Below are 72,089 nucleotides of genomic sequence, written 5' to 3'. Positions count from 1 at the left end.
ATAAATAATAACTGACACCTTCATGATTTCCAGGCTCAACAATCATTGCAAAGACATCTCCTGCATAACAAACTTATACATGAATGTATGTGTACAATATATATAACACCATTGCAATCAATTGTTAATTAAAATTAACAAGTTGAGATTAATTTTGATGATACTCACCCACTTTTATCAATCCAGAGATATGATTATAATCATTAGAAATCAATGGAATATCATCAAAATTTTCATCATCTTTATCAAATGTATCGGTAACATCAAGTGGTACCGAAATCCATGTACCTGTATATCCACATGTTTGATTGATGCATTCTTCATAGTCTTCATTAATGCAACTATCACAAAAACATGAGTATTCTCTTGTCTTCAATGTCCAATTGCAATTATCTATACTCATGACTAAATGTAAGGAACGTGTATTTTCTATCCTCTTGCAACCATGCATGTTTTTTCTATTAACACCTGAAAGTTTGAACTAAATAAAAAATATAGAAAAATTGAATTTAAACTTCAACGAATTGAAAAATAAAACTTAACAATAAAATTTGGGAACTTAATTGCATAAAAGTTAAACAGACGTACACATCCATACCTGTTATCTCCCAGAAGACTCTATATGGTACCTGTTGACTCATGGTTGATGATGTCGTGACCTCATCTAATGCAAAATGAGTCTTACACCATTCAACAACATCATGTGCATCATTTATACGAACTCCCTGATAATTCATTTGGTACTTTTGCAAAGCACGTTTGATGCAAGCTCCAACACCATCATGTTCACCTTTTCCATGGCCACTCTCGAAGAAATTCCATATGTGTTTTATATTCTCATTGCGATGATATCTACACAATGCATATAGATGATTTAAACTGTGTAGCACATCCATCAGACCAAACATAATGTTTATCAACATTTATGTTTCTTTCTTTCAAATTAGAAAAGAACATATTGAAGCAATGTTCTACATAGTGAATATCATGTTCTTTATCATCACTTATATAAAAATGATATTCCTTTATAATTACTCATGCTTTAACTATACTCTTAACACCATCCAAATCTAACTGTGCATGTCTATAACAAACATGTACCATAATAGTGACCTACTTATTAAAGTAATAATCTGATTGAATTGCTTTCTGATGAACAAAGGAATAGTTCTCTGCAAAATCAACAATTGATACAATTGTTCCAAGTGGAAAATTATCTCTCAAAGTTTGAAACTGTTGTGCTTGCCACTTTGCAAAAAATGCATGACAAATATAAGGTTGAATCAATTTCTTAAATCTGTCCATAAATGTTAGAATAGGCAACTCCTCTTCAACATATTCCAACCTTTTTGTTTCTTTCTCCAACTTTGTTTCATTCTTGACATACTTGTAACTTTTGCAATTCAATATTTTTGTTCCATCAATATTTTCAGTTTTCAAAGGAAATAGAGCCAATTCACCACATGTTTCACATAATCCTTTGATGCAATTTATTTGACCAGCTGGATCATCTATGTTGTCACACAAAATGGATGATATAAAGGAGCAGCATGAAAACCATATGTGTCTTCTTCAAACTTTTGAAATACCTGATAGTGGAGATCAAACTCAATATGATGAAAAAAACAACATGTTTCAAACACTTTGTTTGACCTCACAAAGTATGGATTCAATTTTTCAAACAATGTTTGCCCAACTTTTACATTAGGATGTTGACTACAAAATGACACATATAACTCATGTTGTGTTGTGTCCAACCAATGTTTTGTATGATGTTCATATTGACCAGGTGCAATCCTATGCCTGATAACATCTCTACTATTTGATGAAGGATGAGTGTTATCAATCCAAAATTATATGATTAATTTTTTTTAATAACTCTTCAATCCTATCAGAACGAGGTGCTCTACACATGATTGCCCAATTGCCCTCCATAGTACTGTCATCCACAATTAATCTTCTCTTAACATATTCTCTCATTTTTTTCCTACTAAAATCGATTTCAAACGAAATTGAAGATATTTGTCTATTTTGGGTCATATTCTTACTTACAATAGACATCAACATCACTTTTCTTGCCACAGACTTATCATTAGTTCGAGAGTGTTTTCCTATGTTTCTCAAACCTTGTTTAACATTTTCAATTAGATTAGTTTGCATGTTAAAAAATCTTCTCTTTTTTTATGTTGTGTCTACATCTAACAATTTCAATGCCTCTTGCAACTTCTTTTGTTTAAGAAAAAGTGAAGGCAACTGAGCTTGTTCAAGTGTTTCAGTGTTATCAAATTGAGTCATAATTTCTCTTATCTTCTTATTCATTGACCTTTTCTTAGACAAACTTAATGATTGAACACTAGTTGCAAGTTTTCTCAATTTATCCACATCCATTTTAAGTAAATGATCTAAATTCTTATGAGAAATATTATTCTTTATAGATTGGGCAATATTTAAGATTTCATCCATACCAATTCCTGTACCTGATCTCGACCCTTCTCTGACTTATGTTACTAGAATTTCTACAAGGACTGATCTTGAGCCTTCTCCAACATCCATTGTTTGAGATTCTGCAGGGAAAGATTTTGACTCTTCTCCGACTTTTTTTATTTGAACCTCTGTAGGGAGCGATCTTGAGCCTTCTTCAACATTCATTGTTTGAGATTCCATAGGGAGTGTTCCTGAACCCTCTCCCATATGCACTACTTCTACTTTTGTTGAGCCTTCTTCAACATTTCCTTCACCTTGTTTAATTCGATGATAACGTGTTGCAGTCTTCTGAATATTTCTTTGTTCTACTTCATCAGATCTTTTCCTTGCATATTTTTTTTTCCTTCCTCTCTTGTTTCCCATTATAAAATCAAAAAAAAAAAAAAATTATCCCTTGCCTCAAGATAAATTTTGCGCAATAACCAGATAAAAAAATCACTGTATGAATTTGTCTGTCGCTGTCAGTACTTTTAAATTGTTTCAGAGAAATCAATAGAATGTAGTTGTTTGCAACAAGGCATAGATATTCATCATTATATGACTAAAATCTGTAAGTCACATTCTTTACAAGTGGCAAAGCACCAAATCCTTCTTAAGCCATCATTGAATCACAAACAAATAACCTGGTATGAATACTAGAATGTTTGTCAGGTAAAAAATAAATTTTTCTTTCTTATAAAATATATAATTGTTTTGTCTCTTTAATTTTTTTGTTCTTATTGTAGGACTAGAAAAATGGGTTAAATGCATAACATACTATGATAAATCACAAAACCCAATCAACATACATTAGCACCCACTAGTCTACCATGAAAGCTAAACTAATCAAAAGAAGCAAACACAAGGTTAGAAACCCCCTCTTTCATTTGTAGCTCCCATGTCCTTCTTTCTTCTACAAATGATGTAGCTCCAAAGTTTCCTAAAATGCAAATTTTGAGTGTTTTGAGTGATTTAGAGTGTTTCCTAAGGTCTTGGGATGCAATGCAAGGTGTGGAAGTTCAAATTAGGGTTTTGGAACCTAGAATGAAACACCTAATTACCAAGTGCACCCTAAAACTACCAAGTGCACCCTAAAACTACCAACTGCGCCCATGAAGTGTGCAGTTGGTAAAACAGGGTTGCAGTTGATAAAAGATGTCAAAACTTGATAATTAAGATGTGGGTATGCAAGATATGAGTGTTTTTTATATTTTTAAGTGTTTAGGGATGTTATGCAATGTGAGGAAATGTTAAATGACCTAGGGTTTTGATATGCAAAGTGCAAATGTCCTAGGGATGTTATGCAAGTGCAAATGCAAGGTGTCATTTTGAAGGTATGCAAGATGAAGATTATGATGTGCAAAATGAAGGTTAGGGTTATGTTTTGGACTTGGTAAGGATGGTAAAGGTAGGTGTACACAAAGTGGACTATGCAAGGGATGGTTTCCTATGGTTGATAATGACGTTTAGGCTATGCAAAATGAGGATAGGTGATCAAGAAGACAAGTTGGTTGATGGACAATTTGATAGGGTTTGATAGTGAAAATGATGCTAGGGTTTGAAAAATGCAATATGAGGGTGATATACCACTAGGGTAAGTCAAAAATGACATTTAGGAATATGATTATGCTAATGATAGCTCGGTATACATAAGGTTTTTTGAACTTGGGTGAAATCTTTACAAGGTATTAACCTAAGAGTTTAACTTTATGACAATAGACTTTGGATCTTGACCAAAAAAATGACAAAAAAAGAAAAGATCAAAATGAAAAAACCAAATCTACCTTGACATAGGTAGCAGTTGGGAAGCTGGGCTAAAACTAAGGCAATTCTAAGAGCTATGTTTTCCAGATTTTTTGTTGAAAAATGGGTCAAACTTTACTAGTGCCTCTACAAAGATATCTGTAAAGGTGCAAATGTCGAAACCTTAGCATTAACCTTTTGAGTCACCTATGGAGGTACACCAAAAAAATAAACATAATTCAACTTACAATTTAGGAGATCTAGGTACCCGAAGTTAGCCTAAGCGACTACTAGGTCTCTTTCCCAAATTGGTGTCGTTGTTGGTGAATGTATTGATAGGCTCCACGAAAGGACTAAGATTTTTTTGGCCTAGTCATTTGCATTGTTTTTAATGTCAATAAAAATAGCTTTTCACCTTTCTAACAAAATAAAAGTTTATCGTTTAAATGCATTATTCATCTTCTTCTATTTTAAAATATATTATTTAATATATATTTAACCAAAAAAAAGGTATCTATGTAAATATGTATATGTATCATTATTACTATTTAATATAATTATACCTAATATATTTAATGTATTATTAATTTTTACTTGAAAATAATAAATAAAATATATTACTCTTATAATACATCTAAAATAAAATGTTTCTTTTATAATATATTTTTTCTTATTCAAACATTAATATTTTCTTATTATGTTGATATTCACTCAAAAGGAGATTTAAATTTGAAATATTAGTAATATAAAAATGTTGTAAAAGCTTCAAAAATAATTGAAATTCTTAAATATAAATTTATTCAATTAAATAGGTTGCATTAATTCTTATGTTTATAATAATTTAATGAAAAAATAATTTACAATTAAAATGTATACTTATTAATTATATTATAATGAATGTAAATATTTACAATAGTTATATATAGATCACTACTCCAAATGATAATTAAAAGATAATATAGATAAAAAAATGTCATCTAACAAACTTAAACTCGTAATATTAAATGATTCATAATAACATATTTTTTAATTTAAATATATAATTATTTAATATGTTATAATTGACATAAAGAAAAAATAATAATGAGAGAGAGAGAGAGAGAGAGAGAGAGAGAGAGAGAGAGAGAGATGTGGTTTGGTAGGGTGGGGGGTGGAAAGGAGATAGAAATAGAGAATATGCAAAGGGAAGAGAAAGAGAGAGTAAGGGATTGAGAAGAAGAGGGATATGGAGATGAAAGGAAGAGATAAATTTAAAGATAGTGAGAATGAAATATATGACTAAGAGAAGGTAGAGAGGGAGATATAGGGATAGAGACAGATAAAGGGAGAGATGGAGAAGAAATATGGATATAGAGGAGAGCTATATGTAGAGAAGAAAAGGGATAGGTGATGAGAGAAGTGAAAGGGGTAGACAAAGATGGAGGGATGAATATAAAAATGAGACACAAGTAAATAGTGTTTGTGTGTGTGTGGGAGAGGGAGAGAGCAATGAGGGAGAGACACATTCAAGGAGATAATTCGAAATGAATGCTCAAAATGATGTGTAGGACATCCGAAATTATGGTTAAAGTGGTCAAGATGAGGGTTGGGTATGCAAAGATGCAAGATGGAAGATGCAAAGTGATGATTTTTGAGGTGAAATGCAAAGGATGCAAGCTTAAATGCTAATGATTGCAATTTGAATATGAGGGATACTAAAAAGGTGCAATATGAAGTGTATATGATGCAAGTATGAGACTCAAACTATGAATAATGCAAGTGGATTCTATGCAAGAGTGAAATCTATGTTTTGCCAAGCACATTTAGGAGCACAAGTTGCCATGTTTTCTAAGCTTTGAATGTATTGAACCAAAGTTTGTGATGTTTTGACAATTTTTGATATTTTGACATGGTTTTGCAAGTTTCCAAGGTGTAAATTTGAATGTTGGCTTTTATCTTGATTATGTTTTACACACACACAAGACACATTAAGATAGGAATAGCTATTGCTAAAAGTGAACAGTCACACCACAACCTAGGCTTTAGGGCTGTATCCACTAAATTCCTACTTGAACCAAAGTTTAGCCGCACTTATCCATAGTGGACAACTTAGGACCTTGGCACCATAGGCTCCCCCTTACAATGCACTCACTTCTTGGGGCTACCAAGATTCACTTCCCAAGGGGCATGACTTCTCAAGGGACTGTTGTCTTTACTAAGGATCGCGAGAATGTATGATGTTTTCACAGGCATGGGTGACCCCTTGAGCCAGTGGATAGAAAGGATTTTGGCCACTAAAACATGGTTTTTAGTAAGGGCATCTCGTTCAGCAAGTGAGTGATAAACTTCCTCAGAAGGTCTCCCAGCCCCAAGAACTGGGGTTTGATGCACCACAAGGGTACTGGAGGAGAGCTATCACTCAGCAATACTGTCGACACAGCTTCCACCGTAATCGAGTTTTATATAGCAGCTGGAATGTTGACCTGGCTTTTGGCCTGTTATCGCTCTGAGGTCATCCCCTGGCATACCCAATATCGAGTATCTTGGTCCAAGGCAGGCCTCCTATAGAAGTTACATGGATTTCTCTTACAACCAAGATCCACGAATGGCGAGGGGAGAGGATACATCCAATGCAACTCCTAGGGATTTAAACACTGTAAACACACTAGACAGAAAATAAAAAGTTCATTTTAAGCACCAAATGAACTGTTATTTAATCTAATAAATCCACACACATGGTTTTGACAAACACACAATGTCTTCGACAACGTCCTGCAAAGAAAACATTAGTAGTTTGTTATGATCATATCTTCATCCCACAATTGCCACATGCTGCAAGGAGACCATTAGTAACACAAAATCATCTAATCTATGTTCTAGAAGGAAATGAAAACCTTAGATTATTTCTTTATAGAAATTGAGAATTCATAGAGTTATGGCACATTTATTTTTATTGAATGAATTTGATTTGAAAATAAAATTAAATACTTTTCATTAATTCAAGTTGTGAATGAAGATAGGAAATATTGATGAAAGCGTTAATGAATATAGGAAGAACATTAATTTGCAAATATTGAGAAATCTCTCACCTGCCTTCGATGTATCTGTGAACAAAATTCGTGGCAAAGACAGGCCTACAATGCACTATCAGGTTGATACCAAATACGAAGATTGGTGAAATAAAATGACGTCTATGATTAAAATTTGCACTCAATGATTGAAATGCGAGATGTGGCACTGGTTTTTGTTTTGCGGATAGAATGATGTTTTGCAGATAGAATGATAGACGCAGGTCCCATGTCTGGTAATTTTTTTGTTTTTTTGACTATTCGCACGAATACAAAAAATTAGACATGTTTGCGTGAACATGGCCAATTAATTTCTCGGCCGTCGTAAAATTTCAATGTGCATGTTTTCCTGAACATATGTTCATGCAAACATGCTTTATATGTTTGCGCGAACATGCTTTATATGTTCGCACGAACACCATGTTCGGGTGAACGCACAAAAATAAGAAAATTTCAACCCATTTTTCATTAAAAAATTTTTTTGCTCTTTTGACTCCCATAATTGTAGGAGAATGATCTTCTGTTGTAAAATAAAAAATGTCAAAATGTGTTGCTCGGAGCAAGCTTTCCAACGACTATAATTTCAATACATATTTTAGTCATTAAGACTTTCAAATATGAGTTTAACTCATTATAGGTTCATTATCAATTCATTACTGATTGAACATCAACTAACTTCGACACCTCAGGAAAATTAGTAAATTAGGTCAATTTTTTTTTGAAAAATATGTAGGCACTAGCTTATTGAGATACCTTACTATTCAAAAAAAAAATTAGGTTTATGATAAATTGACTTCAAATTATCTATGTCAAATGGAACGTATGTTTGAATTACAATTCATGTCACTTCAAAACTTCATAAACTATACAATATTCAACAAAAATAAATCAAACCAAATGAAGACACTAGATATTGATGTTAAAAATCCAACGCCAAAAGAATTACTTCATTATCATTTCTAGAAAAAAAGTTATGTGTGCCAAACAGACTGTCACTCTTTAAAATATTGAATTTTATTATGTATCACTTTTCGAAGGAGATAAAAAAAATTGAGATAAATAATTTTTTTTTTAGATTAAAAAATATAGTTACAAAGTAGGAACAAAGTACTCAAAATCACTAGTTTATGTCATCTTGAAATTATTTATAGTTTTGGAGATATAGTCACTTAAACGTGATGTTTGTTGCAAAAATATTGATTTTAGTGTCAAAATTTGTCAAAAAGTGGAACCCATTATTGTGGGATCACCCTATAGCCATAACCCAAAAGGCCTTATAGCTGGGCATATATGTTGTTTACTTGAAGAATCAATAAAGATAACTTGTTCTCTCTCCTTTGTGTTGTATTTGTGTTGTGTTTTCCGCTATGTTAACTCTCACAAGGTGGATTTGGATAGTTGGTGTGCCCTAGGCCCTAGTTATTCTTATCTCCTTGCATCAAGTGGTATCAAAGCTTGAGTTTTGTCCTTGTGAAGATTGGATCATGTAGAACCCTAATTTTATTTGGTTGTAGGGTGGCAGATCTATGGATTTGACCTATAACTTGCAGAGGGTTACGATCTTGCAGGAACCTGATTTGCAAAGATGGTTTTTGGTAGAAGAAATGACAATGATGCTATATTGGATCAATTGAGAAAAATTGTAGCTAGATTAGATGCTATATAGATAGCCTATAGGATAGGAGCACATCTTGATCATGTAAGTGATGATGAAGCAACAACACCAAACAATAATCTAGAACTTGAGGAAGATCAAGATGAGGAAAGATTATTGCGAGTGTTGTCTACGAAAAATTCAAAGCCTGTTGTAGAATTTGTTCCTTATGATGGAAAATTTGATACCAATGCTTTCTTGGATTGGATCTCAGATATGGAGAAGTTCTTTGAGTATGAAAACACTCTTGATAATAGAAAGGTGAAAATTTCAGTCACTAGGTTGAAAGGTCATGCATCACTATGATGGGAACATTTACAAACTAATAAACAAAGGAGATGAAAGGAGAAGATTAGAACTTGGCCAAAGATCATGAACAAGGTAAAGAACAAATTCCTTGTTATTGATTACCAAGTTAGCTTGTTGAGAAAGATGCAAAATTTGAGCTAAAAGGACATAACTGTGAAAGAGTATACTGAGGAATTTTATAGATTGGACATTAGATCTGGACATGTGGATGATGATGTTGAGAAAATTGCAAGGTGCATTAATGGATTGAGATCTAGAATTCAAGATAAAATAAGTTTTGTGAAGTTGAAAAGTGTGGAAGAAGCATACCAATATTCCTTGAAAGCTGAGGAGATCTTAGCAAAGAAGCATGAACAAAGACAAAGAGGTAGAGGTGGTAAATTCCAAAGAGGCATAGGTAGATCTTATGGTGAAGGTGGTGGATCTGAAAGTTTTGTACAAGATAAAGAAAAATTTTAATGGAAGAATGATGACAAAGACAAGACCAAGTGGAAAGGTGGTAGCTCATATTGAAGAGGTAGTAAATCTTACCGAGGAAGAGGAAATTCTTATCCTAGAGGTGGTATTTGTGGTAATTGTTTCAAATGTGGTAAAGAAGGGCATAGATATTTTGAATGTAGATCTTCTAAAAGTGGGCAGAATAATAGAAATATTTTGATTAAGGAGGACATTGAGAGTTCACCAAGTGGACAGGACGCTAGAGAAAATTTGATGGTGAGAAGAACCTTGTGTAATATGGGAAGTGATGAGGAACCTATTTTAATGAGAAGTCTTTTCTAGACAAGATCTAAGATGGCTAGAAAATGCTACAAAGTGATTATTGATAGTGGAATTTCTACAAATTTGGCATCAGAAGAGTTGGTTACAAATTTTCAATTGCAGATGCTAAAGCATCCTAAACCCAATCATGTTTCATGGATCAAAGATGAGCATAAGATATTGGTAAGTGAGCAATGCCTTGTGAAGTTCAAAATTGGACATTACTTTGATGAAGTTTTGTGTGATATTATGCCCATGGATTTTTGTCATATTTTGTTGGGTAGACCTTGGCAATATGATAGATATGTTTTGCATGATAGAAGATTGAATCAATATATACTTTGGGTAAATGGAAAGAAACAAATATTGTTGCCTTTGATTGAAAGTCCAGATGAGGTATGTCGTACTGCAATAAAAGCTTGCATGGTTAATAGAAAACAATTTGAAAAGGAAGTAAAGGAGAATCAAGTTTGTTTTGCTATAATTCCTAGAGGACCAAGTTGTGTGCCAACAAGTAGTGTTAGCCGAGCACCAGTCAGTGGTGGCCAAGTGATAGCAGAAACTAATGGAAGTTGAGTACAAGAAGAAATTGAAAATTTGCTAAAGGAATATAAGGATATTGTTGCTTAGGATATTCTTGATGATTTATCTCCAATAAGAAGAATAATTCTTTGTATGGATCTAATTCTTGGAGCTAGTTTTTTGAACAAAGCACCATATAGATTGACAACTACAAAGAATAAAGAACTTAACAGAAAAGTGCATGAATTGTAGCAAAAAGGTTTGATCAGAGAAATTTTGAGTCCATGTTTTGTACCCACTATATTAGCACCTAAAAAGAATGGATAATGGATAATGTGTATTGATTCTAGAGCTATTAACAAGATAACAGTGAAATATAGGTTTCTTATGCCGAGGATGGATGACATAATGGATTGTTTGAGTGGAGAAAATTATTTTACCAAGATTGATCTAAAGAGTGGCTATCATCAGATAAGAATAAAAGAAGGTGATGAATGGAAGACTACTTTCAAGACAGAAGATGGTTTGTATGAATGATTGGTTATGCCTTTTGGTTTTACCAATGCACCGAGTACTTTCATGAGGTTAATGAATGAAATTCTTAAAAGATTTTTGGGTAAGTTTGTGATTGGTTATTTAGATGATATTATGATACTCAGTAAGACTAAGGAAGAACATCTTGAGCATGTTAGACAAGTATTGCAGAGGTTGAAAGAAGAAAAGTTGTTAATTAATTTGAAGAAGTGTTCTTTTATGCAAGAGGAGATTGTGTTTTTGGGATTTGTGATTTTGGCTGATGGTTTAAGGATGGATCCATAAAAGGTTAAAGAAATTTGGAGTGGCCTACACCTAAGAATGTGGGTGAGGTAAGATCATTTCATGTTTGGCTAGTTTTTACAGAAAGTTTATAAAGAATTTCAGTGTTGTTTGTAATGCTATGATTGAGATAAAGGTGGGAGTTAAAAAGGAATTCAAGTGGACACATGGAGCTTATAAGAGTTTTTAGACTTTGAAACAAAAGGTTTTTGAATTACCTATATTGGCTTTCCTAATTTCAACAAGGTATTTCAAGTTGAAAGTGATGCAAGTGGTAATGCAATAGGAACTATATTAAGTCAAGAAGGTAAGCCTATCGCTTTCTTTATTGAAAATTTGAATGATGCTAAAAAGAAGTATTCTGTGTATGATTAATAATTTTATGCTATTTTTCAAGCATTGAAGAAGTGGAGACATTATTTGATTCCTAAGGAGTTTGTGTTGTATACTAATCATAAAGCACTACAATACTTGGGAAGTCAATTTAAATTGAATTAGAGACATATGAAGTGGGTTAAGTACTTGCAGAGTTTCACATTTGTTATTAAGCATAAGAGTGGAGTTACTAGTAGAGTTACTAATGCATTGAGTAGAATAAATTCTTTGTTGACTAAAATGAAGGTTAAAGTTCTTGGTTTTGATGAAATGCAAGAGTTGTATGATGTTTATCCTGATTTTTCTGAGGCATGGAGAGAGTGTAGAGCACCAAATTTGATAGATCACATAAGTAAGTGTGATGATTATTTCATTCAAGAAGGTATGTTGTTCAAAGGTATTCAGTTGTGTATTCCTAGAAGTTCTATGAGGTTGAATCTGATTAAGGAAAAGCATAGTGGTGGATTAGCTGGACATTTTGGAATTGATAAGACATTGAGTTTGCTGAAAGAGAAGTATTATTGGCCACAAATGTATAATGATGTTCACAAATTTGTAAAGAGTTGTGGAGTTTGTCAAGTTGCAAAAGGAGTAAGTCAAAATACTAGTTTTTATACACCTATTACTATTCCTAAGAAACCTTGGAGTGATATCAGTATCGATTTTATTCTTGAATTGCCTAAGAAAGTGAAGGGGTATGATTCCATATTTGTTGTAGTGGATAGATTTTCTAAGATGGCTCATTTCATATTGTTGGTCTAATTTTTTACAGTATAGAAAAATTCTAAAAATTTGGATGAAAAATCATTTGTCTTTGAATTAAGAAAATTAGGGTTTTCATTCCTCATATTTTTCAAATTTTTAGGTTACCCTAGTCATGCCCTGTTTCATGTGTTGTCTTTTCCTTTTAAATTCTCAAGGTTTGTCTCTCAGCTCAACCATTAAAATACCCTAAGTGTGAAAAACCCTAGGTCTCTTTTTAAATTTTCAAAAGGATTTTTAGAGTGCTTAAAATTTTCCCCTTACAATCTTATGTTGTAGGGTTGAGCGGGGGAGCACAAAGGGTTTGAAATGAAGATGTTATATTGTTTTACGGGGATATAAGTAAATAGTTGAACCAAAGGGTAGAGAGGCATTGAGTTATGATTTACGCATATACGTTTCAATGGATAGTGTAAGGGTGTAATACCCCAGCATGGCATAAAGCTGGATCTAAAAGAGTGCATGAAAGGTTTTATAGTTCTACGGGTAAAAGGATTCCATAAGAATGAAACTAAAGTTCAAATATGATTATGTGCATACATTTTTTAGCTCGCAAACAACTGTAAAGCCCTATTTTAGTTGTAAAAGTGTTGAGTGGGACTTGTTGAATTGTCAGATGGGCCCTGGTGCAAGTGAATCAGATGAAGACATGACATCCACATCAGATGGGCCCAGCCCGCATGGCATACAACTTAAGGTATGAATTTTGCATGTGCACAAAATTAATGGAAATGTTATTTTTAATTTTCTAAGATCAAATATAGGTCATTGATTCTTGAAAAAAGCAATTTTGTCATTACGCCATTACGCTTGCAAGCTAAGCTTGTGAACGAAGAGCCTTTTTATTCTTTCTTTGTGGTTATGATTTGAGTTTCAGCGTATAAGCGTAAAATGGTAGATAAAGGAGATTAAGAGAAGGCTTTACGCTTCTACAAGAAAGGGTAAACATAAGAGTAGGATATCATCTGAGAAGGCTCTTCGAGCTTATGAGGTCAAGGCAATTCATAAGGGCATAAAGGATAAATAAAAAGGGTAAAAGGAAAGCCTTAGCAAGGGTTTTATGCTCATACGAGGAATAGTTGAATAGTGAGATCAAAGGTGTCAGTAAAAAGGCTTTCGATGTTGTGGTGTAAAGGGTTGTGTATAGGTGTAAAAGGTGAAGAAGGCTAAGATAAGGGTTTTACACTTATATGAAAAAAATCTAAATTGTAAAAATGGAAGTATCAAGTGAAAAGGTTTGAGATCATATGGGGTAAAGGGCATCATAAGAATGTAAAAGGGATTTTCAATACAGTGCCAAGACATCATTACACTCTTACGATTAGGGTATGTTGAAGCATCTCTAAGTGAATGTAGAGATCCATCAAGGACATTTTTGGTGTTATGAAGATTGAAGGCTTGACTCAGCATAAGAATAGGAGACCATAATTTGAAAGAAAGCAGCTGATGTGTCATGCTAGGTAAGCAGGAAAGAAAAAATCACCATATCCAAGTAAAATAGTGCTTTGAAAAGTACATCAAAATCAAATTTCGCAGCTGATATACCTTGATGACAACTTGCATGAATGGTTTTAAAGCTCGTGCATGCTAAATTTATTGAAAAAGATGGTAAATGCATGATTAAAACATCAAAGGTTTAATAAAATAATAGAATATTTGCCACTTTGAAGAATTCATTTTCTTTTCCATTCTGAAACCTACTAGTTGCAAAGTTTTGTGTATCTTGTGTAAAGAGTCACAAGCATATTTATAGAGAAAATGGTAGACAAAGAAGTTGAAGAGATGCATGAAGAAGAAGTCAAAGTCAAAGACGAGGGTGACAATGTTGTAGAGGTCACACCTGAAGGAAAAATGAAAAAATCTGCTGTTAAGACTAAGAAGAAGACAAGGATTAGGAAACCAAATAAGCATGCTAAGGATTGGCTGAAAATTCTCCCAGGATCATCGAATACAATTTTTGCAAATGACCATGTTTTCTGAGACCCATATGTTTTTGTTTGAGATGCTAAATGCCCTAGAGTGACTGGTTATGATCTTTTTATGTACTTTTATCAAAATAGAATAGAAAAATGTGCCAATGTGTAACCCATGGAACAGAAACATGGCAAAATTGATATTTCTAGAAGTATTCATTGATGTTGATTTGTTGAAGGCCCTAATGAATTCCTACAATTCAATAACTTGGACATTCCATAGGCATAATGGGAATGTATTATGCACATTGGATAGAACTTCTTTTGTTGAGGCCTTTGGATTAATGGGACAAATGGATGTACCTATTGACATTGCAGATTTGTAGGGAAAGTTTGACAAGAATAAAATCTACTTTGTGAACAATGTTATGCTACCACATATTCATTACAGAGTAAAAAAGGTAGGGTTACTTCCAAAAAAGGTGGAGATTTTCTACCTTTGATTAGGTTTAAGAATTATTTCAAAAACATGGTGTGTGGGTTGCACAAAGTGATGGGAAGTGATGGTGCAGAGGATTGTGTGTATGGTTCTCTTTTTCTGATGGCATGTGATATATAAGAGCCTTTCTACCATAAGGAGTATGATTATGTGACCTTCATCATTGACAGTATGCACATGTAGATTTGTGATGCAAAGAAGGGAGGGATGAAAGACTTTAAGTTCCACCATTATTCACTGCTAATGCACCTTATCCTATATAACAACATTGGATACATCAGCGAGGACTTCATTGATCAAAATTTTGGTAAATTTGGTGAGTTACCTGTGCAACTCTAGACTCGTATTTGGCATAAGGATTTCTATTATTCAAATGCCCTTGAGTTCTTTAATTTGTTTAGTTCTGCTATTATGAGGATGGTAGTCCATACCTTTTTTAGAGCACCAAATGTTTTAAGACCTTTGCTTAGCCCTACTCTCCTAGATGAGAAAAATAGGATAGATCATAATTGGGGGGACATCTTTTTGTTTAAGGAGTGCACATTGATTAGGGTATATGCATGTCCATAGCCTCCTCATATTTTACCCAAATATTTACCCCCCAGATTGGCCATTATTGAATTCTTTTGGCAATTTCTTTTAATGAATAAGGAAATGATCCCTCCTACCCTACACAAGCCTGCATTTTTTTGTAGAACTTTTAAAAGAGGGGATTTTGAAATTGGGAAAAATGCATATGAGGAATTGAGTGAGTATTTGAGCCAATATAAATTTTCTACTAGGCCATATAGGATGTATGATCTTGAAATTTATATTACCAATGAGGTCAAGGCCATTAGGGGATATGTCCTACCTCCAAGAAAACCTATTCTTGTCGAGGATTTAATTGCAAATACAATAGCAATAGGGGAGTTTGATGAGCTACTTGAAAAGTATGGTGAAATTAGGAAGGTGGAAGAGGCTTTGAAGATAACAAATCTTGATTTTAAGGCTTTTTACACAGAAGTGCCCTATCCTAGAATTTAAAGAAAATGGTGGAGAATTTTGACTACATTATGTCCCAAATGCCACATGAACCAAAAGGAGAAGAGGCCACTATAAATAAGGAGTCACCTAAACCAGATGTGCAGCTAGAGGTTGAGTTAGAAGAACAACCATCAACCTCAGCATGGGTCCCTAAGGGAAATAAAAGACAAAAAACAATGCATATCCTAGAGAAGGTAGTGAGTAGAGCTTTGCAAGTAATCTCAGGAAATGATGAGTATTTTTCTAAAATTAAGAAAAATTATCTATATCAAAGAGCTACTAAAGTAGGAAAGGCTTCTACTAATTTACAAATTGCAACTTCAAGATTGGATGACAGGCTCATCCAATCTAAAAAATTCATGGAGGATGATGATTTTATTAAATCATCAGAGTTTAAAATTTTCTTGTATAAAATAAAGCAAAATGAGCTCACTTTGAGCCTTATGCAAGGAGAAGACCTTGAGAAGAATAAAGAACTGGTGGACAAACTGCTTGCATATGACCCTGAGACTGAAATAATGACCCCTGTTGAGGCTAGGGAGTTAGTATGCAGGAGTGGTATGATTTTGATACCTAATTGGAATATCGAGAGAGCTTTTTTCCTTGATCAAATGAGAAGATAGAACAAAGCTATTATGTATAAGGCTAGTGGTATTGAGGGATTGAAGAGGGGGTCAGGTTTTAATGTAGATACAAAAACCCTAGCAGTTTGGAGTATTGCCCCTAATACAAAGAAGCCAAAAATATGGATATACAAGAAATTTCCCAAGGTAATATGATTTCTTGGACATTGGACAATATTTCTAGAAGAGAAATTTCTAGCCTAGTCAAACATTTTGCACTCATGAATGAGGCCAAAGTTGAGAAAATTGAAGATAGGTTAGCTGCTATATACAATGAAAGTATAGATGTCTGGAAGTTGTATGAGGAGGAGCTTAAAGTAAAGCATGTACAAAAGCAAAAGATAGAAGAGTTGGAGGGGAAGATACTGAATTTAGAAGCAGAAATAGTATCCCTCAATGAACAACTCAAGGCAGCTTTAGAAGTAGAACATGCACCAAGGCAGGAAATAGAAGGAAGGCACACTGTAGAAGTAGAGGCCCAAATAGAGGAGATATCTATAGGGATAATAGTGCCAGTGCATGTGGTTAGTATAGAGATAGGAGCTTCCTTGTCTAACAATGCCACCAAGAAAAATGCTTTAATAAATGTATTAAATCATAGAATAAGCACTCTGAAAAGAATATCTCAAGATGCATATAATGCATTTATCAATCGACAATCTGCAAAATAGGTATGCAAGGATTCAATTGAATGGCTTGAGCCTATTTTTCAACAATGGGGTCCATATATGCAATTCTTTGACAGGTTGATACCCTTGTTAGCCAAGAAGCCAAATCTCCCAGATAAAGTTATTACCGTAAAGGAAGGTATGGATAAAGTGAAAGACTTATTGCAAATTTTCACAGGGAAGCTGGCAATAATTCAAAGCAAAATGAAAGTGCTGACAAATGGTTTTTATTCTTTAATTCTTTCTATTACGAATTTTGATGAAAAAATGAAGGATTTCAATGAATGGTCTAATTCTTTTGACCATATAGTAGACTTTCCATAGGTGGCATCCATTTTTCAGAATGATATTGATGAGTATGTTTTTAATGAACTAATTGATACCCTATTCAAAGTTGAAACTAAAATGAATAGGTTTGCCATAAAAGGAAAGGTAATTACTGATGCTAGGTGGTAGAAAACTATTGATGAACTAACAATAGTTAAGGAATGTGAATGACCAACCAAAAGAGAAGTATTTGTCTAGGAAGTGATCACAAAAATCAAAGCTATACCAATAGGGAGTAGTTAAAGAAAAAGACAAAATTAAAGATCTTATGCTCCAACTGTCATCTGCAACTATTTTTTGTTTCTTTTTGAATGAAGGTGTCCAAATATTTTTGTAAAAGGTTGATGTACTCATTTTTGTAAAAGGACACCTGTCGATCACATTTTCTCTTCGCTTGTTGCAACTCATGCCTATAGAAATGAGTTTTCAAGGCAATGTGAAGGTCTGAATTTTGTATAATTTTTAGTCTTTTGAGAGAGTACAGTCGGTCCAATAAGGTGTAGTTGTTTTGAGTTTATTTCCAATTGTACTTTCTAATGATATATTGAAATGATAGAATCAACAATGTATTATGGGCTTTCCATTCTATTGGTCATTGTATTAGTCATCTAAAGGGATAATACAAAAGGGTATTTGCACTATATCTATGTCATCAATTTCTATCTCCATTTTATGGGTTTATCTACTTTGAAGTCATTTAAATAAGGTTTAAATTGGCTGAATGCAATCTGGATGGATTGTATACTGATTTCATTGTAGCTTTTAATTCAAGGAATTATAGAAATGCTTCAGTGAATCGGTAGGTTTTATGAATTTATGAGAGGGATATTTCATAAGAATGGGAATGGGTTATTACAATTGATTAATTCATTTACAAGTTATTTGAATTAGATCTCCCGCCAATAGTCAATTTTCTGCCCAATGGATAAAGCACTGGCCACATAAGTCAGAAGTAAACAAGGATGAATTGTGCTACTGCATATCAAACCAATTATAAAATTAAAATCATTTTTCATTCCATTTTGTTCAAAGTTATAAATGCTGGTCACTACTCATTTATATCTATTCTCTGAATCTTAGGTAGCTACTATTTCCAGGAATATTTGTAAATCCTAGGAGAATTATGACCAAATCTACTAATAAGGGATGCATACAAGTTTGAGAACATTAAAGGAAGTGAAGTAAATTGCTCACGTGTTAGTGGGTAATAGATGAGAATCAGAATGAAACTAAAAGAATCTCTACACAACTATTTGCATTAGAATCATCCCTAGGTATACCCGCCTTGGTTTAGCAGAGCCAAAAGAGTAGTAAATCATCCTTTGGTTTTGTTGAAGTTGGGTCATAGTAGTTTATTCATGTAATTTCTATTAGGAATTGGCTAATCCTTAGATTGTATGAGTATTTTCACTATGATATTGAGCATTTCATTGTTTAGTAGTTTGAAACACCAACACATACCATGTAAGAAAACATCAAAGGTAGAGCATATTGATGAACTTTTCTTTAAAGATATTGTAAGATTGCATGGATTACCAAGAAGTATTATTTTTGACAGAGACAATAAGTTTTTTGTTTATTTTTGGAAGACTTTGTGGAAGAAGATGGGTACTAAATTAAATTTTAGTTCTACATTTCGTCCGCAAACTAATGGATAGAAAAATATTATGAATAGAAGCTTAGGTAATTTGCTAAAATGTTTAGTTGGAGACAAGCCAAGTAATTGGGAGATGCTATTAGCACAAGCTGAGTTTGCATATAATAATTTTGTGAATAGGAGTATAGGAAAGACACCTTTTGAGATTATTACTAGAATGTAGCCTAGAGGAGTATCAAATTTGAGGAATGTTGTTGGTGAAGACAAGAGAAGTGTTGTAGGGTAAGAATTTGTTGATTTCATGGAGGCTTTGTATAATGAAGTGAAGTTGAGGTTGGAACAAAGTAATCAGAAATATAAAGAGAATGTTAATAAGTCTAGAAGACATCATGATTTTGAAGTTGGTGATGAGGTGATGGTTCATTTGAAGAAAGGAATATTTCCAGTTGGAACATAGAGTAAGCTAAAGATGAAGAAGTTTGGACCTTGTAAGATCTTGAAGAAGTTTAATAGTGGTAATGCTTATGAAGTTGAGTTACTTGATGACATGGATATATCTCCTATGCTAGTGACTATAGTCTTCTTAGTTGCTACCTAGTTCCTTTGGTTGTTGAGTGAACACTTTGGATGCTAAGTCATTCTTAGTTGCTACCAAGTTCCTTTGGTTACCGAATGAATTCTTTAAATGTCGAGTGAATCCTTTGGTTGCTGAGTGCATTTGGTTGTCGAGTGATTTCCTTTGGTTTTTGAGCATTGGAGGATGTCAAGTTCATAGTTATTGCCGAGTGATTCCTTTGGATGTCGAGCTCATGTAGATGTTGAGTGCCAATTTTTATTTGTTGAGTTGTTTGTATCTAGTTCCAATTTGGGCCAACTCTGCTTGTACTTAATTTTTGTTAGGTAGCTAATATTTGTAAAGAGCTAACTTGTGGCCTTTCTATGTTTTAGAATCTTTTGTAAGCCATTTTGGCAAGTATTTAAGGAAATCTAAGGTTAGGTTTTAGGCAATGAGAGAGGAATAAGTAGACAAAGGCTAGAGGTGAGATCGTGAATAGAATATATGCACTTGGAAGTGAGAATTTGAAGATTTTAATTTTTTTGGGTCATAACCTAGAAGGCCTTATAGCTGGGCATGTATGTTGTTTACTTGAAGAATCAATAAAGATATCCTATTCTCTCTCCTTGGTGTTGTATTTGTGTTGTATTTTTTGTTGTAATAACTCTCACAGGGTGGATTTGGATAGCTGGGTGTGCCCTAGGCCCTGGTTATTCTTATCTCCTTGCATCATTTTCCTTCACCTTGGAGGGTTTTTGGGTAACCAAAATATTTGTGTTATGTGTTTACATTTTTGTGTTGATGGATGTGATGCATAGATGGTTAGATTTATTTTAGTTCATGATTATATGGTATATGATCTAAGATATGAGATGGATTAGGAGTGAATTTAGTTTTTTTTTTTTTTTTTTTTTTAAGGAGTGAGAAATTTTATAGATCTTGATTCACACCCCCCCTCCTAGTATCTTTCTTCCCAATAAAGACTTCCAATATTTCCAAGAATAGGAAAATACCTAAGTTTGATGTTCCTACATTAGCTAGAAATCTTTACCTAAATAAATCAATAGATTGGATAAATGAATTAAAATAATATTTTGATTATGAAGATATTGAGGATCTTGATAGGATTAAATTTTTGAAAGCCAAACTAAAGGGTATAGTGGCAGAAGATCTAATTGGAGAAAAATAGAGGAGGAAATGCTAAAATCACAAGATGCAATCGAATGGTGGATAAATTGAAGTGATAATTCATTCCCATTGATTATGATCTTGATCTGCTAAAGAAAATACAAGGTTTGAAGAAAGTGAGAAGATCCATTGAGGTTTATACATAATAGTTCTACTGAATTCCCATCAGAATAGGTCATGTTGAAGCTAAAAAGCATAAAATTTTTTATTATCTTAATGGGTTAAGGCTAACCATTCAAGAGGAGTTAAGTCTAGTTCAAATTAATAGTATTGAGGAGGCATACTAGTTTTCCCTAAGAGTAGAGGAGAAGTTGAAAAAAAAATTGAGAGCTAGAAAATTGGAAGAGGCCATGGTGGAAGATCTACTGGGTAGTCTTATGGAGACTAAAATGAAGAACAGAGGAAGAAAGATTAGGCTAGTAATAGGATTCAAAACCATATGGGAAACAAGTTCAATCATTATCATGATCAGCATAATAGAGATCAAAGAAGAAGAGAATGAGGTAAAGGATTTGGAAGAGGAGGTTTATTTAGATCCCATTTTCACTATAGAGAAGAAGGGCATAGGGCATTTGAATGTCCCCAGTTCAAAGGAAGGATAGATAGAAGAACCAAAGGCCAAGCTAGAGTTTCACGTGGATAAAGATGTCAAATCATCACATTATAAAGATAATAAAAGAGGATAAATTTTAGTGTTGGCATAAATGATTTACAAGTTGTTGATGGAATAAGAAAATCTATGTATTAAATGTTAGAAAGGTCAAGGTTACCATTGCACCAAGAGATTGACCTGTCAATGACCAATACAACCAATAGTCTTATAGAACCATAGGAGGTGGTTATGCCATGTTTAAAATCTCATGAGGTATGCTTTCCCACTTCCAAAAATCCCCCTCCTAGCATCACTTGTCATGGCCTACAAGATTTGAACCTGTGACCAAGCTCTAATACCAATTGTTAGAAAGGCACGAGTTGTCATTGCAACAAAAGATTGACCTATCAATTCCTAATATGACCAATAGTCTTATATAACCATAGGAGGTTTTTAATCTATGTTGTGAATCCTACAAGAGATGTTTTCCCACTACCAACATTGTATTATTCATTAGTTATACTATTTTTTATTGATTTCAAAAGGTTGACATATTACTTCATGTTCTTACTATATCTTTAGCAAGTCTATTGAGTGTAACATTAAGGAACCAAGGAGAAAATAAGGAAGGTAAATTATTAGGTAATAGCTAGAATGATCAATCAAAGTAGTCTTGAGTGTTGGATTATCTTATTACATTATCAAAGAATAAGGCTTATTAGTGAAGTTATGATTTTTTGGTGAAGTAGGAAAATCAAGTTAAGCTTTGAGGTTAAGTGATACAAGATTTTTTGAGAATATTTTACATGAGGAGATATATGTCTTTGTGATCATCATATCTAGGTTTAGGGTTTGTAAATCATAAAAAGGCTAATGAAAAGAGAAGAAGAGGGAGAAGAGAATGGAAATTGGAATTTGAATAGAGCTATCAAAGCATAGTAAGGAAGAAGTATGCTAAAGGAGAAAGGAGAATAATTAATGGTATGTTGTTATATTTACAAAATTCATTGGATCTAATATAGCAAGACAATGCAAATAAAATATCACTTTTATTTTTGTTTCTTTCTTACCTTTCTAGTAGCCTAAACCACTTAGAAGGGTTACCTTAATTGGTCTATTGTAAAACCTCTAACCAGGTGATATTCTTAGATTAGAGTTTTAAAATAATTTAACAAGGTTACTCCTAGAAGACTAATAATCCTAATAGATATAGAGTAAAATCTTGTAACAAGGTACAATAAATAGTGTTTTGTAACATTTAATCAAGTAAGCTCATAATAGAGCTTATTCCAAAAGAATACAATATTTGTGAGCATCATTATTAGATCATGGTTCTTAGAAAAATTAGGTATCCACGAGATAAATAATAGTGTTACTATTATGTTGATGATTATACTATTTATGTTCATTTAACCGATAACAACTCTACAGGTACAACTAAATCTTTTTGATTAAATTTTTGGAAGTAAAGAATAGGAACTTTAAATTTGGTGATTATAAATTCCCCCACCACTCGCCCTCCCCCCACCCATCTTAGTAACCAATCATATACTTACAATTGGTACTAGACCTTTGGTCCCTAAACTGGAAGATTAACTACATTGGGAAAAGATTTCAAGATGTATAGGAAGGAATCACCAAAGTTGAACAAGTATGAAGATGACTTTGGAATGTGGGAAACTATATGAAATCACATTTATCAAGACTTGGACATAATTTTGAGAACTTTCTTACCATAGAATATATAAAACCTTCTAGTCCACTTTATGATGCATAGAAGAAGAAGATTTGACTAGTGCTTTAAAGAACTCCAAGTACATTGATGTTTACGATCCATAGCTAACTAAATAGATGTGGGATAAACTATTACAAGTACATGGTTGAGATACAAATGTTATAGAAGCTTAAGTTGAAGGACTAAAAGGAAATTTGGATGCAATGAGAATGAAACAATTTCTTAGTGTGGGACAAAGAATCAAAGAAATTATTGTTGCAATCAAAGGAGCTAGAGGAAATATTGAAGAAAGTGAAGTTGTATGTAAGATATGCAATTAGAGTTTCTTCTATACAAGAACTAAAAACTATCAAAAAAGGTAATATTACCATTGATTTATTTATTGGTAGACTAATAGTATTTGAGCTAAGAAAATATAAAAATGGTCAACCAACTAGGAAAATTGCACTTCAAGGTTCAATAATTGAAGACACACATCAAAGAAGAAGATATGTAGATGATAGTGAATATGAAGGTCTAGCACCAAAACAAGAGCTAGAAGAATTGGAAGCCCATATTGAAAAAAGATTATCCAAAGGAAAAGGTATATACAAAGGAAAGAGTCCTATTACATGTTGGAATTGTAAACAGATTGGTCATTTTTCACATAGATGTCCTAAAAAATCAAAGAAGGAGCAAAGCGAAGAAAAAGTGAACCAATATAAGAAGAACAAACACTTTGGACAAAAGGGAAGAAATCATGTTATATAGTTGAGGAAAAAGATAATAAAGATGATGTAGATGGAGATGATGAAGAGATAATTCTTGTCATTGTGAAAGAAGAACCAACTACTAAAAAAGAAGTTATTAGAGGAAAGGGGGCATTAATCTCATGCATGGGCAAAATAGTGACTGGATTGTTAATAGTGGTTGCACTCATCACATGACTAGAGACAAAGAAAATTTTGCAACCATGGAGTTGTGAAATGGAGGATAAGTAAAATTTTGAAATGGTTGTCCTAGAGAATTAGAGGAAAAGGTATGATTGATCTAACTAATGATATTATGTGTGATGAAGTTGTCAAAAAAAAATATTCAATTGTATATTGTCATTGATGTTACATAAATGTCACACTTTAACCCATCACAACTAGTAGAGACCAAGCTTAGTTGGGTACTGAAGAAGGCTCCAGTATCAGCTAAGTATAATTTAGAAGAAACCAAAATTTAGAAAACTAGTGTAAACTAAGTTAAGTCTGTCAATGAAGGAGTTCAATGTAAACTGAGTCAGTTTAGTTACCTAAGGAACTCAGTGTTAACCAAGTGATTCATTTTTAGTGGCAACTGAGTGATAATTGAACACTTTGTTAGTTAAGTAATCAATGCAATCCAACCTAGTGGGTATTAAAGCTTACTTGACATGGGGTTTCATATATATGAAAGGTCAAGTTTTGGATTGAAGTGTGTAGTTTTGAAGGAGATAATAAGATGTGAATTAAGAAAGATATCTAATTAAAGGAAGAATTTCTAAGGAGCTACAAAGAATATTCTAATAAAGGAGGATTTAGAGGATAAACCAAAATAGTGATTTGAATCTACTAATCAGTTGCTTCATCAATCAAGTCAATCATTATTACTCTCTTATAGTTATAGTAGTCAAGAAATATCTTAAGAGAGTTGACTTAATAGTCATTTTATAAATCCTCTAACAAGGTGGAATTTTTAGATTGAAGTGTCTTAAGACATATAACAAGGCCACTCCTAATAGGGTGATTCAAATCCTTTAACAGGGTCACACTTAACCATGTATTTTATAACCTTTAAAAAGGTTGGTTCTTAATAGGGATCACTTCAAAAGAGTGAAAATTTGTAACTAATTGCATTGGTAGTTTTCCCAAATTGAGTTTCCACATTAAATCTTGGTGTCTCATTTGTTCATGTTAATTTCTTATTGCTTTATGTTTTTGAAACTAAGTTACTAAAGGTTAAAACACATTAATATCTCAAGTTTTCTTTGTTAACCAAGTTATACTACATGTCTAGTTCCAATCAACCATTGCAAGGACTTTTCTTAGAAAGAAGTTTGTATTGACATCTAAGGGATTTGGAATTTTTTTTGTGTTAACTAATTCACCCCTCTCCTCTTATTTACTCTTCTTATATTTCAAATAATTGGTATCAAATCTATTGGTGCTTGTGGGAAAGGTTTCAAAGACCTAAGATAAATATCAAGATGTCTTACAGAGGAGAGATCCCTAAGCATAACAGAGATAACTTTTCATCATAACAGAAACTCATGAAGCTACATCTAGGAACCATTGGAGATATAGGTCTACCTTTCTTAGAGAATCAATATGTGGCACCTCCAAAGCCTTTAATTGTGGATCATATGGTGGACATGAAGAATTACAACACAATGATGATTGATATTACTTCCTCTCTCAACTATTTTGAATTTGATGAAGTCAAAGATTTCCCTAATTCCTATGACATGTGGAAAAAACTAGCAAAGATCTTTGGAGGAGATGGTAATGTGAAAAGAGCCAAAGCATAAAATCTAAGAGGCCATTTTGATCATATGAATATGAGAGAAGATGAAAGAAATACTAAATACAACAAAAGAATCAAAGAAAGTGTGAGTAAAATTAGAGCTACAGGAGGGAAAAGAGATGGTGTTATAGTATTTAGCAAGGTATTAAGAACTCTTCTTCCTATTTATGCAATTAGAGTTTCAACTATTCAGGAGAGGAGATTTGATCCCAAAAATGGTGTAACTTTTGATGCACTAGTGGGAAGATTAACAGCCTTTGAGTTGGATAACTTTGATAACTATCTTCCTAGCTTTCACAACATAGAATCAAGATTCAAAGCCAAATCAACTCTTGGTAGAAAGGGAGGAAACTCAAAAGGCAAATAGATTAATAGTGAAGAAGATGAAAATTTAGATGATGACCTTGAAGCTATTGAAGCCCTACTTGCAAGAAGGTTACCAAAAGGAAAAGGTAAACATAAAGGTAAAATACCTTTGATTTGTTTCTCTTGTGAATAATTTGGTCACATTGTTGAAAGGTGTCCAAATAAGGAAAACAAATATGATATACAATTTAACAGTTCAAAGGCAAGAAAGACTTCAAGAGCTACAAAGACTACAAAGAAAAAGGTAAGAAATCTTGTTATATTGCTAAAGATTATGATAGTGATGATGAAGATGAAATGGTATACATTACTATTAAAGATGAATTAGATGATGACAATAATGAAAATGTGGAACTTATTTCTCATATTAGCAAGAATGACACATGAATAATAGATAGTCAATGTTCTCATCACATGATTGATGATAAAACTAAGTTTAAACACTTGGAACATTATGATGGTGGAAGTGTTAGATTTGGAAACAATGAACCATGTTATATGAAAGGAATAGGATGGATTGCATTAATGATGCACTCAAATATTAAAATTCTTACTAGGTTGAAGAACTATGACACAATATTCTAAGTGTGGCATAGTTGAACAACATTGGATACAAGGTAGAATTCATGAATGGAAAAGCTAAATTATTGGATGGTAAAGGAAACCAATTTGGGACTGGTAGTCATACTAAAGGTAATTTATTATATCTAGATCTTACTTAAAGTTTTTTTTTTGGCCCAAGAAAAAGAAAGTTGGCTATGGCATAAAAGGATGTGTCATGTAAACTTTGACAATCTAGTTGCTATAACTAAGAACAAAAGAGCAAAGAGGTATTCCAAATCTAAAGATATGTGAATTAGCCATATGCAAACAATGTCAGATTGGAAAAATGGGAAAAACTAGCTTCAAAAGAAAAAATTATAATAATAAAAAAGGCTTGGAACTAGTTCATATAGATCTTTGTGGACCAATAGGTACAGAGAGCTACACTGGAGACAAAATTTTCATTTAATTTTTTAATGATTACTCTAGGATGATGATAGTGATGTACTTAAAAGACAAATCTAAAGCTTTTCAAAAGTTTAATTGGTATTTACCTAGAGTTCAAAAGGAAACATGAAAGAATCTAAAATTCCTAAGATTAGATAGAGGAGGTGAATTCATCTCTAATGAGTTCAATGAATTCTGCAATGAAAGAGGAATCAAAAGACAAGTATCTATACCCAATACACCTTAGTAGAATGGCATGGTAGAAAAAATAAATAGATTCATGATGGATTGTGCAAGAATACTAATGATAGAGAAAAATGTTGCAACCAAATACTAGAAAGAAGGAATCAGCACAGTTGTTCATACCCTAAACCGAGTTCAACTAAAGAAAGGTACAAATCAAACACCTTATGAATTATGGTATGGTTATAAATCTAATGTCTATTATATAAAATTATTTGGAAGCAAATTTTATATCTTGAAAGAGGAAAGGTAAGGAAAGTTTGATGCAAAATATGATGAAGGCATATTCCTAGGGTACTCTAACAAGAGAAAAGCATATAAATGTTTGAATCTTGCTAATCACAAGGTTATAGAAAGTATAGATGTGAGGGTGAAGAAAAAATCAACAAAGAACCTAAAGACTACAGAAACTTTTTTTACCAATGAGCCTAAAACTCTAGCCAAGATACAAGAAAATGTGACTGGACAATAATAGATAGCACCACCCTAGTAGTCAACATCACCCAGGTCACCTAAGTCTGTAGTACAACCCAAGATGCAACTAGTGTAACCCGAGCAGTAGTTAGATCAACCAAAATCTTAGATAGAGGAACTCAAGTCACAAATAGAGGGAACCAAGTCTTAGATAGTGGGACCCAAAAAAAGATCATAAGTTCATAAAAACTTTGAGCAGGGCAAACCTAGTGAAACAAGTCTTGAATCTAGAAGGAAGGAGCATGTACTTGCTAGATATGTCAGAAGGCATCATGCACCTAAAAAAATAATTGGTGATTATATGGGAGGCATAATGACAAGAAACAAACTAAAAGGTACATGTTTTCTTAGTGAATTTGAACCTAGAACTATAAAAGATGCTTTGAATAATGAAAGTTGGATAGAGGCAATGAATGAAGAAATTGAGAAAATTAAAAGGAATAAAACATGGATTCTTGTTCCTAGACCAAAGGACAAGAATGTAATTGGTACAAAGTGAGTTTTTAGAAGCAAATTAAATAAAAATGGTGAAGTATCAAGGAATAAGGCAAGGCTAGTGTGTAAAGGATATGCTCAAGAAGAAGGTATAGACTATGGAGAAACATTTTCTCCTATTGCTATACTTGAAGGAGTCATAACACTACTTATATATGCTACACATAAAGGATTAAAAGTATATCAAATAGATGTGAAATAAGCTTTCTTGAATGGAATTCTAGTAGAAGAAGTCTACATCAATTAACCTGAAGGGTTTATCGGTTCAAATAAAAGAGATATGGTTTGCAAATTTCACAAAGCTTCATATGGTCTAAAACAAGCTCCTAGAGCATGGTATGAAATGCTACATGGATATATGGTAAGGATTGGTTTTTAAAGAACAAATGATAATAGTAGTCTATGCATTAAAGAAGGACCACATAACAAGATATTATTAGCAGAAATATTTGTGGATGATATCTTATTTATAGGTCATGATGACTTATGCAAATCATTCTTTGAAGAAATGAGTAAAGAATTTGAAATGTCAATGTTTGGAGAAATAAAATTCTTTGTTGGTTTACAAGTTCATCAAAATGAAGGATGGCATCTTCATTACTCAATCAAAATACATCAAGGAGATATTGAAAAATTTTGGAATGGAAGATTCCAAACCAGTTGGAACCCCTATGTCTACTAGAGACAAACTATCTAAGAATGATGATTCAAAGGAGCTAAATTAGACTACCTATAGATCCATGATTGGGAAACATTAGTATGTGGTGCACACAACGCTTGATATTGTATTAGTAATTGGTATAGTTGCAATATTTTATGCAAATCCTAGATAAAATCATATGATGAATATCAAAGGAATAATGAGATGTCTAAAAGGCACTCAAGACTATAGTCTATGGTACAAGAAAGGAGGAAACTTTGAGTTGAAATCCTTTACTAATGTTGACTGGGATGTAAGAATTGATGACAAGAAAAGCACCAGTAGAGGGAGGAGAATACTTCATTGGAAAGAGGTTAGTATCATGGACAAGAAAAAATAAGAATTGCATCTCTTAGTCTACGGTAGAGGTAGAATGTATTGCTACAATAGTTAATTGTTCCATCATAATTAGGCTCAAGAAACTATTATTAGGAATAAAGGAAGAAATCAAGGACCCAGTGGTTATCTATTGTGATAACACAAGTGAAATTAACATAACCAAGAATCTAGTGATATACACACCATGAAAAAACACATTACAATCAAGTATCATTTTCTAAGAGAATTAGTTCCAGATAAAGAGGTCATATTAGAATATGTGAACACAAAGGAACAAGTTACTGACATATTCACCAAGTCATTACCTAAGGATGCATTTTTGTATCTCATGGGTAAGCTAGGAGTCATTTCCCTAACTGATGCACACTAGAGTACAAATTAGTGATGCATCAACCAACCTATATTGAAAATCTATCTATTTGATGCAAGAATCTCAAAGAATGTTGTATATGAATTAGTGCATTAGGTACATTGAAAATTCATTGTATAAATTCTTTGGCATTTGATGTCAAAGATGGAGATATTGAAACATGTCATGTTCATATCAAAATAATTGAGGGAGAGATTGATTGATTTTAGAGAGGTTGATTGATTTCATGAATCAAGAGAAAGAAAGACAATTTGATCATAAGATGTCAGAGGGAGAATCTCAGAGGGAGTTCTCATGGATGAAGAATCAGAATCAAACTAAGGATATTTGCTCCAAAGATTTCTTTCCATAATGACATGTCTTGTTACCATCAATGGAAAAGAAGAAGATTGTTGAAAGAAATTATTCAACTATATATAGTCATTGATGTTACACAAATATCACACTCTAACCAAGAAAAGCTAGTAGTAATTGAGCTTAGTTGGGCATAGAAGAAGACTCTAGTATTAGCTGAGAAAAATTCAAAAGGAACCAAGTTCAAAGAACCAATGTAAAATAAGTAAGGTTGGTCAATGAAGGAGTTTAGTGTAAACTGAGTCAGTTCAGTTACCAAAGGAACTCAATGTTAACCGAATGATTTAGTTTTAGTGTCAACCGAGTAATAGTAGAACACTTTTGTCAGTTAATTAATTAATGTAAGCTAACATAGTGGCTATTAATTATTTATTTAAAAGGGTATTCAAGCTAACTTGATATGGGGTTTCATATATGAAAGGTCAAGTTGTGGATTGTAGTCTTTATTTTTGAAGGAGATAATAAGATGTGAATTAAGCAAGATATTTGATTAGAGGAAGAATATCCAAGAAGCTAAAAAGAATATTATGATCAAGGAGGATCCAAAGGATAAACTAGAATAGTGATCTAAATCTACAAATTAGTTCCTTCATCAATTAGGTCAATCATTGTTACTTTCTTACAATTGTAGTAGTGCATGAATCTCTTAACAAAGTTGACTTAGTAGTCATTTTGTAAATCCTCTAACAAGGTGGAATTTCTAGATTGAAGTGTCTTAACACCTCTAACAAGATGACTCCTAATAGGGTGATTCAAATCCTTTAATAGCGTCACACTTAACCATGTATTTTGTAACCTTTAACAAGGCTGGCTCCTAATAGGGTTCACTTTAGACGAGTGAAAAATTATAATTAGTTGCATTGGTGGTTTTCCTAAATTGGGTTTCCACATTAAATCTTGTTGTCTCATGTGTTCATATTATTTTCTTATTGCTTTATGTTTTTATAACTAGGTTACTAAAGGTTAATAAACATTAATATCTCAAGATTGCTTTGTTAACCAAGTTACCTTGTATATCTAGTTCTAACCAAGCAGTATAAGGACTTGGCTTAGTAAGAATTTTGTATTGGCATCTAAGGGATTTGGAATTATTTTTGTGGTAACTGATTCACCCCTCCCCTCTTAGTTACTCCTCTTATATTTCCAATAGAAGTATATTGTGCTAATGGTTTATAGTATAATATTTTGAGTGTTTCTCAATTGAATAACAAAGGCTATAAGTTTGAGTTTAGTAGTAGGAAATGCAAAATATGTGAAAAGAATGGAAAATTGCTTTCTACCGGTGAATAGACAAAAATAAATCTTTTCAAGTTGCATACATCACTAGGTCATTGCCTGATTTCAAAATTTGAAGAAAGTTAGTTATGACAAAAGATATTATGTCATGTTAACTTTTATAATCTATAAAAAATAAGAAAGAAGAAAAGTGTAAGAGGAATGTTGATAGTAAACAAACCATAAAATGATGTATGTAAGGAGTGTTAGTTTTTCAAGTAAAGGATACTCAACAAAAAAATTGTTGGATTTAGTACATACAGATATTTATGGTCCTATTGGTCCTAAGAACTATCACATAGATAAATTATTTATAGAAATTTTTGATCTCTATTCAAGGATGATGTATGTCATTTTTTTAAAAGAAAAATCTGAAGTATTTGATATGTTCAGAAAGTATAAAAAAAGAGTAGAAAAAGAAACTGGAAGAACCTTGAACTGTCTCAGATTAAATAGAGGAGGTGAGTTTACATAAAATTAATTTAATTAGTACTATGAAGAAAATGGAATCAAAATATAGTTGACAGCATCGAGAACACCTCAAAAAAAGAAGGAATAGGTTATAGTTGAATGTGCAAGAATATTACTAAGTCAGAATAATGTATCATGCAAATTTTGGAGAGAAGCTATTAGCATAGGATTCTATACTCTTATCCAAGTACAATTTAGAAAAGGAGAAAATAAGACACTGTATGAGATATGGAATGGAAGAACACCTAATGTAAGATATTCCAAAATATTTAGTAGAAAATGCTACATCAAGAAAGATGAAAGGAATGGAAAGTTTGACACCAAAAATGAAGGAGTGTTTTTGCATCACTCAACCAAAAGAAAAGCATAGAAGTGTCTAAAATTGAAGATAAACAAAATCATTGAATGTGAAAATGTGAAGATGCATGCATTGTTTGAACAAAGTGAAGAAATAGTAGAAGAAAACTAGAGGAATACAATGATTTGTTATATTTTGAACCTACAAAAATAGGAACATAGCAAACAATTGCAGGGACTAATAACATTGTACTGAAAACACCTCAACAAGATCAAACTAAGGAGAAGAATCTAAATGTAGAAGTTTTTACACCAAAAATAATACTAACCAATCATATCCTATTAGACATAATTGGAGACATAAATGAAGGAGGATTAACCAAAAGTTAGCTAAGGACATGGAATCTAAGAACATGGAATTCTAAATGTTTGATTTAGAGATAGAACCTGAAATGGTGAAAGATGCCTTGAATGATGAAGATTGGAAACAAGCTATGAAGGATGAACTTGATCAATTTGAGAAGAATAGAACTTGGTCACTAGTTCCTAGTGTAGACACCTAAAAATCCTTTAGAAAATAAAATATTTTTATTTTCTGAAAAAAGTCCCTGATGACATCATCATTTATTAATTAATTATTTAATTAATTATTTAATTAATTAATTAATTATTTAATTAATTAATTAATTAATTAATTTTTATGCCATTAAATCCTTTTATCTTAATTAAAAATATGTAATTAAGGAACCCCTCCCAAAAATGTTTAAATCTTATTTAAACATTATTTCCTTATTTATTAATTATTTAATTAATAAATTGACCAAAAAATCCCAAAATAAAATTTATTTATTTTTTTTGCCCAAAACTTGGCCAATTTCCTTAATACCACTAACCTCTTCCAAAATCTTCTAATCCTTCTTTAATTTTGATTAAAGGCTAATCCCATCATTTCCTACCCCTAATCCCAACTCAAAATATTTAATTAAGATTAAATATTAATCCTCATGTTTATTAAAAATATTTTAATAAATATCTCCTCAACCCAAACCCTTGAAATAAATAAAACTTTATTTATTTTCTAAAAACATTATTTATCCTCATCCTAAGAAGTTCTAGACTCTTCTAGAAAGTCTTCATCATCATCCAAAGCCTAGACTCTTCTAGAAGATGTCAATCCTTATCTTTAATCATAATCCTAGTCCCCTCCTAACCTTGTCACATTCTCTAAACATGGGTTAAGACTTGCTAACCCAAGCCAAAGTTAACAAATATCTCCTCCTTCACCCACCCTCATTAAATGCCATCCACTTGCCCATCTCTAACATCCCTAATCTAATCCTAAGCCATCTCTAATCCTACCCTTAATCATTTGCACAATCCTAAACAAGCTTAAGACTTTCCTAAGCCAAGCCAAAGTCTATCCCCTCAAAATATCCCAACCATAAAACTTTATGAAGCCCACAAAGCCATAAATGATTCTTACAAGCCCATTCATTGCTCTTACAAGCCATTATGAGGCTCTTTATGAGCTTTGAGCCTCCTTTGTTGACCCCTCAACCCCTCTTGCTCTAACCAATGACCCTATGACATGTGTCACTCCCTGATTGGTTGTAAGGAAGAACAATCCATGTGCTCTCCTCTCATTCAATCTAAAGCTTCCATAAGCTTTCTCCCATCCTTGCATCCTAGCCCTTGATCCCTCAAGCCCTTTGCTTATTTAAGGAATCCTCTCCCAAGCCATTTTAACACAATCCATGAAGTAAAGTCATAATGCCATTTTACATCAAAACCATACACTCACACCCAAATTCCAACTCCATTTGAAGCCCTTTTTGAAGCATAAGTTTGAGCATACATCTTATCTATTTAGACAAAGCCACTCAACAAGAGAGCTTCTCATTGAGAGAGCCCATCAATGGCTCATATTCTCAATTGAGAACTCATCTTAGTCTATCTTGAAGTTTATGAATATTTTTTAATTTGTAGAAGCTTTATTTAAATTTGGTTTCTATTAGCATACTAACATTGCTCATATACACCTAGACCTAGAGAAAAGAATATTATTAGAATTAAGTAGGTATTTAGAAATACATCAAATGCTAGTGATTAGAAACAAAGAAAGATAAGTCTATAAGGGATATGCATAGGAAGAAGGATTGGATTATGGAGAGACATTTGCACCACTTACCAGGTTGGAAGGCATAAGAATACTACTGGCATATGCAAGTTATAAAGGCTTTAAAGTTATCAAATAGATATAAAATTAGGATTTCTAAATGGAGTATTAGAGGAGGAACTCTACATTGAAAAAAAAAAGGGCTTGCTATAGAATAAGGAAATGATATGGCATGTAGATTGCATAAAGATTTATATAGACTGAAAAAGCACCAAGAGCATGGTATGAATGACTACATTCTTACTTGATCATAATAGGTTTTGTCTAAACAAGTAATAGCTATAATATATATCTTAAGACTAAAATTCAAGATAGGGTCTTAATTATTGAAATATTTGTGGATGGCATAATATTTGTATGAGATGATGCATTAAGCAAGTAATTTGTAGAAGAGATGAGGAATGAATTCAAAATTTCTATGATTGGAGAAATAAAAAATTTCATTGAAATTCAAGTGCAACAAATGAAAAATGGTATTTACATCACTCAATCAAAGTACATAAAACAAATATTGAAAACATTCAAAATAGAAGAATTTAAACCTGTTAGCACACCAATGGAAATTGGTTGTAAATTATCTAAAAAATATGAGTCCAAGGAAGTGAATGAAACATTACATAGATCTATGATTGGGAAGTTACAATATCCTATTCACAACATACTATATATAACTCAAGTAATAGAAATTATTGAAACATTCTCATCACAACCTAATGAATCACATTTTACAATGGTTAAACTGATGTTATGATATCTCAAAGCTACTCAAGATTTCAGTCTATGGTATAAAAAGAAAGGAGACTTTGATCTTAAAGTCTATGCAGTTGTAGACAGGGGAGGTAATATTGATTACAGGAAAAGCACAAGTGGTGGAGCATTTTTCTTGGGAGAAAGAATAGTTCCATGGACTAGAAAGAAGCATCACTACATATCACAGTCAATTGGAAAAGTGGAGTATGTGGTAGTTGCAATCAATTATCAATAAGTTGTATCAATGAAACAAATTCTTGAAGGAATACATGAAATAGTTGAAGAACCTATACTTATACATTATGACAACAAGTGCCATCAAGATATCCAAGAATACAATAATCCACTCAAAAATCAAACACATCTCAATAAAGTATAATTTTCTAAGAGAGAAACTATAGAATAAAGAAGTTAGACTAGAATATTTTCCAAGTAAGGAACAAGTTGATATATTTTCAAATCCATCACCAAGAGAAGTTTTTGAGTACTTGAGAAGAAAACTAGGGGTTCTACCCCTATTAGAAGTCAACTAAGAAGATGTAATGTGCATCAATTCATGAAGAACCTAAACATAATATTTACTGCATGTACTAATGTAGATAGGGACTTCTCGAGAGTGGAGTAGTCTAAAAAATAAATTACATGAACATCATAATCAAAGTAATCTTAATAAAAGGTTTGGCATTATTGTCAAAGGGGGAGAAATTTGATAATAAAGGGAACATATATGAGAAGAAGCAATGAAGAAGAAAGAGATGATAAGATGAAGAGAAAGAAAATAGAGATATCATATTGTATGGGATAGATCAGTTCTGTGGCATAGGATTATTCTTGGTTTTCTATCAATACCAAAGGGGGAGATCTTTGGCATAACTAATTTACAATCCCTTGATGGAATAAGAAGATCTATGTATTGTATTGTTCATTAGTTATACTATTTATCATTGATGTCAAAATACTGACATATTATTTCATGTTATTACTATATCTTTAGCAAGTCTATTAGTTGGAACATTGATGAATTGAGGAGAAAATAGGGAAGGCACCTTATTGGGGAAAAAATAGAATGATCAATGGAAGAATTTTAAGTGATGGATTATATTATCAAATTATCAAAGACTAAGGCTTATCAGTGAAGTTATATTTTATTGGCAAAGAAGGAAAATCAAGTCAATTTTTTAGGTTAAGTAATACAAGATTGTTTGACAAGATTCTACACAAGTGGAGAGATGTCTTTGTGATCATCAGATCTAGGTTTAGGGTTTGTGAAGCATAAAAGGGAAAGAAAAAAGAAGGGGAGAGAGAGGAGAATATCATTTGGAAGTAGAATACAGCTATCAAAGCATAGTAAGGAAGAAGTGTGTTAAAGGAAAAAGGAGAATAGTGAATGATATGTTGTTATATTGAATAACTTTATTGGATCTGATATGGCAAGAAAGTGCAAATCATAGATCACTTTTATTTCTATTAATTTCTCACCATTATAGAAACCTAAATCCCTTAGACGAGTGACCTTAATCAATATATTGTAAAACCTCTAACAAGATGACATTCCTAGATTAGAGTGTTATAATTCTTTGACAAAGTTACTTCTACAAGAGAAAAGATCCTAATAGATCTAGAGAAAAATCCTCTAACAAGGTACACTTAATAGTATTTTTTAACCCTTGATTAGAAAAGTTCTTAATAGAGTATATTCCAAAAGAGTACAATATTTGTGAGAATCATTCTCACATCATGGTTTTCACCAAAATCAGGCTTCCATGAGATAAATATTGGTGTTACTATTGTGTGGATGACTATATTATTTATGTTCACTTAATAGATAACATCACTATACATATAATTGAATCTTATCAGATGAGTGTTTAGAAGTTAAGAATAGCAATTGTAAATTTGGTAATTATGGATTCACTCCCTCCCCCTTCCCAGTAATAAATCATATACTTACATTTAGTTAATAGAAGAGTCATGCTAAGTAGTGAGAATGAACATGATCAAATGAGGGGTTTTTTCATGCTAGGTGAAAGTGTGAAGATAAGATTTTTTATGTGATTATTGATGGTAGAAGTAAAGACAATTTGGTATTAGTAAAGATGCTCACTAATTTAAAGCTCAAAAGGAAAAAAAACTTGCACCCATACCATATTGCACAGGTGTAGGATGACCACAAGATAATGGTCAATAAATAATACCTAGTGAAGTTCAAGATTGGAAGATGCTAAGATGAGGTACTATATAATAGCATACCTATGGACATATGTCATTTATTTCTAGGTAGGAATGTTTTACATGATGGTTGTGTGAATGCCTACACTCTGACAAAGGATGGAGTGAAATATAAAATGAAGCCATTAAAGGATAAGGAAGAAAAAGTATGTAGTACTACTAGAGTATGGTTTTCTGATGGGAAGAAGTTCCTAGAAGGTATGAGGCATGAGCATATGTATTTTTCTATAATTACAAAAGATGGAAAAGAAGAAGTAGAAGAGGTCCATGTAGAAGTGTTTGATTTATTGAAGTATTTTATAGATATTGTGTCTAATAATGTTCATGATTGATTGCCACCAATAAGGAAGACTAATCACTAGATGGACTTGATTGTAGCAGCTAGTTTACCAAATAAGGCAGCTCAAAGAATGACATCAACAACAATTGAAGAGTTGAACATTCAAGCACATGAGCTATTGTAGAAGGGGTTAATTTGAGAGGGTCTAAGTCCATGTATTGTACCACCAATATTAGCACCAAACAAAAATTTAGAATATATGATATGTATAGGTTCTCAAGTTATTAATAAAATCACAATCAAGTATAGATTTCCATTTCCCAAGGATGCATGATATTATGGATTGTTTGGGTGGAGCTATGTATTTCACAAAGATGGATATAAAGATTGGATACCATTAGATTCATGGTAGAGAAGGAAATGAATGGAATACTACTTTCAAAATAAGGGAAGGATTGTATGAGTAGTTACTCATGCCTTTTAGGCTAACCAATGCACTGAGCACTTTAATCATGAATGAGGTATTGTAGAAATTTATGGGTAATATTTTCATTATCTACCTAGATAATATTTTGATCTTTAGTAAGATGTTGGAGGAGCATATTAGGAATATTTGTAGGGTGATTGAGAAGTTGAGGGAAGAGAAGTTGATTAATTTGATGAAATGCAGTTTTGTGAAGAAAGAGTTAGTATATCTAGGCTTTGTATTTTTAATAGAAGGTCCAAACATGGACCTTGAGAAAGTGAAGGATATCCTTGAATGGCCTACTCCAAGGAGTGTTACTAAATTACAACATTTTCATAGTTTGGCTAGTTCTTACAAAAAAATTATCATAAGTTTTAGTAGTACTTGTGGACCACTGACTAAAACAATGATAGGGATAGAAAAGAGTTTAAGTGGACTATAGGAGCATATAAGAGTTTTAATCTATTGAAATAAAAATTTACAAAACAACCTATTTTATCACTTCCATATTTTAACAAGGTTCTTCAGTGAGAAGTTGAATAATGCCAAAAGAAAATAATATGTTTATAATCAAAAACTTTAAGCTATAGTTCAAGCATTAAAGAAGTGGAGACAAGAATTGAAGAAGTGGAGACACTATCTTCTCCCTAAAGAGTTTTTTAATAGACTAAACATCAAATTATGCAATATTTGAATAGTCAAGTAAAATTAAATTAGCGGCATTTGAAATGGGTTAATTTTTTGAAGAATTGCACTTTTTTTTTTTAAACATGAGAATGGGAAATCTAGCAGGGTTACAAATGCTCTTAGCTAGAGACAATTTTTTTAGGCAAAGATGTAAATTGAGGTGATTGGGTTCAAGGAATGCACAAGTTTGTATCCAAAGGATCTTGATTTTGGTGAAGCTTGGAAAGCTTGTATAGAACTTATTACACTTGAAAGGACAGATTGGTTGGATTTTATAATCCATGATCATATGCTATTCAAAGAAAGTAAGCTATACATTCCAAGAAGCTCTAGAGAGATAATCTCATCAAGGAGAAGCATAATGGTGGATTAGGTAGACATTTTGAAAGAGATAAAATAATTTAGTTGGTAAATGAGAGTTACTACTAGCCATAATTGAAGCAATATGTCAAGAAGCTTGTACAAAGTGTTGGAATTATTTAGAATATTTGAGGGGAGGGGGATGAATCTATTATCCAAGGTCCAAATGTTCAAATAAAACTTTTCACAAATTATTGAATCCATATCCATAAAACATTTTCATCATGCATGCATCCATTAGGTCATATAATCACTTAAACTTGTAGATTACTATCAAATAAACTTTACAAAAATGTAAACATGAAACATAATAGATTCAATAACACATTTTACATAATTATTTAATTTGGAAACCCAATTTGGGAAAAACCACCAGTAACATGCTACTCATTCTCACTCTTCTAAAGTGATGGTCTGTAAAAGGCCAACCCTTTTAAAAGTTACAATGCACACTATTAAATGTGACCTATTTAAAGGATTTCAATCACCCTGTTAGGAGTGAGCCTTGTTAGAGGAATTTAGATCATTTACTTAGAATGTCACCCAGTTAAAGGATTTATAAATGACTATCAGGTCAACCTTAATCCAAAGGATTTACCCTAGATTGGTACAATGATTAGAAAGAATAGAGGTGCAAGTGGGTGATATCCCAAAAAAACTGAAAGAGTATGAAAAAAAATTACAAATGCTCATTAAAGAAAGTGGGACTAAAATCGAACAAGTGACTTCAAGTATCTATCTAGTGACTGCTAGTCTTGGAAAATGGGCAAATGAGGAAATTATATCTCTAGGAGGCCCAAGCAAGTGGACCAGGTAGAGTACAAGGAAGAAGGCTCTAGAGACTACTGTCACTTCGGCCACTAATTCCATACAGGACACTGTAGAGATTGGAAACAAGGTCACCAAAATGATTAAAGAGTTGCAATAGCAGCCTTTAACAGGTTTTGTTTTCTAGTTTTATCTCAGTTTAAGTCTTAGTTAATTGTTGTGGTAACAGGGTCTTGTTTTTGTTCCTATTTTCTAGTTTTTATCTTTTACTAGGTTCCAAGTCCTTGTAAAACCTAGGTATTTGGACTTATTTAGTGGTTTCAGGTCCCTATAAAACCTAATTTTGATAACTACTTCTTTAGTAAGTTATAGGTCCTTATAAAACCTAGTGGACTTTATCGCTCTATCATTTTTATTGATGTATTAGGGTTTTGGGATCCCTTCAAAACTTGTTTTTACCATAATCTAAAATAACTTACCACTCCATTTGTGGATTACAGATCTATTTTTCTATCCTCCATTTTTCTTGGCTTTTATACACTTCAGCTCTAATATCTTGTTCACCCTTCAAGCGTCCATGCCCTTAAGCCTTCTTGCTTTGTTTTCCAATGCAATCTCTTATCTTAGGTCACTAAATGAAGAAATACCCTAGACTCCTTTCCTTCCTTAAGTTCTTGCACATGACAACCTTTGCTTCTGACCAACCATCTCTATAAATAGAGAATTAAGATTTTTTTTGTTCATCTTCCTTTGTCCATTTTAGGGTTAGCTTGGATTAGATAGGATTCAATGAATCTACACATCATTTCATTTCATTCCCTCCTAGAAAGTTCTCCTTGAATCTTCTTTAAATTTTCCTAAAAATGGTTAACCATGACTTTTGTGCCACCAACTCATCAATATTATCTTCCACATAGTTCACACAATCTAAGAAATCAAACTTGTCAACTCATATTCATCAAAGTCATGATCTTTCTCATAATGCTAACACTTAGCATTAACTTGCTTCTAATGCTCAACACATACTACATTGCTCAATATCCACTATTAAAACACTTGGCATGAACTAAAGTTTACTAATGCTTAACATCAACTAAAATTTACTCAGCTTACATTGTATCACTCGACTTATGCTGAAATTGACTTTTCTGAACTCCAACTAATTTTTTTTGAACTTTCACTAACTTTTCTCGGCACCTACTATGTAGATTGTTAAGCTTGGTTGACATACTTTGTTTAACTTTTTCTTCTAAACTTAATTAATGTATCTATCCTTTGCAACATTAAGTAGACTATCAATGTACTATAGTATCATTATTTTAACTAATCCTTATACTCATTTTCCATATCATAACTAAACCTTTCCTCTAGGTGCTATTGTTACCTCATTTGATCAAATCGTCTTCATTAATCAAACAAATGATAATACTCAAATCATCTAAGAAATTTTCTTACCAACAAGTAGTAGGTTTGACATCAGTGACAAAATAATAATTGAAACACATATTCATTATTATATCAATCTATTTTCAACAATCTCCCTCTTTGGCATTGATGGAAAACCAAACTGACCAATCTTAATCAGTATAACCAACCAAATGCCTAAAAGAAAATAATTCTTTGTATTGATATAAAATCAATCAACTCATCCTTATGACTCCCTCTATATCACTTCTTATATCTCCTTTGACATTAATTCCCTCTTACTAGGTATTCAAGTTTCTTTTACATTTACTTTCATCTCCCTTAGAAGTTAGGATTTCTCCCTCTTTGACAACATTTCCAAAGACTTGTCATCTTAATATGAAGATATTAACATTTTTAGTTTCTCCCTTGGTCATCTAGCTTGTGACTAATTTGTAACTCCATCTCTTTTATTAATTTAGGTAGCTCCTAAAGTAAGATCCACTAAATCAATGTGTAACATATGTCAATCGACTTCTTTGATGTAGGCCACTCCTCATGCTTCTTAGATAGCCTTTGATAGGGGTATCATCCCTAGTTTACCTCTTAGATACTCATGAGAATCTTTAGGTGATTCTTTTGTGAAGATATCAACTATTTGATCTTTTGTGTTAACATATTTCATCTTCACCTCTTTATCTTGAATTAACTCTCTCAAGTAATGATACTTGATTGTAACGTGCTTAGTATTTATATGCATCATAGTATTCTTTGATATATTTATAGCACTTGTATTATCACAATAAAGTATCATAGGTTTAGTGATTTCCTCCTTCATACCTTTGATTAGTTGTATGATCCATACAATGTTTGTAAAATTTACTGCAACAGCAACATTTTCAGCTTCAATAATAAATTGAGAGATGCAATTATGTTTCTTGCTAGTCCATTTAACTAGCCTTTTGCCTAAGAAAAATGTTCCTCCACTAGTTCACTTTCTATCATTAATATTTCTAGCCTAATCAACATCAATGTAGGCTCTCAATTCAAATTTCTCATTGTTCTTGTAGTATAGACCATAGTCTTCTATTCCTTTAAGATATCTCATTATTCTCTTAACAGTCATCAAATGATTCTCCCTAGGATTAGCAAAGAATCTTGTAACTATCCCAACAAATAATACAATACCAAGTATGTTGTGTACTACATATTGTAATTTTCCAATCATAGACTTGTATAATGTTTGATTCACCTCGGCTAAATCATCATTCTTTAACAATTTATGTCCTATTACCATAGGTGTGCTTACTAGCTTAGAATCTTCCAATCCAAAAAAATTCAATATCTCCTTTACAATTTTTGACTGAGTGATGTATATACCATATTTCATTTGATGTACTTGCAAACCAATAAAAAAATTGATCTCTCTAAACATAGACATCTCAGATTCTTTCTTCATTTCATTTGCAAAAACCTTACATAAAGTATCCTCACCTCCAAATATGATATCATCAAAAAAAAAATCAAATAATAAAATATCTTTTTCACACTAGACACTAGTAAAATTTCCTCATTCTCATTAGATTCATCCTTCATTGCAACGTACACTACTTCATCACCATGATCATCAGATCCATATCTGGTTTCCTCTTTAGCAATGTAGCAAGTTCTTGCCTTTGTCTTTGTAATCTTTGTTCTCTTCATCTCTTCTACATTTGTACTTGTCTCCACCTCTATAATTCTTCTTCTCTATACATCTCACAACAATATGACCAACCTCATTGCAATTGAAACACATGATAGATAACTTACCTTTACCTCTATGAAATCTCCTTGCTAGTAGTGCTTCAAGTCAATCTACATCTTCCTCATTTCTATTACTTGTCACTAGACACATATTTTACCTTTTTCTTCTTCTTCTCATTAGGTTTTTTCAATGATAGCTTGGCTTTGAAAGCAGATTCAATATTGTCAAGTTTGTAATTGTCAAAATTAGATAGCTCAAAAGTAGTGAGCCTACCTACTAGACCTTCAAGAGTCAAATCAATGCCTAGAATTCATCTCAGTTCTTGTATTGCAAAAACTCTAATAGCATAAATGGGTAGAAATGTTCTCAAAACTTTACTTAGTATAGTCTCATCATCTATTTTACCATTAGCTAATCTTATTGCATTAACAACATCTTGTATCATAGAACAATATTGAGCAATATTCTAACCTTCTTGCATTTTCATATCATTGAACTTACCTCTAAGACTTTTAGATTTGGATCTTAGAGCATGTGTGTCTCCTCCATAGATAGTGTGTAGAACATCCCATATTTTATTTGCATTGTCATAACCCTTGATATCATCAAACTTGGCACAACTTAGGGTAGAGGCAATCTCTGACATTGCCTAGTTGTGTTCTTTCTTCTTTTTCTGATCTTTAGCAATTAGGGCTCTAGCAAGATCAACATGCTCAATGGTGATGGTAGATAGTGCATGATCTCCAAGACCTCCTAGGTGTAGCTTCATCAAAATTTCCTGTGCAAGAAATTTATCTCTATTAAGCTTGGGTACCTCTCTTTTTGATATCTTGATCTTTTTGCTTCTAGTACCTTCAAAGTAGTCCTCTTAAGTAGATGGCTCTGATACCAATTGTTGGAATTCTTTAGAATAACTAAGAGGGGGGGTGAATCAATTATCCAAGGTCTAGATGTAAAAATAAAAAATTTCACAGCTTAGTGAATCCATATCCATAAAATATTTGCATCATGCATGCATCTATTAGGTTATACAATCACTTAAACTTGAAGGTTATTGTCAAATAAACTTTGCAAAAATGTAAACATGAAACATAACAGACTCAATAACACATTTGACACCATGATTTAATGTGGAAACCCAATTTGGGAAAAACCACTAGTAACATGCTACTCATTCTCACTCTTCTGAAGTGATGCCCTGTAAAAGGCCAACCCTATTAAAGGTTACAACGCACACTATTAAATATTACCTAGTTAAAGGATTTCAATAACCCTATTAGGAGTAAACCTTGTTAGAGGACTTTAGGTCATTCAATTCAAATGTCATCTGGTTAAAGGATTTACAAATGATTGTTAGGTCAACCTTAATCCAAAGGATTTACCCTAGACTGGTACAATGATTAGAAAGTAATAGTAAGGCTTGATCTGATAACAACCTACAACTCCATTTGAAAATTACATATCTTTCTTTTTATCCTCCATTTTGCTTGGTTTTCACACACTTCATCTCTAATAGCTTATTCAACGTTCAAGCATCCATACCCTTAAGTCTTCTTTCTTTTTTTTCAAATTTAGTCTCTTCTCTTAGGTCACTGAATGAAGCAATACCCTAGACTCTATGTCTTCCTTAGGTTCTCACACATGACAAGCTTTGTTTCTAACCAGCCATCTCTACAAATAGAAAATTAATATCTTTTTTCATTCATCCTCCTTCATTCATTTTAGGTTTAGGTTGGATTAGGTAGGATTCAATGAATCTACCCATCATTTCATTTTCATTCCCTTCCAAAAACTTCTCCTTGAATCTTCTTTGAATTTTCCTCAAAATGGTTTACCGTGAATTTTGTGCCACCATCTCATCAAGCTTATCTTCCACATAGTTCACACAATCCAAGAAATCAAACTTTTCAACTCATATTCATCAAATTCTCAATCTTTCTCATAATTCTGACACTTGTTATTAACTTGCTTCTAATGCTTGGCACATGCTCCATTGCTCAGTATCCACTATCAAAACACTTGGCATGAACTAAAGTTTACTAGTGTTTGGCATCAACTAAACTTTACTCAGCTTACATTGTATCACTCGTCTTACACTAAAATTGACTTTACTTGGCTCCAACTAATTTTTTTCTTAGCTTTCACTAACTTTTCTTAACACCTATTATGCAGATTATTAAGCTTGGTAGACATATTGTGTTTAACTTATTCTTCTAAACTTTATCAGTATATTCATCCTTTGTAACCTTAAGTAGATTATCAATGCACTATTATATCACTATCTTAACTGATTTTTATACTCCTTTTCCATATCATAACTCAACCTTTCCTCTAGGTTCTATTGTTACCTCATTTGATTAAAACCATCTTCGTCAATCAAACAAATAATAGTACTCAAATGATCTAAGCAATTGTCTTACCAGCAAGTAGTAGTTTTGACATTAATGACAAAACAATGACTAAAACACATATTCATACTTGTATCGATATGTTTTCAACACAAAGTTACATGGTATGTTATTGAAAAATGGGTGAAGTAGAATATAGGGTTGTATCATCCATTACATGTACTAGAGAAGCTATGGGAGGATGTCAACATGTATTTTGTTCTTGGTTTACCAAGGACTCGGTGGGCAAGATTCTATTTTGTAGTGGTTGATAGGTTTTCAAAAATGACACATTTCATTCAATGTAAGTGGACTAGTGATGTTGTTCATGTGGTAGAGTTATTTCACAAAGAAGTGGTAAGACTCATGGTCTTCCAAAGAACATATTTTTTTATGAAGATAACAAGTTTGTTGGGTATTTATGGCACACATTTTGGAAGAATTTAAAGACAATTTTGAAGTTCATCTCATCACATCATCCACAAACTAATGGATAGACAAAGTTTATGAATTGGAATTTGGGGAAATTGTTGAGATTCTTTGTTGGAGATAATCCAAAAGGATGGGATTCAATTTTACCACATGCAAAATTTGAATATAATAATTGTCTCAATAGGATTACAGACAAATCACTATTCTAAAATGTATATGGGAGCAATCCCAGAAATTATTTTGAATTAAGGAAGTTGGATAGAGGAGATATAAGTAGTGTTGAAGCTGAAGATTTTGCAGAGCACTTCAAGAACATCTATGAGGAGGTGAGGAAGCATATTATAAAGATGAACACACAATACAAGGCTAAGGAAGATGATAAAATGAGGTATTAGTAATTTCATATTGGATATGAAGTCATGGTTCATTTTAGGAAGGAGATAATTCTAATAGATACAAATAATAAGGTCAAAATGAAGAAGTTTAAACCATGGCAGATACTAAAAAAGCATGATTCTAGAAATGCCTATGAAGTAGAGATGTTTGGTGAACTAGATATTTCACCAATATTCAATGATTTAGATTTGACATATTAGTATGAAGGAACTATTGAAGGTGAGATCATAGAAGCATAGTAGAGTATTCCAGCAACTGCTTCAACTATAAAGGAGATTGAGGAGATACTGGACAGTCATGTTGGTAGAAGTAGGAGCATCCTAGGTGTAATGGAAATCTTGTATCACCCAAAAATATTTATGTTTCTATTTTTGTATTTTAAATAAGAGTTATTCTAGTGAAAAGTTCTTGTTTGTGCTATTTATATAAGCTTTCTATTTTTAGTAAGTTGATCATGAGAGCACAAAATATTCTAATTTCATAAGTAGGGGTTCATCTTAGATATATTGTTTTTCCAAAAAAGTTCCATTGCTATATCATATGTCTTAGTGAAGTTATTATATGTTTTTGGTATCAAAACTTTAGGCTAAGTGATGAAGCCCTAAATGGCTCTAAAATAAAGTCAAACCTTGATTGATGGATGCTTACACAATTGACTATTGCAGAAAAAAAAAGTATCATTTCTGAAAAGGGGTTATAATTGTTGGAAAGTATGATTCGAATAATTTTTGTGTTTTCATTGATTTCAAACCTTACTAATATGATATTTACTAATAGTGTAGAGTTCCATACCATTCGATCAATATAGAGGATTTCAAAAGAAGAGATAACAAGGTGAACTAGTGAAATTGTTGAGTAAAGAAGAGTAAGTTTGATGGAATCATAATGGGCACTCAATTCGTTAATCTTTGAAAAGATAATGTGTTGTTTGATCATTATATTAAGTAAATAAGCCATATGGATTGAAGCATGGAAGAGATGTTTGATGAAAGATAAGAAGTCAAGTAAAACTCAATCTTGATCGAGTGATAGTTTTACTAGGTCAATGAAGAAGTTGAAGCATAAGATTAGGGAACTTAAGAGTTAGTTGAGCAAATAGTATTAGCTAAGTGACAGTAGTGATCAAGAAAGATAAAGGAAAAATAAAGAAGTGATCAAGCATAGTGAAGACTGAGAAAGCTAGTGTAAGTTGAGCAAGATATACTAGTAGAGATTGAGCTACACATTGATGACCAAGCCAAAGAAGATAGCAATGACTGTGTGTCATCAAATTAATAGTTTGTGAAATAATTGAGTTCTTAGGCTAACATAGTTGAATTTTTGAATTGATCAAAATGTGTAAATGATAAGGATTAATAATCAAGTGTATTTATTGCACAAATTAAGTTTGTTGAGAAATCTATGGTGATGATTTAAGGAGAAGTTTCAAGAAAGGAGAAGGATAAAATGATATATAGTTTCAATGAATCTGATCAAACCCTAAGATCTATGGTGATGTTTAAACACAAAAAAATAAAGCTAGTAATTTAAGGAGGCAGAAGAGGTTTTATGGTTGTTGATTAGAAAATTTGTGAAGGATAGTGAAGAACAAAGAAGTAGACAAAAAGTGATGAGATTGGTGAATTGTGATTTCTTGAAGAGTTGCCAAGTAGATCAGAGATGGAGTATATGATGAAGTTTAGTCAATGAACTAGGAATGACTCGAATAGAGATCTAAATTTTCAAAGGGAGTTATATTTTATCAGATCAAACCTAGATGTTACTTTCTAACCATTGTGGCAATAAAAATATTGTAATCAAGATTAACCTAATAGTCATATTATAAATCCTTTAATCAAGGTGATATTTTAATGGAATGATCTAAAGAACTCTAACCAAGCCACTCCTAAGAGGGTGATTTAAATCCTCTGATAGGGTCACACCTAATAATGTAGTTTGTGACTATTAAAAGGGTTGGCTCTTAACCAAGCTCACTCCAAAAGAGTTAAAAGTGGTAGCATGTTACTTGGTGGTTTTTCTCAAACTAGGTTTCCACGTCAAATCTTGGTCTCACATATGTGTGAATGTTGTTTTCATGATGCATTTTATTTAATTATTTATTTATTTATTTTATTTATTTTATTTGGTATATATTGAATGGAGAACTAGTGATGTGATGAATAAGATGGTTTACTAATAATTTTCTATATTGGAAGAGTGATTTTATGAGTTCAAAAAAGTTGGTTTAAGTTGTTAAAAGTTGAATTGGTACATCTTGACCTAAGAATAATTTATTCACACCCCACCACCCCACCCCACTCCCCCCTCTTATTAGTTATTCTAATAATTCTAAAAATTGGTATTGGAGAAATGGTGCTTGCAAGAAAAGTTTGAAGGGACTTAAGCTAAAGATCAAGATGTACAAGAGAGAGGTACTCAAGATGAAAAAAGATAACTTCCTAGCATAGAAATGGCTGATGAGATTGTATTTATCTAGAGTTGGAGATTTTTTATTGTACTTCTTGGACAATGATTATATTGAAGTGCCTCTACCCATGACTATTGAGCTAATCAAAGAGAAGTAGGAGTACAATAAAATGATGATAGATCTAGCATCTTCCCTATGTTGAGTTTGATGGTGTGAAGGATTGCACTATTGCTAAGAAAATGTGGGACAAGTTGGCACAAATTCATGGAGGAGAAAAAAATGTGTTGAGAGCTAAAGTAGAAGTTTGAGAGGTAAGTTTGATGACATGAAAATGAAAGAAGGAGAAAATTTTGCACAGTATTATCATCGAATCAATGAAGTGGTGAATGCAATTAAAGGAGGTACAAAAGACATATCTAATGAGATTGTGATAAGAAAGGTATTGAGGACTTTACTTCCTATCTATGCAAATAGAGTATCTACAATCCAAGAACTAAGGTGCACACCCACTAATGATCTGACCTTGGATAGTGCAATTGGTATACTCACTGCATTTGAATTGCGAAAATTTAATAATTATACACGTTCTACTATTGAAAGTTCTTTTAAGTCTCAACTAACCCTTGATGGCTCTAAAATAAAGAAAAAGAGTAAGCATATGGACATTGATAGTGAATCAGATAACGATCTTTATGATTTTGAAGCATTATTGGCAAGAAGGCTACCATGAGGAAAAGGCAACTACAAAGGTAAAGTTCTTGTAATCTATTTTACATATAATAAATTTTTTCATATTGTTGAAAGATATCCTTACAAATATGAGGAGGAAAGGAAAGACAAAAAATACCAAGGAAGGAGAGACAAGAGAGATAACCAAGGTAATAGAGACTACAAGGGAAAATCTAAGAAATATTGTTACATTGTTGAAGGAGATGGTTTTGATAGTGATTTTGATGAACATAGTGAAGAATTTATTATGTTGCAATGAAAGATGGATAATATATAGTGGTCTTTCACATCATATGATTGGTGATACAATTAAGTTTGAAAAGATAGAACATGATAATCATAGTTGTGTTAAGTTTGGAAAAGATGAACCATGTTATGTGAAAGATAAATGGTCAATTATATTGAGCGATAAGATTAGATGTGACAATGCATATTGGGTTGATGGACTAAAATATAATCTATTGAGTGTGGGTGGCATAGTTGAATCATTCAGGCTACCAAGTTGAATTCAAAAAAAGAAGGTAAAAATATATAATGCTATTGGTGAACTAATTAGAAGTGGAGAGGAAAGAAGAGGTAACTTGTTCTATCTAGACATATCTAAAGATACATGTTTATTTGCACAATTTGAAGATGTTTGGTTATGGCATAAGTGGCTATGTTATATGAACTTTGATAGTTTGGTAAATATTAGTAAGATGAATAGAATAAGAGGACTAGCAAGATTGAGAATGTAAAGCTATTACGGTGAAAAGTACTTTATTCTATTTGTTGATGATTTATCTAGAATGATGTTTTTGATTTTTCTTAAAGAAAAATTTGATGTATTTCAAATGTTTAAGTGGTATTTATCTAGAGTTAAGAAGAAAATAGATAAGAGCCTAAAATGATTGAGATTAGATAGACGTGGCGAATTCATATCTAAGGAGGTCAATACATTTTTCAATGATAAAGGAGTCAAAAGACAAATGAGTCTACCTAGGACTTGGCCACAAAATAGAATAGTTGAAAGAAGGAATAAATCGAGCATGGACTGTGGAAGAATATTGATAATGGAAAAGAATGTTCATAAAAGTATTGGAGAGAAGTTGTAAGTACTATTATCTATACATGGAACCAAGTTCAATTCAAGAAAGGCACAAACAAAGCCCCTTTTGAAATTTGGTCTGGCTATGCACCTAATATCAATTTTTTCAATTTTTTTGGAAGTAGTGTTACATATTAAAAAATGTAAGGAAGGAAAAACTTGATGCAAAAAGTGATGAAGGTATATTCTTAAGATATTCCACTAAAAGCAAGGTATACAAGTGTTTGAATTCTAAAACTAACAAAATTATGGAAAGTGCAAATGTTAGAGTTGATGAATTTGTAGAAAAGAAGGAAGAAGAATCCAAGAAAGAACCTAAAGATTATAGAAACTTTGTCTACATCTATGAAGGACAGCCAAGTACCTTAACTAAACTAAATAAGGAGACTACCCACCATTAGTAGACTAGCATTGCCAAGCATCAACATACAAGCTTTGTTGAGCCTTAGCAAGTTACTGAGAATCAGGCTATAGGACCCAAGTCATAGAGAGAGGAAATTGAACACCAAATAGAGGAAGTTGAGTTGTAGTAGGAGATACCTATAGAAGATGACCAAGCTAGACCAAGTGGATTATCACAAGGAGAAATAAGATCTCAACCTATCTTAGAAAAATATGTGAGAAGACACCATAGACTAGATCAAATCATTGGAGAAAAATATTCAGGAGTGGTGACAAGAAACAAATTGAAGAGTGATACATGTTTATAATGTGAGTTTGAGCCAAGAATATTAAAAGATGTATTGGAGAATAATATTGGATTAAATAAATGAATGAGGAGATTGATCAAATAGAGAATAACAAGACATGGTCATTGGTACTCAAGCCAAAGGATAAGAATGTGATTGGAACCAAGTGGGTATTTAGAAACAAGTTGAATGAGAAAGGTGAAGTCACAAGGAACAAAGAAAGATTATTTTGTAAGGGATATGCACAAGAAGATGGAATTGACTATGGAGAGACATTTTCCCTAGTTTCAAGGAGCTAAGGAGTATGAACATTGCTTGCGTATTCTTCTTAAAAAGGTTTCAAGATATATTAAATGGATGCTAAATCTACATTTTTGAATGGAATCTTGGAAGAAGAAGTCTACATTAAACAACTTGAAGGATTTTTTGACCCTAGAAAGAAGAACATGGTATGTCTATTTCACAAATAATTCTATGGTTTGAAAAAAGCCCTAGAGCATGGCATGTAAGGTTACATACATATTTGGTAAAAATTGGTTTTGCAAGAACTAATGATAATAGAAATTAGATATGTAAGGTTACATACATATCTGAGAGTAAGATATTGCTAGCTGAAATATTTTTTGATGATATCTAATTTGGAGGACATGATATATTGTGCAAATCATTTTCTAATGAGATGAATAAATAATTTGAGATGTCAATGTTTGGAGAGATTAAATTCTTTGTTAGTTTGCAAGTTTTTCAAATGAAAGGAGGTATATACATTACACAATCAAAGTATATCAAAGAGATATTAAAGACCTTTAGGATGGAATGTTCAAGACCAATTATAACACCTATGGTTACTAGACATAAACTTTCAAAGCATGATGATTTTTTTGAATTGAATCAAACATTGTATAGGTCAACAATTGGAAAATTGCAATATATTGTTCATGGTAGACCTGACATTGCATTGGTTGTTGGAATTGTTGCAAGATTTTCTAATAATCCTAGGGAGAATCATATGATGGTTTTGAAAAGGATACTGGGATATCTTAAAGGTATAGAAGGCTATGCTTTATGACAAGTTTTAGTTGAGAGTGTATACAGATGTTAATTGGGTTGGAAACATTGATGATAGAAAGAGTATAAGTGGAGGTGATTTATTTCCAAGAAAGAAGTTGATTTCATGGAAAATAAAGAAGAAAAACTATATTTCTCAATCCACAGTAGAAGATGAGTATGTTGCAAAAGTAGTCAATTATTCAAACATTGTGTGATCAAGCAATTGTTGGAAGGAATAAAGAGATTACTAAACCTATGGTGATATATTTGATAACACAATTGCTACAAATATATCTAAGAATCATGTGGTGCATACAAAAACCAAGCATATTTCCAATAAGCATTGTTACTTGAGGTAATTAGTACAAGACAAAGAAGTAAGACTGAGAAATGTAAACACAAGGGACTAGATAGCTAATATATTCACTAAGGCATTACTTAAGGATGCATATGTGTATCTAAGAGGTAAGAGAAGTTTCATTCCCCTATATGGGGAAAACTAAGAAGGGATGCAACATTGTAACAATTGTTATGATCTAATTGTCTTACAATTTGATGCAGGAGGTCACACTTTAGGAGCTGCCTAAAGCTATGTAAAGATAAGAAGTTGTATGAGTTAAAGAAGCCACAAGGCAAAGATGATGGAGAGATAATTTTAAATATCATTTTATATAACCAATGTGGAGAATGGATATCAAGGGTTATGTCTTTGGCATTATTGTCAAAGAGGGAGAATATGCCAGTTACCATTTAGTTACATAAAGAGGGAGAATATGAATGTAATATATAAAGTTATGTAAGGAAGAAGTGTGAGAAATGTCAAAGAGGAAGACATTACAATTTATATTACAATAAAGAATCACCATTTTTATCGTTGAGGGAAAAGTGTAAAGAAAAAGCTAAGTTGAAAAAGCATATCTAAGATTGCATGGATGAGAATCAAAATGAAACAAAGGATATTAATGAAGATATAATATAGAACACAAAGGGAGTTGATAGTGAAGATAATAAGAAAGTATTTTGCATTTTTATGGTAACTAAAGGTGTTTCCATCAATTCCAAAGTGGGAGATTGTTGGAAACTATAATTGGAAAATTTTTATGTTATCATTGATGTCAATACTTAATGGTAAGAAATTTACTAATAGTTTAGAGTGTCATATCAATTAATTGATAAATAGGATTTAAAAACAAGAGATAACAAGGTGAGATAGTGAAGTTTTTAAGTAAGGAAGATTATGTTTAATGGAACCACAACAGGCACTTGATCAGTTAGTCATTGATAAGATGATGTGTTGTTTGATCATTATATTAAGTAAAGTTGTCAGATGAGTTGAAGTATCTAAGAGATATTTGATGAATGACAAGAAGTTGAGTAAAACTCAAGCTTTATCAAGTGACAATTTTACTAGGTCAACAAAGAAGTTGAAGCAAAATATTAAGGATCTTAAGAATTAGCCAAACAAACAGTATTAGCCAAGTGATAGTGATGAGTGAACAAGATAAAAGAAAACTAAAGAAGTGACTAAGTGCAGTGAAGACTGAGTGACCTAGTGTAAGTCAAGCAAGACAGAATAGTAGAGACCAAGCTACCTAGTAATGACCTAGCCAAAGAACAAAGTGATGATCAAGTGTCAGGAAATTAATAGTTTGTGAAAGAATTAAGTTTTAAGGATGACATAGTTGAATTTTTGAATTGGTCAAAATGCATTTAATGATAAGGATTATTGAGTTGGCATATTTAATGCACAAATTGAGTTTTTCAAGTGGTCTATGGCGAGGCTTTAAGGAGAATTTTTCTGAAGTTTCAAGAAAGGAGAAGAAGGAAAAAATGATGGGCAGATTCAATAAATCTAATCAAACCCTAAGATCTACGGTGATGTATAAGCAGAAAATATCAAAGCTACCTATTTAAGGAGGTACAAAAAAATTATATGGTTATTGATTGGCAATTTTTTGAAGGAAAGTGAAGAGTAGAGAAGCAGAGGAAAAGTGAGAAGATTAGTGATTTGTGTTCTCTTAAAGAGTTGCCCAGTAGATCAAAGATAGAGTATATAATAAAGTCTAGTAATGAACTAGGAATAAGTTGAATAGAGATCTAAATTTGTAAAATGATTTGTATTTTATCATAACAAACCTAGGTATTATTGCCTAACCATTGTGGTAGTAAAAAATCCTTTAATCAAGGTTGATCTAACAGTCATATTATAAATCCTTTAATCAAGGTGACATTTTAATGGAATGGTCTAAAGACCTCTAACTAGGCCACTCTTAATAGGGTGATTTAAATCCTTTAACAAGATCACACCTAATAGTGTGTTTTGTAACCTTTTAAAGGGTTGGCTCTAAACTGATCTCACTTTAGAAGAGTAAAAAGTGGTAGCATGTTACTTGGTGGTTTTTTCCAAATTGGGTTTCCACATTAAAGTATGTTTTCATACATGATTCAATGTTGTTTTCATGATGCATGTTATTTACTTTTGTTTATTTTTGTTATTTGACATATACTAAGCATAGAACTAGTGAGGTAATGAATAAGATTTTTTACTGATAAGTTATTATATTGGCCAAGTGAGTTTATGATTTTGAAAAATTTGGGTGAAGTTGTTAAAGTTTGAATTGGTACATCTAGACCTAAGAATAACTAAGCACGCCCACCCCCCCCCCCCCACACTCTCTCAATTATTCTAATCATTCTAATAATAATAGTCAATAGAGTCAATGGTTTGTATGATATGGTTTCCATAAGTTGGGACATCTAAAAATGTAATTTGTAACTTGTTTTGAGCCAATTCTATGTAATAAAGTGTAATGTAGTAATATAATATGAGGTTGGTCAGCCTCAAGAGTTAGGGATAAGTGTCTAGAACCTTCCCAAGTAGTGGAAAATACCTATAAGGAAGACTCATAGGCTGGTTTGGGTAGTTCTAGGTGATAGTTGTAACTCTATCTTGTAGGTTATTATAAGGAAGACACCCATGTGGCTTTGCATATTATATTTTAGAATTATATAATTCCACACTTGTGGAAATAATAAGTGTTAGATAACTAGTTGTGAATAATTTATATCTAGTTATCCTACATGCCTTTAAAAAATAATTTAGTACAAATTCAATCTTCATAAACTTTCTCAATAATAACTCGGTAACCACATTCAACTTCTCAAATTAAACTTATGTCAACTTTATTTAAAATTGGTATCTCATTTTTCTTACTTATACTGAGTTTCAAAGTAATAACTTAGCTTATATCAAATTTTAGCAACTAACAAATAGCATGAAAATAAACTTTGCAATACATTAGCATTCACATTTGACACGATATTTAATGTGAAGACCCTAGAGGGAAAAAGCACCTAGGAACTAAAAAACCAAAATAAATTCACTCTTTTGAAGTGAGCTCTACTAGGAGCCAACCTTATTAAATGTCTACATGCACATTTTTAGTGTGACCTATTTAGAGGATTTTAACCAAAGATCATCTAAACCTTATCTCTCCTTGTCATTACTAAAGAGTGGCCTTCTCTAAAGGACTTACAAAAATCACTAATTGATGTTACCATATAGGATTTCAAAGACTTGTTAGGCCCACTTGATTAAGAGAATTTATCTATTACAATGATAAGAAAGTAATAGACAAAATGGTCTACTAGGTTTAGCACTACCTTGCTTGTCTATATCTTTGCTTTGATTAGTTTCTTCCTTCTAATCTCTTACTAGATAATTCACACCCTTTTACTTTTACTTTTTACTTCCTCTATTTGATATTTTCACTTATGTTATGCTTGGTTCATCTTGCTATTCTTTATTCTTCTTCAAAAACAATTCTTGCACAATCAACCCATCATCAGCCTCTAAAAATAGTCTTATTCATCTCCATAAATAGTAAACTTCTTCCTTCTAGATCCTTCCAAATTTTTTCATCATAGATATCAGGTTTAATGAATTTAGTCACTCATGAAATAGAACCTCCTTGAACATTATTCTCATCTTTATCTTGCTTAAATCTCCTTCATCAAATCTTCATTACATTTCTCTAGTCTTAAATCTTATAACTAACTTTGACTCTATCCTTAGATCTTCTCAAACATTATAAATTTTTACCAAAATTTAATCTCAGATAAATCTTTTCTTTTTTTCTTTACTTAGGGGACATTTAACTTTACTCAACCAATACATCACTTATTTAACATTGAAATTACTCAGTTAACACTAAATTTTAACTTTACTTTGCCAAGTGCTCAATAGCAACTGTAATAGCTCAGCTAATACTGTGTCTCTTCTTTTACCTAGTTGATCTATGTAACTTGTGTAGCTCAATGAATACATGAACTTCATCACAACATTACATGACTAAAAAAATAAAACCAACATTATACTATCATAGTCCAACTCATCAAGTAACATTGTATGCCAACTCTTTCATCATCATACTTTCTTTAAATCCTCTTCATCAATTAACTCCTCTTCATCAATCAAATGATCTAGTACTCTACTAAATTAGCACAATATCTAACCAAGTAAGGCTTACCATCAATGACAACATAACAACTAATATGACTCTTTCACATATAATAATAATATTGTTATATGGGGATAACAATATTTTCCCTTTGGCATTGATGGCAACACATAAACATAAGATTTTGCATTACAAATCATTACACATAAGATAATCAAATATATGCATTGACAATAATACAAATGTTCAACACTCTGAATTTATTTTGGCTCTCTACAACTAATTCCAACATAAGGTTCACTTAGTCTATATCTTCAACAATTTCATCTTCACAATTTCTCCCCCTCTAAATATACTTCTCTTCCTAGCAGCATCATGTCTCCTCTTTGACAACAATCTTCATTCTTCTATGGTCTGATTCTCCTAATCACTTCAGTCACTTCTCACTTTTCTAGCTCTTCTCCCATTTTTTAGTTCTTCTCTCCCTTTTAAAATAATGCCAAAGGTAAATATTAGTTCCAATGTGAAACTTATAAAACCTTGTATCTTACATGCACTATTTACATCAATTTCATTAATATTACACATCTTAAGGAAATAGTTCCTAAAGAGTGAACTCATGCATCAACTCCACAAAGATATATCTAATCATCCATAATTTTATGAAACATTCATCTTTTCTTAGTGAACCTTGGATAGGGGAAGGACCCCTAACTTACTTCTTAGATACTAAAAATAATCCTTACATGATGGCTTAGTAAATATGTCTATAATTTGTTCTTTGGATTTTACATATTCAAGCCTCACTTATTTCCCTTGTACTTTCTCTCTCAAGTAATATTACCAATGTAAATAGTAATAGGCTTGGTTACTTCTTCTTTCACTCCTACCATTTTCTCAATCCAAACAATTAAATATAATAGCATCATACTCAACTTTAGCAGTAGATTGTGATATGTAGCTTTCTTTCTTTCTCAACCATGTAATCAGTCTTTCTCCTAAGAAGAAAGATCCACCACTTGTACTCTATCTATCATACACACTTTGAGCCTAATCAACATCAGTGTAACCTTGAGTGTAAATTCACCATCTTGTTTATACCATAATTTAAAAACTTTAGTTCCTTTCAAATATCTAGTATCCTTTTGACAATAGTCATGTGTGTTTCCTTAGGATTGGAAGAAAACTTTGCAACTATTAAAATTGCATGTGCAATATTAGGTCTACTATTTACAATATACCATATTTTTCCAATCATTTATATATATTGTGTCTCATTTACCTCAGCAGTAGTATCCTACTTAGATAATTTAGCATCTAGTCACCATAGGTGTACTGACTAGCCTTGACTCACCCATCCCAAATGTTTTTAAAATATCCTTAACATACTTAGAATGAGTTACATATAAACCATTTTTGGTTTTATTAGCTTGTAATCCAATGAAATTTTTTATCTCACCAAACATAGACATCTCAAATTCCTTTCTTATTGGATCAGCAAATGATTTGCACAATGAATTCCCACTAAATACGATATCATCCACAAAAAATTTAGCAATCAACAACATGTTTTTAGTTTCACTTTTCAAATAAAAATTACTATTTTCACTTGTTCTAATGAATCCAAATGTAATTAAATATAAATGTAACCTTTCATACCATCCTCTCGGTGCGTGTTTCAGTCTACAATGCTTTATTCAACTTGAAATCAAGTGCCTTTGATTTGGTTCAACAAATCCTTAAGGTTTTTCTACATAGACTTCCTATTCAATTATTTCATTCATAAATGTTGTCCTAACATCCATTTGACATACTTTAAATTTCTTGTAAGTAGCATAAGCTAGCAAATTTTTGACTCCTTCCAATCTTGCAATAGGGGAAAAAGTCTCACCTTAGTCAATTTTGTCTTCTTGGTCATAACCTTTGTAAACTAATCTGGCCTTTTTCTTATAGCTTCACCATTCTAATTTAGTTTTTTTCTAAAAATCCACTTTATTCCAGTCACATTCTTATCATCTAGTCTTGATACTAGTGTCCATGTGTCATTTTTATCAATCTAATCAATCTCATCATTCATAACATTAACTTATTCCTCATTATCAAGTACAAATTTCACATTTCTTGGTTCAAACTCATCAATAAAACATGTAATTTCCTTTAACTTAATTATTTTCATGACTCCAACACTTTTATTTCCAATGATTTGTTCAAGTGAATGGTTCTTGCTCACATATTTTGCTAGCACTAGTTCATTTCTTTGATTCCCAACATTGTCTTCACTTAGTTGGGGCTCAACATCCTACTCAAGTTGTTTGGTATGTGACTTGAGTAATATAGGTTGATGCTTAGTAGCTCTCCATTATTTCTTAGGAATTACACCAGGAATATCTTCCTAGATAGACAAATTTGTTGTAATCATCTAGCTCCTTTTTTCTTTTCTCATCATTCTTGTCTGCAAACTCATAAATTCTTACATTTTCACTTTTAATCATCATGATAGTATCCTTGTTCAAATATTTATAGTCCATTCTCTTAGAATAATAACCAAGGAAAATGTCTTCATCACCTTTTGAATCAAATTTACCATTCCTTGCATCTTTATGTATCTAACTTATGTACCATCTTAAAATGAATGCACTTCATTTTGAGACCTTTTAGCCCTCCTTAATTAGTGTTATTTTGGTATCTTTTTCTCCTCTCCTCTTATATTTCATGCTTCTTCTTCATCTCTCACTTTCCAGCATGGTATTCTAGGTGTCATTTTGATACCCTTTTAACCATATCTCCTATTTAGTTCATTATCTTCCAGTTTCATCTACATCACCTCCTGGCACTTTCTATGGCCTTTCTAACCTATCTACTAGGACTAGGTCAACCTATTATAGGACTAGGTTGACCCAAGTCAACCTAGTCCTTAGTGATTGTGGGGTTGAGGGCCCAAAATTCCTTGATTTTTCTAATTAGTTTAATTACCTCCCCAATCGGCCTGAGTTATTTTCTCACCCAAAAAATAGTGTAAAAGGAGGCTTGGGGGCTTCATTTTCATAAATCATTCAATTTCATTCTCATGTTATCTTATCTCTAGAAGAAATTATTCAAGGCATTCTTCAAGTAATAATCTTCAAACATTAAATTATAAGCATCTCCTTCTTGTATCAAGCTTCTTCCTTCAAGGTGGTAGTGCAGTTTGGCTCTAAGGAGAAGATCCATCATTCCAATCCATTCAAGTTCATCTATTATTCATCCATGGTATGTCACATACATATCCATACATTAGGTTTTGGTTTTTTTTATTTCCTTATGGTTTCTTTGAGTCAAAGCTTTTACACTTATATATTTGATCACATATCAAAGATAATTGATTCTTCAAAGGTAATTATATCTTTCATTTGATATTATTCAGATCTACTACATGCAACCATTTCCCTTTTCAATTATATTTCATTTATAGTTAATTCCTTAACTTGGATTTTCACCAAAGAAAGCCCTCATCAAACCCCAAATAAAATCCTTCTTTTCTATGTAGATTTGTAGGATATCAACGAAAAGTTTGCAAATCTAGAACCTACTTTTTTGGAACTTTCTGGAGAATTCAATTTCAAGTCATCAAACTATGTCAACCTAGTTTTAGGACATCTTCCCAAGTTGACCTATTCCTTCAGTCTCCATTTTCAGGGAGATTTTTGTGTTTTTTTCCTTTTGTAATTTTATTCCAAGGTATGTGGATGGATATTAAAAAATAGTTCATGTCTACAAGTTTTGGTGCAAAAATACATTTTTATCTACGCATTTCAAAGTGAGTCTTTCATATTTTATTTCCTTTCATATATGTACTCTAGATTCATATCTTAATTGAGTTGATTGTCTTTACATAGCATCTATATTTATATTATTTAAGCAATTAGTTCAATTTCACATTTACATTGTCCTATCAAGGGCCAAATAGTACATTTCCTTTAATTGCATTCCTCGATATAATTTGGATTTAGTATTAAGACCCTTCTTCCTTTGGGTCCTACCTAAACTAATTTATATTATAAGCACAATCATATAAGGAAATTTCCCTCTTTCCCTCATGCACACATTTGAATGGCTTAGTGGACCCATAAATAGGGAGATCTACAGTCCTATTAAAGTGTCTCCCTTTCCCCCTAAATATTTTGGTGAACCCATAATCCTACCCACTTCTCTAGAAGTTAGATATTTCTATCTTGAGATCTCTCTTGTTTTTCATTATCTCTCTTTTTATGTTAGATTTTGGTATATCTAGATCTACTTTATATGATATTGTTTGCATTGGTGGTATTTAGGTCTCCTTTTGTATTATTTTTATATAGATGGCATTTCATATACTTGCATTTTAAAAATACAAATTCTTTTTACATCTATTTAATTTTTAGATTACATTTCTTTTCAATGAGGTTTTTATCTTTACTTTCAAGTTATCTCATGATCTTTGAGATATTCCATTTTATGAATATGATGATGCTTTGATATACTATTTTATCAAATCTTATCTTCTTAAAGATGATGATGATCGACCTTTATATGATAATGCTATTATTTCGGGTGAATCCTTAGCTAAGGATGTATATTATTCCCTTCATTAAAAATAAAATTTGATGATAGTATTATTACTCCTATTGCTCAACCTCTTTCTTTGCATCCTATGGGCATTCCTTCTACAGATGAGGCTTTGATGAGTTATGTGTCCTTCTCCTAAGAGTACCTTAGTGGTAGAGGACTACACATTTGATGTCCCTTCTTCTCACAAAATTTCGTACTTATATTTAGTTCTTTTTGGATAATATGATTCTCATGCCTTATTTTCACAAATCTAGCATTAGATCCTAAGGATCCTACTCACATTGACTCTATGAGTAGTTTCTCAACTCTTAAAGATGTTAGAATTATTTAGAATAAATGAGAGGGGGGGTGAATTAGTTATCCAAGGTCCAATGATGTCCAATACAACTTTTTTGTTTTATCCTTAAGGTAATTATCATGCACGCAATTGAACATTGAACAATCATGAAAAGTAAACATGCATCACACCATAACACTAAGGATTTTGATGACCTAGAAACCGTCTAGGAATAAGAAGGTAAAACTGGGGTGGGGATGATACCCACTAAATAACAGCGCAATCAATTTCAATCACTTCTGATGGTCTACCCTATTAAAGGCCTGCCCTATTAAAGGCTATAGCACACTGTTAAATGTGACCCTATTAAAGGATTTCTACACCCTGTTAGGAGTGTGCCCTATTAAAGGACTTAAGAACATTCAACTTGGAATGTCACCATGTTAAAGGATTTACATAGAGTTATGAGGCTCACCCAAGTCCATGGGATTTACATTCACGTTCTCAAAAGAATCTTTCATCCCTCTCTAAGGATCTCCTATCCTCCTCCTAAGTGTCTCTTATCCTTTTCTTGAGGATCTCTTTATCCTTCTCCTAGGGATCTCTTTATCCTTTTCCTGAGGCTTATCCACCTAGTTGTTAAGCTAACTTAGCAATGTAGGATTTCAATATCTAATACAATGGTAAGAAAGTATTAGAAAGGTTTTGACCTAATACAAATTGCAACTTCAACCTTGCAGATTTCATATCACTCTTCAGTCCTTTTCTTTGCTTGGCTTTCCTCCCTCACAGTGCTAACAGCTTGTTCACCCTTCAAGATCTATCTCCTTGAGTTCTTCCACTTGGTATGCCAATGCACTCCATGATCATTTGATCAACTTAGAGTCTCGATGCCCTGTTCTTACTCCTCTTGGTTTCTTAGCATGACCACACTTAAGACCAACTCCCTCTCTCACATGCAGATTTGATCTCTGACCTATAACTCCTTATAAAGAAGTTTTTTTCTTCATTTCCTACTCAAATCTTAATTTTATCTTGAGAAAACAGTATTTTTTTCCCTCCAAATTATTTCTTCTAGAAACTTCATGATAAATCCATTAGCATTCACCTTGAATTGGTTTGTATGGTTTACATAAAATTTTGTGACATCTACTCATCATCCTTATCATCCAACTAATTCACAAAATTCAATGTAGCAAACTTATCACTACTGATCTAGTGAATCTTTGACTTAACAAATAATGGAGCAACTTGGCATCATTGATTTACTGATGCTCAACTCCTTCTGTGTTACTCAGCTTCTATTGTTATTTTACTAGCGCTTGGAACCTAAACAAATTCTATATTACTTAGCACCTGATCTTTACTCAGCACCAGAAGGCTACTCGGCACCTGAAGATCACTCAGCACCTGAAGGCTGCTTAGCTTCAACTAAGAATCTATTCGATACTTACTAGCTAGCTCGGTTCTCTCTCCAATGAACTTAGTTAATCCTTACATCTTTGATGTGTCTCAGTGTGTCCATCCTCTGTGTCTTAGAGTAGGTCATCAATATACTATTTCATCAATGGCTTATCTGATCCTTATACTTCATTACAACATCACAACTTCAACCTTTATTTAGGTACTTTAGTTACATCTTATTGATTGCCACCTCCTTGTCAATCAACCAATTGATAGTATTTGGATCACTAAAGCAATTGTCATTCTTGCAAGTAGCAAGTTTGACATTAATGACAAAACAATGATTGAAGACATTCTTTACCAGTTCCATTACTCTTCATTCATGATCTTTTCAGTCATTTCCAACAAAAGATTGAGAAACACTAGATTTTACAGCAATATTATTCATTCTTGACTTTATGTTTCCAACACCTTAATTTGATGAGTATATGCATATTGAATGCTTCCCTTTAAATTTCCATCTAATTAACCTAAGAGACCTTTTTCATCTATGCTTCATCCTTCTTTTCAATTCATTTCTTGTGTTATATTTCATATGACTTGTAATGTTGAATTGTTTCTTTTTCATGATCATTTTACTTACATCCACATTCCTATTATGTTTCTCCTAGTTATGTGAAATTGTTGGCTTATCTTTTGGGCGCTCTGTGTCCTAATTTGTGAGTAACATCATAGTCATTCCCCTTGTCTCCTCACTTGGCGGGAAAGGCCCTATTTCCTCTTTCTATCTATATCATAGGATACATTTTATCCCTTTTTTATTTGTTTTCCTTTTATATGATGTCATGTTTTCTTGTATTCATTTATTTACTTGGGGACTAACATCCCAAGTGCAATCTTATGTTTTCTTGAAATCACATGTATAGTATAAATTGAAACCACTTAGGGAGGTATAATTTGATTCTTCTTCTCTTATCTTTTCTAATATTCTTTATGAATATTTGAGCAATTCCTTTTTCAATCAGTAGTGATCTTGCATCATCAACAATTGATCCATTCCTCCTTTCAACAATCACATTTTATTGTGGTGTCCTTGGTACTAACAACTATCTCTTAATACCATGCTCAACACAAAAGTTAGTGAATTCAATAGACATAAACTCACCACCTTGATTAGATCTAAAACATTTCAATTATTTACCAATCTCTTTTGTTGAGATTATGTGTGTTGCACACATTGCATAATATTGTTATATTTTATTATTTTATTTTGTTATGTAATGTTGCACCTGGGAGCACTTACATGGACATGCAACATATAAATATTCTCATGGGATATACTTGATGATTTGTATTATAACATTGTGATAATATTTGATGTAATTACTTAATATTAGAGAAAAGAATAAAATATCCAATATTAAATGTGGGTTAAATGGGTTAGGTAGCACATGGTTTATGTAATACCACTTGGTGGTTTTGTGGGACTTGCTACTATATAAGCAACCACAAGGGTATGTTGTGTATTCTCTTACATGTGAATTTAAATTACATATTTATTTTAGATCTATTATAGGCTATGTGGAAATGGTTATATTTTTGTTGAAAGTTTCCTTACAAGTGGTATCAAAGCTATGGTTGTGTTATTGTAACCCTACATTAAATCCATGGGAATGCATCAAAGGATAAAAAAGAGGGCAAGATATATGGGTTTCATAGGTTGTTTATTGCAGATCTGAGGGTTTTGGATTTGTTGTTATGATGGGATATTAGCATATTTTGGGCATGCGAAATGTTGGTCAAAAGAATTTTTTGGAAGTTCCATTTAAATGAGGGTTTTTAGGCAGGAGCTTGTAGACATGACCTCTTGGGTAAAAATAGACCTTGCCATTGAATCTGGGTTGACTTTTCCATAAATTTTGATATATAATATGTCATAAGTTGGCCATGTTGATAGAAAAAATAAAAAAGTTTTTTTGTTGCATCCCATGATGGCCATCAAATTTAATCCCATTAGAATTTTCATCACAAAAAAAATTAAAAAATTAAAAATTAAAAATCTTTGTGAAAATGGTAAAAAAGTTGTCTTGGTAAAATGGTCATAACTTTCACTCAAGATATCAGATTTTGGACTTCTTATAGTCATTGAAAAGATAATTTAGAGCACTACAACTTTGCATAGGTTGGATTTTATGATTTTGAATTTGTCAAGTTTTAAGAGTCCAAAAGTTAGAAGTATTTTACTATGAGCATAAATTTTAGCATAACTTGGGCATAAAAAGTCATATTTTGGACTTTGAATAGTCAATAGAAAGCTCTTGGAGAGATCTACATATTGGTTTAGATCTAGTAGAGGTTTTAACATGATTTATTTGGTGGCATATTGATCTGAAAATTTTATGATATATATTGATTATGGTAACATTGTGAGTTTATGACATTGTATATTTTGGAGATTTTAGATTTGATGTCATTTTATACTTAGCTTATTTTTTAGATGGGTCTCATGATGATATGTTTATCATTATTTGGTTTAGATATGTATGATGACTTGTTGGGTCTACAAATCATGCAGTGTTGTAAGCGGTCTATACTTATAGTTTGCATTTATGGCTTGGTTATAGGTTGTCTTTGCTCATCAATCTTTCATTATTGATGCATCTTCATATTGGTGGCTTAGATTTGGGTTGTTTATTCCCTAGGTTATATTATTTGCTATTTTTTATTCATGTAGAAGGGATGAGATGTTTTTATTAGTTAAAGTCATGGTGGAGGATTGTGGTTGACTATTTTATGCTAATAGGTTGGAAACTTTGAGAGTTAGTTGCTTGGTTCATGGATGTGATCATGATGCGATGGATTTTGGCATGACATGATTGGATATACAAGTACATTATTGATTTTAATTATTTTGGATTCTTGATTTGGTTATGGTGGTAGTATATCTTCTTGGATGAGAATCATGGTTATTTAGTTTCTTTTGAGGAGTTCATGATGTGCACTTTGAGTTCCTTGATAGTTTGATGCCTTGGTTGATTCTCATGGTTAAAGGATGGTTTTTCATCATGATGTCATGGATATCTTAGATACATGATTTAGTGGGAGCTTGTGATAATGATAAGGTGGTAGTATAGGATTAGTTCCTAGTTTGGTTTTTATCATTTTGGTTTGGAGATCTTGGTTTCACTTGGTACTAACACTTTGGTTGTATTGTTGAAGACCTAGAAAATCTTCATGTAGGATATGGATGTTATGATGCCATGGGTGATTCGATATCATAGTTGAGTGGGAGTTGTTGGCATTGATATATATATTGAGTGTTTGTAGATATTGGAGGTTTGTCTTAGATCTTGTTGTTGCATAAGCATCTTTGACATTTGCATGATACACTTGATATCTTCATGGTGTGTGGAGATAGTTCTTCATCATGTATGGAGCTGGTTTATCATGGTCTATAAATATGGTCCTTCATGGTATGTGGACATGGTTTTTTTCATGGTTTGTAGAGATGGTTACATCTTGAGGACTCGTGGGGTTCTTGGTAAAGATGTAGTCTATGCTTTCATTTGACATGTTATCCTTGGTTATCTTCTTGTGCAAATGTTATTGTTATGTTGGTCAAGTTTGGAAGATAGATTTATATTAGGAATATTCCTTGGATTAGGAATGGTTATTCCTTAGTTTATGAATGGTTTATGAGTTTGATCTTCTTATGAGAGGCTTACATTCATAATTAGTTATATGGTATGATTTCAGTATTGTTGTGACTTTTTGTTGGGGTTTAATAGAGGTGATCATACTTGCAAAGTTTACATTTAAATATGTGTGTAGAAGGACATGATACAGGTTATGATTTGTATGGTTCCTCTTTGGTCTTGATTATCTTCCTAGATGTCCAATTTCACTTACATTAGATTTGGGATTGGTTGTAGCTTGTGATCACTGGTTTGTGTTCATGTATGTCATGTGAGAGATGAAATGATTCTTATAGGTTACTATTTTATGTATTCTTGATGTCCTAGATACTACATGGATTCATTTCTTTGAGATGTTGTGAGTGGATTGGTTAAAAATTTGACATCATCTTTTGCAATGAGAACTTCTTGGTGTATATGTGGCATATATTCTTTTGAGGCTTGTGATTGCATGTTATAAATTGGATATTTTAATATGTGAGCTTCATTTGATGTACCTTTGGAGGTATGAATAGTTGGATGGGTTTGGCACATGTTGTAGGTGCTATTTCAGCTATGGATATTTTAACAACTATGGATACATGTTATTACCTTTGGATCAAGTGTTTGTGCTTAACATTTTAGTTGGTATAGAATTTTATGATTCTTTTGTGACAAGTTGAGTGTCTTTCTCTTTGGATGGCTTCTATTTATGTTTGATGGTAGTGGCATAATAGAAGGTGGGATCATTTATGTTTGAGAAGCTGGATACTTCTATTTTTTATGGGTACTAGGATAGATCACTTGGTGTACTTTGATCCATGATGGAGGATGTGCTAGTAGTGATTATTTCCTTGTTCATATATGTGGCTACAAATTAACCCTATGCAATGTATTCAACAGGAGGGAGATTTTCAAGATTATGTGTATTGCACACATTTCATCATAGTGTTATATTGTAGTGTTTTACTTTATTATATAATATTGCACCTAGGAGAACCTAGATGGACATGCAACATGTAAAGATTCCCATTGGATATTGACATAGTGAAAGGTAGGAGAATCCCCAAAGGAGATGTCCAAACCCCCAACAAATAAATCCATAGTGGAAACACAATAACAAGAAACAATATTGCAAGATCTGATACTAAATCACAACCTATTATTCATAGATATAATTTTTTACATGTAATATGCCTACCTATAAGGCCTTTGGGGTTACAACCAATACAAAAAAAATTACAATAACAGTTTTTCAAGATCCCTCAACATTGAGCTCCATGATAATCCTAGCTAGTTCATATCTATAACACAACAATACTCTAGTAGAAACCCCCAAGATTTCAACTTGTGCTTCCAAGCCACCAAGAAACCTCCTTGTTTCTAAATAGTAACCACTAGCCCTTCTCACAAACTCACAACTCTACCACAATCCTACTATAAACTGCCTCACATTTAGTGCTATGTCCATAGACTTGGGAACTTTCCCTTCATCTACTCTCTAGACTCACTCATTAGAATGAATGAATGCCAAAATACTCCACAAGACCCCTTCCTTATACCCAACTAAGCCACAAGTTGGCCTAGAAATTACAATATAAATAAAACCCCTTGCATTAAATGCATATTTAGCCATAAGTCAACTCACAACAAACATTAAATACAAAATGCTAACTTGCAATTAACACGCAATAACTACATAAAATACCTACGACAAGCCCCAAGTTTACAACACTACTTAAATGAACATAGAAGAGATAACTAATACCACACATAGGTCCACACAAACTCTCAAATTGATCTACAACATGATCACATGCTACATGCATTAAATGTACCAAGTCAACAGATCCAATCTACAAGAATTCTATCCTACAAGCTATACTGTTGAGCATCAGTAAAACCCCAAGCATTGTCAAGCTCCCACAAGCATTATTGAGAAACCAACACATGTCAAAGACAATAGTGAGTGTTGAGAAACCAATATATGTTGAGTATAATAGAGAGTGTTAAGCAACCAACACATGCCAAGTGCAATAGAGAGTGTCAAGCAACCAACACATATTGAGTGGATTTAGTAATCGAGCCCCCTTCAATGACTGAGCAACTTGGCCAACACTAAACCTAATAGTGACTGAGCACCACTCCTTCAATCAAACACTAGTCCAAGAACCCTCTAAAGTAACTATTAATCCTCCTCCCATGAACTCCAAAGTAGTCACCAAGTAACCCAAGATGCTCCTACATCAAACTTCCCAGGTAAATAGAAAAGTGTGCCCCATACTTTGATGCCCAAAGAAAGATCAAAAACCATCTTCATCTTCAGCAAAGGCTTCCACTCCAATAAGGACAAGAAAACCAATATGCACATCATCCACATATGCATCATTCTATCAAACACCAGAATCTCAACCATCGGCATGCTCACTCCCAAAAACAAACTGAACATGATGCTTCATTAGCAAATCCTCATCCACAGTAGCAACTAGTGAATCCATACTGACAGCAAAAACATCCATGTTAGCAGCCATATGTAACCCCTTGGAAACATATGTCAAACTCCAAAAAAGAGAAATCTTATTTCTTACAACAAGATGCTTTGCAACATGTAAATTTTCACCAACAGCAACCAAATCATCCATGACCAAGTTCTCTACAATTTCCATGTTAGACCCAATTGACCAATCATGAAAACCAATCTCCATCCCTACATTGACAACATTAGGAATATCCTCAATAACAACTTCAAGTTTCTCTATAGATTCTACATCAAACTCCACAAACTGATCAATAAAACCAACATCTTCCACCTCAACCTTGCTATGCCACCTTCTCTCATGAACAAGTCTTCTAACCAACCAAACAACTCTCTTCCAAATCGGTAGACTTTAGCTCCACAAACATCTACAAAATGCCTTCCTTATCATGGCCTTAACTTGATCAGCCAAGCTAGCTTCAAACTAAGAAGAAATCTCAAGAAACCTCCTCTCCACTACATCACAAAGATTTTCAATCATCCTAGGTCCAATCTTCTCAAATCCATCTTCCAAGATCTTGGAAAACCCTCTACAACAAATATTTTGCATGCACCTTGTGACAAAACCAAATTTTTTGCAAGTCATATCATAACCTGCCACCTCACACAAACAATTAGGAACCAAATCACAAGTCTAGAAATACAGGTATACACAAACTCCTCATGACCATGCCTCAACAAGATCAACCTTCCATCTTTACATCCATTGATCCATCAACAAGTCCTCTATAATTGCAAGTCAAAACTACAATTAGCCCCCTCATAACCAAGAGATCTAGGACTCTAGAAAGAATAATCCACCACTAGATCAAGATCTTCTCATATCAACTTCTCTCAACCCAAGTCCTAGTGCAAACTACCTCAACTTTGGTGATTGATTCATGCACTCAAGAACAACCTTTTCTCTAATAAGATTAATCAACCAGATCAAACCTTCACTCTAATAAGATCAACCAAACATATCAAACCTTCTCTTTGATACCACCTAACACAGTGCAAGGTAGGAGAATCCACAAAGGAGATGTCCAAACCTCGAACAAATAACCCCTTAGTGGAAACACAACAATAAGCAACAATAATGTAAGATCTAATACCAAATCAAAACTCTTTATTCACAAATATAATTATTTTCATGAAATATGCCAAGTTGTAAGGCCTTCTGGGTTATGGCCAATACAAACTAAATTACAATAAAAATTCTTCAAGATCCTCAAGATCCAACTCCACGCCGATCCTAGCTAGTCCAGATCTGTAACACAATAGCACTCTGGTGGAAACCCCCAAGATCTAAACTTATGCTCACAAGCCACCAAATAACCTCCTTATTTCTAAACTGCAACCATTAGCCCTTCTCACAAACTTGTAAATCTACCACAATCCTATTGTAAACTACCTCACATTTAGTGCTTTGTCCACTAACTTAGAAAAACTCACCCTTTAGCTACTCTCCAAACTCACTCATCTAAATGAATGAATACCTAAAGATTCCACAAGACCCCTTACTTATACGTAACTAAGCCACAATTTGGCCTAGAAATTACGAATTTAAAAATTTAAATTTTGAAAAAAAAAAAAAAAAAAACCTTGCATTAAATGCATATTTAAGCCACAATCTGGCTCACAAAAAACATTAAATACAAAATGTTAACCCTCACGTTAACCCTTAATTAACACATAATAACTACACAAAATACTTAGGACAAGCCCCAAATTTATAACGTTGATTAAATGCACATAGAAGAGATAACCAAGACCACACATAGGTCCACAAAAACTCTATCCACAACATGATCACATCCTACATGCATTAAATACACCAAGTCAGTAGATCTAATCCACAAAAACTCCATCTTGGAAGCCACATTGTTGATCATAAGTAAAACCCCAAGCATTGTCGAGCTCCCATAGGCATTGTTGAGCTCCCACAAGCATTGTTGAAAAACCAACACATGTCAAGCACAACAATGAGTGTCAAGCAACCAACACATGTCAAGAACAACATAGAGTGTTGAGCAACCAACACATGTTTAGCACCTTGTGACTGATCCTTCTTCAATGATAGAGCTACTTGACCAACACTAAACCCAATAGTGATCAAGAACCACTCCTTCAATCAATTACCAGCCTAAGAACCCTCCAAAGAAACAATTGAGCCTCCTCCCATGAACTCTAAAGTAGTCACTGAGAAAACCAAAAATGCTCCTACATCAGATATACTTGATGAGTTGTATTGTACCATTGTGATAATATTTGATGTAATTATTTAATATTGTGAAAAAGAATTAAATGTCCAATATTAAATGTGGGGTAAATAGGCTAGATAGCATGTGGTTTATGTAATTTCACTTGGTGGTTTTGTGGGACTTTCTACTATATAAGAAGCCACAAGGGTAGTTGTAGAGACAAGCCAAGAAAAGGAAAAAAGAAGAGTTGAGCAAGACAAGGCTTGACAAGTTAGCCAAGGGAAATTTTGTGAAGGTTGGAAGCATAGCATGGGATGTGTGGATTCATGCATGTTCATATGGATTTCTTGGTTGTAGTTATGGCTTTCAAGGCTTCCATGGTTATGTTGCAATGGTTACTTGCTAAATAATACATGGTGATAAATGCTTTTGGAGGTTGGATTTTTCTCTCAATGAAAGTTTCTTAGGGTATATCTTGTGTCAAATTTTTGTGGGTATGTTGTCTGTTGGGACTAAAAATTGCCTTTTCGATTTTGAGTACCATTGAGAAAATTGAGTCCTATAAACGCTTTTTAATGCCTATGTACCCGGCTGTCCATTTGAGCCCCCTAAGGTGTTTAATATTTCTAACACCCTGCATTCAACCTATCTAAGTGTTCTATGAAAAAAAAATTATCATTCCAAGATATTTTGTAAAGTCTTGTTTTGAGCTAGTTTCAAATTTGCATTTTCACCTACGTGTCAAATAGCGACAGGAGGTTATGTTTGCAATTGAATATCTCGCACCTAGAAATGTTTCAAGACTTGCCACTTTGGGAGTATCTATTGTGCATACCCAAGAACCGAT

This window comes from Cupressus sempervirens, chromosome 1 (genome assembly GCF_028749045.1).
Source record: "Cupressus sempervirens isolate cs-2001-9-10 chromosome 1, ASM2874904v1, whole genome shotgun sequence".
NCBI lineage: Eukaryota > Viridiplantae > Streptophyta > Pinopsida > Cupressales > Cupressaceae > Cupressus > Cupressus sempervirens.
This window is presented reverse-complemented; position numbering follows the sequence as displayed.